General features: G+C 31.9%; 8 protein-coding genes across 12 annotated transcripts; 2 read left to right on the plus strand and 6 right to left on the minus strand.

Annotated features, from left to right (window-relative positions):
• Window positions 1–4,560: 4,560 nt before the first annotated feature.
• On the minus strand, window positions 4,561–5,372 carry LOC124822653 (uncharacterized). The gene has a single exon (XM_047294681.2). It carries the CDS (start codon window positions 5,265–5,267, stop codon window positions 4,749–4,751), a length of 519 nt encoding a protein of 172 aa, XP_047150637.1. The 5' UTR covers window positions 5,268–5,372; the 3' UTR covers window positions 4,561–4,748.
• A 1,768-nt stretch (window positions 5,373–7,140) lies between these two features.
• LOC124822654 (glycerol-3-phosphate dehydrogenase [NAD(+)]-like) lies at window positions 7,141–10,748 on the plus strand. The gene is made up of 11 exons (XM_047294682.2): window positions 7,141–7,487; window positions 8,005–8,081; window positions 8,170–8,242; window positions 8,590–8,807; window positions 8,900–9,007; window positions 9,511–9,574; window positions 9,663–9,700; window positions 9,805–9,925; window positions 9,996–10,050; window positions 10,144–10,192; window positions 10,336–10,748. Exons 1-11 carry the CDS (start codon window positions 7,301–7,303, stop codon window positions 10,489–10,491), a joined length of 1,146 nt encoding a protein of 381 aa, XP_047150638.1. The 5' UTR covers window positions 7,141–7,300; the 3' UTR covers window positions 10,492–10,748.
• A 9,693-nt stretch (window positions 10,749–20,441) lies between these two features.
• On the minus strand, window positions 20,442–24,746 carry LOC148200347 (uncharacterized). Its single transcript, XM_088112911.1, has 2 exons — window positions 24,319–24,746; window positions 20,442–22,559 (listed from the first exon to the last, which is right to left on the minus strand). Exon 2 carries the CDS (start codon window positions 22,050–22,052, stop codon window positions 20,442–20,444), a length of 1,611 nt encoding a protein of 536 aa, XP_087969037.1. The 5' UTR covers window positions 22,053–22,559; window positions 24,319–24,746.
• A 714-nt stretch (window positions 24,747–25,460) lies between these two features.
• LOC124822652 (uncharacterized) lies at window positions 25,461–29,646 on the minus strand. The gene is made up of 5 exons (XM_047294680.2): window positions 29,160–29,646; window positions 27,593–27,629; window positions 27,243–27,479; window positions 27,080–27,127; window positions 25,461–26,184 (listed from the first exon to the last, which is right to left on the minus strand). Exons 1-5 carry the CDS (start codon window positions 29,459–29,461, stop codon window positions 25,705–25,707), a joined length of 1,104 nt encoding a protein of 367 aa, XP_047150636.1. The 5' UTR covers window positions 29,462–29,646; the 3' UTR covers window positions 25,461–25,704.
• A 4,551-nt stretch (window positions 29,647–34,197) lies between these two features.
• Window positions 34,198–35,664, plus strand: LOC148200348 (uncharacterized). Its single transcript, XM_088112912.1, has 3 exons — window positions 34,198–34,608; window positions 34,731–35,334; window positions 35,633–35,664. The coding sequence occupies exons 1-3, from the start codon at window positions 34,198–34,200 to the stop codon at window positions 35,662–35,664; spliced, it is 1,047 nt and encodes a 348-aa protein (XP_087969038.1).
• A 21,826-nt stretch (window positions 35,665–57,490) lies between these two features.
• Window positions 57,491–59,316, minus strand: LOC124820876 (uncharacterized). Of its 5 annotated transcripts, none has more exons than XM_088112031.1 (2): window positions 58,823–59,316; window positions 57,491–57,859 (listed from the first exon to the last, which is right to left on the minus strand). In XM_088112031.1, exon 1 carries the CDS (start codon window positions 59,189–59,191, stop codon window positions 58,826–58,828), a length of 366 nt encoding a protein of 121 aa, XP_087968157.1. In that variant the 5' UTR covers window positions 59,192–59,316; the 3' UTR covers window positions 57,491–57,859; window positions 58,823–58,825. The 5 variants fall into 5 exon arrangements, with proteins under 5 accessions (XP_087968157.1, XP_047148613.1, XP_087968155.1 ...); XM_047292657.2 differs by having other exon boundaries at window positions 57,491–57,868; XM_088112029.1 differs by having other exon boundaries at window positions 57,491–57,971.
• Window positions 59,317–63,058: 3,742 nt separating this feature from the next.
• LOC148200349 (uncharacterized) lies at window positions 63,059–63,771 on the minus strand. The gene has a single exon (XM_088111322.1). It carries the CDS (start codon window positions 63,649–63,651, stop codon window positions 63,178–63,180), a length of 474 nt encoding a protein of 157 aa, XP_087967448.1. The 5' UTR covers window positions 63,652–63,771; the 3' UTR covers window positions 63,059–63,177.
• Window positions 63,772–67,733: 3,962 nt separating this feature from the next.
• On the minus strand, window positions 67,734–68,473 carry LOC148200350 (uncharacterized). The gene has a single exon (XM_088111271.1). The coding sequence runs from the start codon at window positions 68,377–68,379 to the stop codon at window positions 67,903–67,905; it is 477 nt and encodes a 158-aa protein (XP_087967397.1). The 5' UTR covers window positions 68,380–68,473; the 3' UTR covers window positions 67,734–67,902.
• Window positions 68,474–72,089: the final 3,616 nt, after the last annotated feature.

Genomic DNA, 72,089 nt, shown 5'->3' on the forward strand with positions numbered 1-72,089 from the left:
CTAAATTTATTAAAAACAAAAATAACATAAATATCAAATATATTTAAAAAAACAAAAAATATTACATAATATAAAATAACATTTAAAACATATTTTTCTATCAAAAAGTAAAATATATAAATAAACAAAAACAATACAAAAAATATAAATAAACATTACAAATTAAAAACAACACATAAAAAATATAATAAAACTAAATTAAATTCCTAAATTCAAAAATAATAACAAAATTTAAAACATACTTTTCTCTATACAAAGGTAAAATATATAAAAAAACAAAATCAAAAATATAAATAAACATTAAAAATTAAAAAGAAAATAAAAAACACATAAAAAAATAATAAAACTAAATTATATTCCTAAATTCAAAAAATAATAACAAAATATTTAAAACATATTTTCTCTATAAAAGCAAAAAATATATAAATAAAAAAATCAAAATATAAATAAACTAAAAATTAAAAAAATAATAAAAAACACATAAAAAATAAAAGTAATAAAACTAAATCATATTCCTAAATTCAAAATAGAATAACAAAATATTTAAAACATATTTTCTCTATAAAAAAGTAAATATATAGATAAACAAAAAAAAATCAAATGTCAAAAATATAAATAAACATTTAAAATTAAAAATAAATTAAAAAACATAAAAAAAATAAAAATAATTAAACTAAATTATATTCCTAAGTTCAAAAAATAAAAATATAGTTTTTCTATAAAAAAAAAAGTAAAATATAAAAATAAACAAAATCAAAATACAAAAATGAAAAATATAAATAGACATTACAGATTAAAAAATAAAGAAAAACATAAAAAATAAAAGTAATAAACTGAATTATGTTCCTAAATTCAAAAAATAATAACAAAATATTTAAAACATATTTTCTCTATAAAAGAGTGAAATATATAAATACAAAAATCAAAATACTAAAATCAAAAATATAAATAAACATTACAAATTTTAAAAAAAATAAAAAACACATAAAAAATAAAAAAAGAAAAATACAAAATGCAGTTAGAAACAACTGAGACCTCAATCAATGTTGCAACGCCGGCGAAGTCTTAATTACACTTCGAAATACGATTCAGGTCCCATGTGCATTCAAACATGAGTTGAGACCTCGTCGTGTTTCGAACTAACCCTCAACCGGCGTTCGAACGCCTACTAGGCCTTAACTGTACTTTGAAGGTTTCTAGGTCTCGTTCCTGCAAATCCAACTCTATCAATCATAGATAACCCATCCTAATTTATCACAGATGCAAATATATCATACAATACATGATCTACCACAACAATCAGTTTTATATAAATTGATTTTATCATCCATACATCACATAATCAACCATGGAGTAGCGACGAGAATAAACTAACTTGAAGCAGCGATAAGAAGAGAAAACTGAGAGGAGGAAGAAGCACCAACACCATGCACAGCAGGGAAGGATAAAGAGGCTCAACAGTAGATCCAAGGACGAGAATTGAGAGAGAGATGCGCTAGGGAGAAAGGGGATAGGATGCAGGGATGAACACAGCATCAATCTGGGTTATACCTTCCCATCTGTTTAAATTCTTTTTTACCTGTGCTGCTAGTATTTATACATGTTGGTGGAATGACTTCAAAATTTTAATCTAATTGACTTTTATTTATTGTTGAGATTTAGTTGTTGTTCTTATTGGGCTAAGATATATCCTAGAAAATTTTAACAAGAAGCTTTCTTCAACGTCTTTTCATCAATATTAGATATTTGTCTTCAAGTTTCAAAATTTTCTCATATGTAAAGATAATTTTTATGCATAAATCAACTATGTGTGTAAGAGAATAATAATTATTAGAAAGAATATGTAGTAATTATTTCTTGAATATTGCTATTTATAATGGCCTTGAGCTTTTACTTAGTTGGATAAAAAGATTAGTCTTTAAATACAAATCAAATTACACAATAAATATTAACGAAAGTAAATTTAGTTTTTCCTAAAAAGTAAATTTAAATAAGTTGTACAAAAATATAAATTTTAAAATGTAATTTTTTACAAAATAAATTCAATTTATTATGTCTAAATAAAAAATTAAAAATATGTGAAGTCAAATTTTAATCAATTTTTTCATGATTAATATTTCTTTTATTAATAATTTTATTGTGATTGGTTTGGTTGAATAATAAAGAAATACTCAAATTAAATTTAATGATAATTACTAATATAGTGTGGATATCCGAGAGTATGACATCATAAATAAATGTTTTTTTATAAAAAAGACCAACAAGGATTAATATCGTTCTTATGTATTTTTATTTGAAATAAAAAAATAAAGTTCAGAAAAAACAGAGTTTAGAAACAACAGAGTTTTAGTTCTAGAAAACTATTTGGAAAGTCATTTTGAATTTTTTTTTAATTTTGAAAACCTTTTTTTACTTTTTGGTATTTTTATTTAAAAGGAGTGTCAAATAGACGAGCAACTGTACATAATCCAAAAATAAGAAAAATAAACTTGTTTTTTTCAATTTCTTTTAAAAGAAACGGTGTATGTGTGAAAAAGTGTGCGAAAAAGTAAGTGAGTTGGAAATATGAGAAGTTGAAACAAGAGTTGTAAATAATAAAAGAGAAGCCCAAAATTTAAAAAAATAAGAAAAAATAAATGGTGGGTGTATGTTTAAAATATATGATATAATAAAGCAGGGATAAAAGTGACAGAAAGTATGGGAGTGCAATATGTAAATGTGTGAGTGCATGAAGTAAAACTGCTGGGCTGCAGTGAGTCCAACAGTCTTGGTTCTGTACAAGGTTGTTCATATGTGTTTCGGTGTAGATGTTTTCCGGTGTGTCTTTGTTGTTTCTAAATGTCTGAGATGCTCAAGTCAGATGTGAGTTATGGACCCCAGCTCTCAAGAGAGTGATTATAATATCACCCTAAAATATTATCGTCTGTTATTGTATTTATAAGTGTAAAAACAACCTTACCTGAAAACTTGATTAGTTACTCATACCTGAAAACTTGATTAGTTACTCATAAATATCTTAACCGCTTAAAATATCTAAGATATTTTATCTAATAAATATGTTATTATACAATATGTAACTAACACAGTTCTCCATAAAATGTTCTGAACCATACAAACATGTGTTGAATTTCAGGGTTTCATGGATTGACTTAAGCAAGTTTCTAATCTTTTTAGTCTACACATGAAAATGAAACAATGAAAAAGTAAATAATTTATAAGCTAAACATGTTTCATCAAGTTCTATAACCTAGAATCATAACCAAAAATTATTATTACTCTAACATTGAATCATTTTCATCAACTTCATCCTTCAGACTCTACTTAATAAGTCATTTATTCCATTAATATATTTTTTTTATTGCTGATAAAAGGAAGTTGTAAGGCTATGTCAGTTAAAACTTTCTTTAAGGACGATAACCCACATAACATTGAGGTGGATGGTGAAAGGTGGGCAAGGTTGGAGTTGTTGAGGTTCTAAGAAAGGAAACACTAGTATGTTTTGATGAGTCCAAGAGGGGTCAGATGTTACAGTGTGTTGGAAAGTTGAGGTTGTTTATGTTAAAAGCGCGTGGTGCTAGAAAACAATGAATTCACAAACTACGCTCTACCCATAATGAATTAGCTACTTCAACCTTTAGTTCCTACCTTAAAGAAATCAAAAACAAGATTTTGGTAACATTAAATGAACATTTTCCAATTCACTTCGTCAATAAAAAATGGAAATTAGTATATAATTTTATTTGTCACGAAACAAATAGCAATGTAATTGTTGTTGAGTGTCTTTTTTCAAAATAATTCTTCATTAAAAATAAAAATCGTCAAATAAAATTAGACAAAAATCAACAGTTTCGTGTATGACCATGTAAACAAGTTTATTTATACTTCTATATTATTATATGAAGATTCATCCTTTTTGTGTCCATATTATTTTTCCAATTTTCTTCTTTTAAGTCTACATTGTTTTCCAATTTTACTCTTCAAATGACAGCTTTTAAATTTAAGCATTTTTTAGTTAAACATTTTTTAAATTTAAATATTTTATAAAATAAATATATAAAAGTTATCTACAATATAAATATATCTATATAGAATTATTTATATTTATTTTTATAATTATAATTTTATTATTTTTTGTTATTATAAAAAAAATAACACACGCACATACTAGTACCTATGAAAGAAAATAAATGTTAATAGGCAAGACTCGTGCTTCGGAACATGTTAGATATGATTTATCATATATTAATCATTAAAAAGTTAATTATTTATTTTTAAACAAGTCTTTTCTGTGTCTATTGAAATAAATAGACAAAGTAGTACAGAATATTATGAGAAGAAACTTTCGATAAAAATTTCACAGATAAAAAATTGGGTTTCCTTCCTAAGTCTTATTGCATCCTTTGTAGCTTAACTTAATCATTGTTTAGTTGTATGAATATATATAACGTTACCATGCGTGAAAATAAAAAATTGAATTTGAGATTTTATCCCACGAGAACTAGAATGTTGGGTGGTGTAATAAATGGAAAGATTAAAGGAAAAGACAAAGGAAAATTTTTGAAACATTTAGATTAGAGAAAATTGTTCATAGAAGTGACATTGAAGGCGTAAATAAAACTTTGATGTTCTTGAGAACAAACCATCTGCACTAATCCAATGATTGAACATAACCTAATGAATCAAGATATAGAACCATGCCCAACACATTGTCCCAAGTTATAAAGTGCAACGCCAACTAAGAAAGTAGCTTAGAAGGCAAAGAAGCCAGCAGCAGCAACGGTGGCAACGAGGGCAGCAGAGATTTGACGAGAAGCGGCACCGTTGGCAATGTCGGCGGGGTCGGCCTCGGGCGAGAAGGCGTCAAAGGGTGCGGGTTCAGGTGCATAGAGCTCGATGGGGTTGCTGCCGGGAGCTGGTGGGGTTGCGACTTTAGTGTCATCGGATGATGGAGAAGGTGAAGGAGGAGATGAGAGAGGAGACTCGGTTGATGGGGCAGGAGATGATTTTGGTGATGGAGATGATTTTGGAGATGGAGACGATGCTGGTGATGAAGATGATTTTGGTGATGGAGATGACTTTGGTGATGAAGATGGTGACGATGAAGATGATGTTGGTGATGGAGATGATTTTGGTGAATGAGATGATGATTTTGGAGATGATGTTGGTGATGGAGATGATTCTGGAGATGCAGATGGAGCCTCTTCAGCCATGGCAATGCCACTTACGGCAACAAAAACAAGAGCAAGAACAACAAGTTGACGAGCCATTTTTGGGTATTTTTTTGGGGATTTTAATGTATTATTTGTTCTTGCGTAGGAAGATTCTTAATGTGTAAGAGCAGTTGTTCTTCTCTATCAGAGGAGGTAGAGAAAAACTGCTGCAAGTAAGAATGAGTATTGAGTTTGCATGGGAGGGTTATTTAAAGAGAGTTTTGATGGTTGAGAGAAGTTTTAGGGATCTATTTTGAGATAAATTTTTGTGTGGTTGGGAGAAAATGTAGGCAAAATATAAATAAAGGAAATAAGATATTCAGTTTTTAGACCTTATTTTAAGCTAACCTCTCACAAACTTGGAGGGAGTCAATCGGGGAAGAGGTTATTTTTGGTTGAATGATCAACAATTTCAAATAATAGGTATTCTTGTAATCTATTAGGTATTCTTGTAATCTCCTTGTACATCTTCAAGGACTTTATCTTTAGTATTCGTTTAAAATATTCATTTTATTATTTTTAATTAAACATTTTACAATAAATAATTTTGCATAAACATAAACTTGAAAATATGAGAATAGTTACAAATAATTATCTCACTTTTTAATGATTGTTTTGTTAATATCTAATAAATAATGAGTTTTTTACAAGTACTAAACCTTTATAGTAATTATTAATTTTTTAAATAATTTTCAGTTATAAAAAATAAATAATGACTGAATTATCGAGTCCAATAATAAATTCGTTTTTATAATACTAAATTACATAATTATTTAAATTTATGAATTAAATTTCCATTTTTTATAATCAATTAACTTTCCAATAATTAATTAAGTTAATAAATTAATTATATTTAACAAAATATTGAATTTACTTTTTTCTGTTTTAAAATTAACATTTTTTTGTCAATTAATCTTGAAATTTTATAATCTTAAGATGTTTGTCCAATTAAGTTAATAAATTTATTGCCACTAAAAACATTACTGAAAATAATATTTTAATTTGGAAATCAAAATTATATTTTAATTAATTAATTAACTTAAATTTTAAATTCATTTATTTTTTATAAGAATTCCACTTCCAAAGAGATCTAGTTATGTTTTCATTTCCGACATGAATCAGAGGTTCAGAATTCAATTTCTGAAGACAAAATCTAACCTCGTTTTAGGGCTATTGCTTCATGTAGCCTCACAGCTATTAGCTGCACTCCCACTTTAATATACTCTTGTATCGCATTACCTTGTTGTGGTTACTGTTATTATGAATACTTCTATCATTATTATTACTATAGAGGAAGAAGAAAAAAAGAAGACGCTGCAGAAGAAGAAAAATAGAAAATGCAAGAAAAGCTCATTTGAGAAAGCAATATCCAAAATGCATTTCATATATTTTAAAAAACTGATTCTAAAATTTCCATTCGAAAATCTCATATCAGAAATCTTATTCTGAAAATTTTAAAAAGCTTATTCAAGAAAATTTTCAAAATATATAATCTGGACATCATTTTTAAAAAAAAATAAAAAATAAAATATTTGGAGATGCACAAAGAAATTATCAGGGTGTAGAATGTAAAAGCCCGTTTTAATCGGGTAATCATTGGCCCAAAATACCAGCAGGTAATTTTCATCCTACGCAACAGTGTTATTCTGGTAAGACTATTTTGTTTTTTGAGTTAGATTACAAATATAAAAGATGAATTTAAAAGTAAAAAATAAAAAAGTAAACTGAATTTAAAAAATGAGGAAAAAGAAAACAAAAAATCTATTTTAGCATAAAGTAAATTAATTGGAACATGTGTTATGAAATGGTGAGCAGAAAGAAGTGAAAGAAAATCTAGAACGGGTGTGCATGGATAGACTCAGAAAGTGGTCCCCACTGTAGCAGCAACAAACACGTTGCAAACATAGATGGGATCGACAGATTTAACGTTTAAAACATAGTTTGTCACGAAACAGTTGTGCCATCTCCGCCCCCATTACCCTTTTCTTTCCCTTCTTATATTCACTCTCTCTTCATCTCCACTGTTCCACTGCTTCAATAATCCTTCTGCATTACCTTGCATTCTTCTCTTTCTCTTCTTCTTCTTCTTCATGGCTCCAGCCTTGGAAGCCCAGGTTCAAGAAGAGGAACAATCTCTGCCACAGAACAACAACTTCTATAACAGTCTCAATGATGCCACACACAGATCCAAAGTCACTGTTATTGGAAGCGGCAACTGGGGCAGTGTTGCTTCTAAGCTCATTGCCTCCAACACCCTCAGGCTTGCCTCCTTCCATGGTAATTTTCTTGCTCTTTCAGTACTTTCGTCAGAATCTTTATCACTTTGGATGAAGTGTTGATGCGTCAAATGTCAAATCGGTTTCCAAAACTACGGAACTGGGTTGATTTAATCCCTCAAGTTACAAGGAATGATTTTGTTGCATCTTATTTACGTTATTGAATGACTGATATTTTAGTCTTGAAATTATGACAAAAAAAAGAAATTGTTTATTCTATTTTTAGTCCCTGTTGTGGGATTTTGGTGCCTGTGTTGTAATTGGACGGAGTCATGGGGAAGTGACCCAATTGATGCAAATGAAACTTGAATTACGTTTGAAAATTTCATTGATTCATAATGTCATGGACTAATTTAATGCATTACTTGATTTCGTACTGGTGCATTTGAGTAGAATGATGTTTTGTACTCAAATCTATGTGATTGGATAAGGCTTTTACTGTTGTCGTATTCTCAAACAATATGAATAAGTGATCTTTCATTTAGAATCTTAAATTTCCAATTTTTGATGAAATTCAGATGAAGTTAGGATGTGGGTGTACGAGGAGACATTACCGAGTGGTGAAAAGCTCACAGATGTCATCAATCGAACCAATGTGAGAATTCTATTCCTTTCACTTTTTTCGTTGAATGTCCAATTTTTTTCCCTAAAAAGAAATTGAACATCACTGTTTATTTTGGCAGGAAAATGTCAAATATCTCCCTGGAATCAAACTTGGCCAAAATGTTGTTGCAGATCCAGACCTTGAAAATGCAGGTATCAGTGTTGTTCATTTATTTATTTGAGTTTAATTCCTATGTACAGTCAGTGTAAAACAATTTACTCAGTCAACCATTGAGAAATCTCATCATTGATATGATTGTTGTTATTGTAAAAGTCATATATCTTACCTAACCAAAATGTTTGTGATTAGATGATAATTTAGTACTTCTGTACACTATCACTGCATGAACTATTTGCTCATTATTTTTTTTCACTGTGATTGAGTACATAAAAATAAAAACCTCATACCCAAAGGACCAAACTTTGAAATGATGAAAATGATGCAAAACAACATAAGGATTAAAAGATGTTCACTGTTTACTTTGGGGTAAATTGAGCAGTGAGGGATTCCAACATGTTAGTATTTGTCACTCCACATCAATTTGTGGAAGGAATATGCAAAAGGCTTGTTGGGAAAATAAGGGAAGATGCTGAGGCTATTTCCCTTGTTAAAGGGATGGAGGTCAAGATGGAAGGGCCATGCATGATCTCTACTCTCATCTCCCAGCAACTGGGAATCAATTGTTCTGTTTTAATGGGTGCCAACATAGCAAATGAGGTAGTTAGAAGAAATTACAGTTTGTCTTTTTTTTCATAGTTTTCTACTCATTGTATTTGGTTGTTATATAGCTATTATCAATGTTTATGCAGATAGCTGTGGAGAAGTTTAGTGAAGCAACTGTTGGATACAGAAACAACAGAGAAGTTGCTGAGAGATGGGTTCAGTTGTTTTATACTCCCTATTTCATTGTGACAGCTGTGAGTACATCACATTCTTTAACAAATGATCATCAAACTTAATTCAACTGAGGAATTTGCTCTTTTAAGTAATCTGTAGCAAATACTAAGGAAATATCATGACTCAAGACAGATTATTATGAGTCCAGATTCTCTATTGGGTTTTTGTACTGTCATTTGCTGAGCATTAACAATACACTGATATTGGTATTTTAAAAATCTTTATAATATATTTTAAAACATTAAAATCAATGTCAATCAATGTATTTTGAAGGCACAACAAAAGAACAACACACAAAAACCCAGCAGAGAATCCAAATTCGATTATTATGGTCACGGGTGTTTTTAAATTTCTAAAACACTGAGATATTATGCAACCTTGAACTGAATTATTTGATCTCATGGTAAAGATTAACATCATTTGATCTATATAGCCAACCTCACTTGATTTAAATAAGGCTTTGTTATTGTTGTTGTTGAGATATTATTGATACTTACAATTTTTGTATTCTATGGAAAAACAGGCTCAAGATGTTGAAGGAGTTGAACTGTGTGGAACTTTGAAAAATGTTGTGGCCATAGCAGCAGGTTTCCTGTACTGTATATGCACTTTGTTATTATTTCCCTTTTTTTCTATTTTTGTGAACAATCAAGGAATGACACACAAACGGGACAGGTTTTGTTGATGGCCTGGAGATGGGAAATAATACAAAAGTAAGTTTAAAAGATTTTATGATCAGAAGGTTAGCAGAAGGACAAAAAAAGGAAAAGGAAAAGTAATTTTTGTGCATTTGATTTGGTTTTCTACATGTGTGTAGGCTGCAATCATGAGACTTGGTCTGAGAGAAATGAAGGCATTTTCAAAGTTGTTGTTTCCATCTGTTAAGGACAGCACCTTTTTTGAGAGCTGTGGAGTAGCTGATCTTATCACAACATGCTGTAAGGAAGCTAATTAATGTCACCCTATTTTTCACTGCTTGTCTTATGAAAACCATATTGTCTATGGCAGTGGGTGGAAGAAATAGAAAAGTTGCTGAGGCATATGCAAGGAATGGAGGGAAGAGGTTGTTTTTGTGTTTCTGTCTCTTTTGTCCATATATGTAGATTGAGGGAATGAAAAAGCCTGAGTGTGTTTTATGTTTCATAATTTTATGCAGGTCTTTTGATGAGCTTGAAGCAGAAATGCTGCAAGGCCAGAAATTACAGGTATGTTGTGATACTTGGCATGACAAATAAATAGTACTATATATAGGTTCATGTTCTATTATAGCAGGAAAACTCTGCAACCACTAGTGATTTTCATGTTGTTGATGTTGATGTTTTTATTGATCTAAATTTCTTGCACCAAGGGTGTCTCAACTGCGAGTGAGGTTTATGAGGTTCTAAGCCATCGTGGGTGGCTAGAGTTGTTTCCTCTCTTCTCAACAGTGCATGAGATATGCTCTGGCCTACTTCCTCCATCAGCCATAGTTGAATACAGTGAGAAGCTACCTAGGTCCTTCTAATGCAAGACAAGACATTATTGTTGTATAAGCAACATAGTCACAGTGACAGTTTAACCAGCATGTTTTAGCTGTATCAACTGTGCAAAGCCTTGGTGGCTAGGATGCTTTTTCTTTCCAAAATATCATGCCAACGAGGATCTCTCAAGACCAAGAAATTTGACTTTTACCTCAAGTTTTTCCTTTTTCACTGTAAACATTACACTCAACAAACTTATATAGTTTACATATACAATAAAGTAGTGATTTAAATTTCTGTATTCTCTATTCTTTGATTATTTTTTGTTTCCATTTACCTTAAGCTATTAATTGAGCTCTGCTTTATTCCCCAATTTTGAAATGCTGTTGGTTTTATCACTGGTTGTACATGTTGCAGGACAACATTAAATTGCTTCTCTTTCACTTTCTTGTCTCTTTTTTGTGATTGAGATACAAAGCAGAAAGAGAGTATTAGGAAGTCCCATAAATGTAATTATAAAAAAAAAAAAAAAGGGAGCAGTGAAAGAGAATCAACATCCAGGTTGTAAAGTTCATTGCTTTTGCATTATAATATTCTTTAACATCATTTTTGCAAGTGTGAATGCTATTATAATAATAACAAAATATAGAGCATGTTGACGGTGATGGTGAATTTTTTTTATTCACCCCCATTTAATTCTGGACCCAGAGAACTCCATTCTAGCTTTGTTATATTTCCCATATTTCAACAGACACCAGTAACGCAAAATTCACTTTTCGAAAACGAATTTTAATATGGTATTCTGACTTTTTTTTTTACAGAAGAAAATAACGTTTTCAATAATTTATATCAAAAATTTTGTAAAATTATTTAAAAATTATACAGTTCATATATATTTTTAAAACTTATAATATATTAAGATTTTTTTTAAAACAAATCAGAATTAGGGTTTGTAGTGTTTTGATTAATTAAAAATTGTAGCTTTTTGGGTTTGCAAATTTTACTGGAAGATAAGTCAAAACTTAGTTTCAAGGAACGGAATTTCCGTTTGGTATTTTTTTTAAATAGAAAATGAATTTTGTTAATATAATTTATGTAATAAATTTTGGTTAAAATTATATTAATTTATTTATATTTTGTAAGAAACTAAAACTATAAAAAATTACTTTAATGTGAAAATTTATTTTGTGCTTAATTAAAAAATTTAATATGAAATGTTGGCAAATTGTATCGAAAAAAAAAAACCATACGGAACTCAGTTTAACGGGAACTGGTCTAGTATTTTGAATTTTTTTAAACAGAAAATGAATCTTGTTCAAATTATTTTCATAAAAAAATATTAACATTGATAATTAACGTGAATATAAAATTAAGTTTAATGTAAAATATTAATATTAAATTAAATATAATAAATTAAATAATTAAAAAGGAAATAATAATTTTATTAGTATATATTAAATATAATAAATTAATAATTCCATTATTATTAATTGAAAATTTGTAATTGGCTATAATTATTAATTTAAATTATTGTTAATAAATTTATAAACTTAGTTTTAATTGTAAATGTACTATTTAAAAAGTATTTAAAATAGATTTGAAATAATTATCTATAATAAATAACTCTTTGAAATAATAATGGAAGATTGAAAATGACTTATTTGAGAAACTTATAAAATAATAAAATTAGCTAACTATGTTTGGAAAAACTTATTTAAGAAATTTATAAAATAAATTCAATAATAAACATTTAAATGTAAAAATATTTAAATATATAATAAAAGTAATTAAAATTTAATTTTTTATGGAAGTTAATTCATTACAAAAACATAATTCAAGTGAAATGTATAAACATAAAGTCTTATGCCATCTTAGTTAATATGGTCTTGAAAGTCACAAGTATTATGTGTTGACTTATGTAAACTACTAGTATAGACAAATGGTTTAATGTTAATTTTTATTCAAGTTTTAGGTGAAGAGCTTCACTTGTATTATGATACTTGATCATGTATGTATGCAACATTATCATTGGTTTTGATTTGACTATATCAGTAATTTCGTTTTTACATTTAAATCGATTCATTTAATTTTTATATTTTTCTTTTTTACGCCTTAATTTTTTAAATAAAGTCAATTTGATCCTTAAAGTTTGTCACCTTGCTATGTTGTGTTTAAGTAATAATTTTGTTTTTGAAATTAACTTTGATTATTGTGTAAACTTGGCTCATTTGCCCTTCTTTAACTAGCATGTCAAATTTTAATTAACACGTCACCTTGATTAGCATGTCAAACCTTGATTAACATGTTAAATATAAGTTATTGTGTCGTTACTTGACTCACATGCCAAACCTTTTCTAACATGTCACACAATGACTAATATGTAATTCTTTGGTGGATATGTCTTTTCTTGGCTAATGTGTACCAAAATTGGGTTATGAATAGGACTTCTTAGTCATGTTTTCCATTTGTCAAAGAAATATTTGTTGCATAACACTATGAGCAAACTCTTTCCCTCTCTCTATTCCAATTAGATGTAAAATATGCGTTTTTGAATGGACCGCTTGAAAAAGAGGTTTATGTCACTCAACCTCCTGGATTTGAGATTAAAGGGTGTGAAAACAAAGTGTATAGGTTGAGGAAGACATTATGGCCTAAAGCAGGCACCAAGAGCATGGAATAAGGTGATGGATCTGTTCATGCTAAAGCATAAGTTTTTGAAATGTCTAGTGGAACATGGTGTTTATGTAAGGTTCCAAGATGATGCAAATTTACTCCTAATGTGCATTTATGTGGATGACCTATTGATCACATGGAGCAATATCTTCGAAATTGAAAAATTTAAAGGATTATTAATGGCTGAATTTGAAATGATTGATAGTACTTTCTTGGGCTTGAGTTTGTTGAACCCATTACTGGAATTATTCCCCATCAAAGGAAATATGCAACAGAGATCTTAAAAAAATTCAACATGAAAATCTGTAATGTAGCAATAACTCCAGCAAAGACAAAGATTATTGCCTCAGCTAATGATGAAGAAGTTGACAACACCCTATATAAACAAATGGTTGGTTCATTCAGGTACCTATGTAACAATAGACTTGAGATTTGTTTTGCAGGTGGAGTTCTTAGTAAATTCATGCATCAATCAAAGAAAATGCATTTACTAGCTACAAAAAGGGTGCTAAGATATGTAAAGAGAACATTAGAGTTTGGTGTATTGCTTCCTAAAAACAGTAAGATGCAAAATGAATTGGTTGGTTGGTAAGATTCTTACTGGTGCGGTGATGGTAGTGATAGAAGAAGCACTACTAAATTCTTGTTCAAATTTATGGTTGCACCATCTCTTGGTGTAACAAAAAGCAATAGGTTATGACATTGTCCACTTGTGAAACAGAATATATAACTGGATCTTTTGTCGTATGCCATGGATTGATTCCATTTGACAACAATGAAAGTAATGCAAGAGTAAAACTAATCTAATGCTTCACTAGTTTACAGATGTTTTTACTAAACCTTTAAAAAATGATAAATTTAGTAGTCTGAAAACTAAGTTAGACTTAATTTTAAGTACATAAATTAAGGAGAAATGTTGTATTAATTTAAGTATTGTTTTTTATTTTCTGTTTTATATGTTCTGTTATTCATTCTATAAATCATTTATTCTTTTCTCAACTGCTTAAGAGTGAAATATCATTCACACATAATTCTTTCTATACGTGTATCCCCTCTTTCTCTTACCCTGTTTTTCCTTTCTTCCAAACCAACCGAAACCACCTTTCACGTTTAGTGCATCCAGTATATGCTTTTGGGTTTGGCTTAATGATGGTATTAATTATCTTTAGATACAGTGGGTCCCACCCTAGAAATTTTGGGTGTTTCTTTTGCTTGGTACAGTAAGGATGCATGTCAAATGGTTAATTGAAACCAATCTTGAAATTTCATGAGACAAAGCATGCAAATCTCACGTACAGTATTCATATATATGTTGGCTTCATTTTTTGGTTGGCGTACCAATTAATACAAATTTATCTTTTATTTCATGATATTATTATTATATTATTGTTTTAGGTTGTCGGAATTTTCTTTCATTTTATTTCCTAACTTCAGACCTACCTTTTTCTCGGCGTATTTCTTTTAGCCTCATTTTATTTTAATCTATTTCAAGGTTATATGTTAATGAATTTCCATATGTTCTATAAACATCTTTTGTCAAAATGAAACATTCAGAACAAATTTCTGTGACCATCCGTATCTTCGAATATCTTAAAATAAAAGTATAAATATTTGCGTGATAGCACGCGTGTAACATCCCAATAAATAGAAATCTCCATTAATCAGAACTAATTACATTTACAGAAAATACAGTGCAGTCTTTAAATATAAACAGCAGCTGCTCAAAAGGATACAGCACGTACATAACAGTATTTACAGTGATTTCCGTGTTCAGAAATTCAGCCAAAATACAAAACCAGTTCTGAATAATCTATTCTGCACAACCGTATACAGAACTGTCAAAATACAGTACAGAAAAATCTAATATCTACTACGGAACTAATCCCTACTGCTCCGATTTGACTTCAACTTCCACCAAGTTGGCATCCTCCAAATTTTCTTCTTCCAGCAATGATTCCAAGGGTGCCTCGCCATCTGCTCACATCCACAACGGATGATCATTGCATTGACAAGACGGACATACAGAAACAGCAGACAACACATGGAACATTGCAAGGGTAAGCTTATATTGTTTAATAAATACAACATACATACAGTTCATGATTCAATTCACACATTCATCAAGTAACTTAATCATATAATTTAACATATAAATATATATATGACAGACCGTCCGGACTGTATGAACCATGTAGTTACAGGCGTCCTTGCACCCAAGTGGTGTAGTAGCCGGGATATACCTAATCAGCTTCCACTTGAGGTTAATCCTTCGCCCCTGCTAAGTGAGGGATACGAAGACCTCCTGCCATTCCCACACATGACTACTCCCTTCTACGTGAAGATGAGCATCACGAATATCAGGATGGACCAAGCCAGCATTAACTAACCACGGTCATACTTTACAATTCCATATTCAATCATATATGAGACGTTCCTCCTTGGAACGCTCGTTCAATTCCATAATCGTATAATCATATCACATAGTGTTCAACCATCAAATCCTTTCATAGTTATAATCTTCCATTCTGTGTTCCACTCTCTTAACATTAACGTCATGCATTCTTTAATCAAATAAAACGAACTTATTACAGAACCTTTGATTTCACGTTTCTGAACAAAAGAAACGAACTCTTATTCATTGATGGACGTTAAGAATTCTTAAAGAATTTAAATGAGATTGAATTTAGAAGTTCAGAATAATACTTAGAAGATGTTGAGTACAAGAACTTTAGGTTGAATCAAGAGAATAAATATCTTACAGAATAACTTAGATAAATAACCAGAATATTCAAAGTACAGAAAACAACTCTTACTGTCAATGAACGAACGTTCAGAAATTTACTTTGGACGAACGTCAATTACGTTCGCTCAGAATTCAATAATAAGGACGAGCGTTCAGTTAGAAACCGAACCCTGCTTTGGACGAACGCTAGGTCAATGACCGAGCACGAATTAAAACGAACGCTGGATATACACCGAGCGCTATTTAAGACGAACGCTTCGGTATAGGACCGAGCGCCAATTCGGACGAACGTTCAGTATAAGAATGAACGCTCTGTAGAACGAACGTTCGACATAAGGTCGAACGACATTAAGGACGAACGCTCGACTTAAGGCCGAACGTCACGTATTTATAAAGTTTCAAATATTTATCTAAACTGAGCTGAAACGAACGCTCATTCACTAAATTGGGGACGCTCGTTCTCGAGCAGAATTCATTCCAAATGAACGAATTCCAACTAAGTTATTTTAATGAAAAACCGAACGGTCTATGACCGTACAGTGACGAGCGTCATTCATAAAAGGGCAGATTAAAATTCCAGATTTCTCAAACTTAACAGAATTTTCCAGATTTCATTTTTTTCAACTTTATAACATTCATTCCAGATTTAATTCACCTTCAACATCATTATCATACAGTTTCAATATCCAAATCCTTCCAAATATCATAAACATACTCCATTCATACATAATCAATTCAACATGCTTTTTAATCAAGATCAACAACATATATCATACATAAAAGTCAGTGTTCATCCATAACAGATCAATCAAAACCAGAATTCATATCAGATCTCAGTAACCATTCATAACAGCTCAACTTCATGAAATTCATACATGCACAATAACAGTGATCATCCATACAATCAAATCTTATATTCTTCATTCATGCAACTCAGATCATTCAACATACAGTATAAATTAAACATATAAGCTTCCCTTACCTTATCAAGCAGTTCACTTCAATTGTTTAGAGTTTCTCTCGTGCTCTCACAGCTTTCTATCAGAATTTCACTCAACCACTTCCACTTAATCTAACACACCAAAACCGTAAGCAGATCAGACTTCTAACTCATGCATGCAACCAGAATTTTGGTTGCATGAACCAAATGGACGAAGGTGCAGAGATGAGAACTTACCAGTTCAGTTCTCAATTCTGTTCGGATCAGAATGAGGTTCACAGTGCAGGGAAGGTTTCTATGGTGTCTGAAATAGGATTGGAGGAATTGATAGTGAGTGATCTTAGGGAGAAGATGAACACGGTTTAGAGAAAAGCAGAGAAATCGAAAACAGAAATTCTGAGAAGGAGATGAAATGCAGGAGGAAGAGGGAGAGTTTCCAGAATTATTTTTCTCTTCCTATGCAGAATAAACTCCCCAACCTCCACACGCCACTTGTCTCCCACTAACCATTCTCAGAATGCTCAAACCGTGACACATGGCAAGCGCATGCAGTGGAAGTGTGAGTGCATTTTGACGTGTCACGGTGCATTAAAATAGTGATCAGAGAATGAATTAGTGTGTATTAATTATCAGGTTCTCACATTCCCCCTAACTACAAAAATTTTCGTCCTCGAAAATTCTAAAGCTTACCAGGGAATAGGTGAGGATACAATTTCTTCACAGCCTCTTCAACCTCCCATGTTGAGTCACCGTCTTTGCATTCCACACCACTTTCACGAGACGAACATCCTTCCCCTTGTAGAGTCTGGTGCGGCTGTCTTCCACACAAACAGGTTGCATCTCCAGTGTTCTGTCTGGGCGAATTTGATATCTTCTAACTCCAGTACGTGAGATGGATCAGCTATATACTTCCGGAGTTGAGACACGTGAAAGACTGGATGAAGGTTGGACAGTTGAGGAGGTAAGGCCAGTTCATACGCCACTGCTCCAATCTTTTTCAGAATCTGATAGGGTCCTACGTACTTTGGTGAAAGCTTCTTTGGACGAAGAACTCTTCCCACTCCAGTGATTGGATTCAATCTCAGAAAAACGTGATCACCAGCAGAGAACTCTAAGGGTCTTCTTCTCTTATCTGCATACGATTTCTGCCTGCTTTGAGAAGTCTTCAAACGTTCTTGAATCAGTTTCACCTTCTCAGTTGTTTGCTGAATTAATTCAGGTCCAGTTACTGCAGTTTCACCTTCTTGGAACCAACACAAAGGAGTTCTACACTTTCTTCCATAAAGAGCTTCAAACGGTGCCATTCCTATGCTTGCTTGATAACTGTTATTATACGTGAATTCAACAAGCGGCAGAACTTCATCCCATACTCCCATATGATCTATCACGCAAGTCCTCAACAAGTCTTCAAGAGTCTGATGGTTCGCTCAGATTGGCCATCCGTCTGAGGGTGATATGCAGAACTCATCTGCAGTTTGCTTCCCAATTCTCCTTGCAATGACTGCCAAAAACGAGATGTGAATCTCGTGTCCCGATCTGATATGATACTTGAAGGAACTCCATGCAATCTAACAATCTCTTTAATGTACAATTTGGCCAAGTTTGTCATGGACATCTTCAAATTAACAGCCAGGAAATGGGCGCTCTTAGTCAATCTATCCACAATCACCCAAATTGAATCATGGTTTCGGACTGTACGTGGCAGATGAGTCACGAAATCCATGGAGATGCTATCCCACTTCCATTCTGGAATCTCCAATGGCTGCAGCAATCCTCCTGGTCTTTGATGTTCAGCCTTGGCTCTCTGACAGGTTAAACAAGATGACACAAAGCGTGCAATGTCACTCTTCATCCCAGGCCACCAGAATGACAAACGAAGATCCTGATACATCTTAGTCATGCCAGGATGCATGCTAAGACGGCTGTGATGCCCCTCTTCCATTATGATCCTTTTCAGCTCACTGTCATTTGGAACGCACGTCCTCCCATATATCGAAGTAGACCATCCGTTCCAGCATTGAATCCCTTAGCTTGATCTGTACCAAGCACGTTCAAAATTTTCACCAGCTCTTCATCCTCACGCTGTTTCATCCAGATACGGTCAAATACAGTGCTTGATATTTTAAGGTTGTAGCATTTGATGCTGCTAGGCTCCAACTCAAACTGTAATCTCAGATCTCTGAAACTCTCCACTAAGTGCAGCTCCTTCACCATCATTAACGAGACTTGCACTGCCTTCCTGCTTAGAGCGTCTGCCACTACATTGGCTTTCCCAGGGTGATACAGCAGTTCAAAATCATAGTCTTTTAAAAACTCCAACCAACGTCTTTGCCTCATATTCAGCTCCCTCTGATCAAACAAATATTTGAGGCTCTTGTGATCACTAAAGACTTGGAATGTTGATCCGTATAGATAGTGTCTCCAAATTTTTAATGCGAAAACAACTGCTGCTAACTCCAGATCGTGGGTGGGATAATTCTTCTCATGAATCTTCAATTGGCGAGACGCGTATGCTACTGCACGTCCCTCTTGCATGAGCACACAGCCCAAGCCTTGGTGAGAAGCGTCACAGTACACTTCAAATGGCTTGGACGTGTCTGGAATAATTAGAACTGGCGCTCGTCAGTTTCACCTTCAGCTCCTGGAATCGCTCCTCACACAGATCAGTCCAAGCAAAGGGTTGATCCTTTCTAGTCAACCGGGTAAGCGGAGCCACTATCTTGGCGAACCCCTCTATGAAACGTCTGTAATAGCCTGCCAGTCCCACAAAACTCCTCACTTCCGTGACTGAACGCGGGCTCTTCCAATCCAACACTGCTCTCACCTTAGAGGGATCCACTGAAATACCTTCAGACGATATCACATGCCCCAGAAACTGCACCTCCTTCAACCAGAATTCACACTTGGACAGCTTTGCGTACAACTCTTTCTCCCTCAACACGGTTAATACTGTTCTCAAGTGTTCTTCATGTTCGGCATTGTTTTGGAGTAGATGAGAATATCATCTATGAACACAACCACAAACTTATCCAAATAGGGTCTGAATATCCTGTTCATGTAATCCATGAAGATGGCTGGAGCATTTGTCACTCCAAATGGCATTACCACGTACTCATAATGCCCATAACGTGATCTGAATGCTGTCTTCTGGATGTCGTCCTCCTTAACCCTTATCTGGTGATATCCCGAACGCAAATCAATTTTAGAAAATACCGTTGCTCCATGTAGCTGATCCAACAAATCATCTATCCTTGGTAACGGGTATTTGTTCTTGATGGTCAGCTTGTTTAATTGTCTGTAGTCTATACATAACCGAGAGCTGCCATCTTTCTTTTTCACCAAGAGCACAGGAGCCCCCCATGGTGATACGCTTGGTCTAATGAATTGCTTCTCCATAAGCTCTTCAATCTGCTTCTTGAGTTCAACCAACTCTGCAGGTGCCATACGGTATGGTTGAACAGATATAGGGGCTGCCGTTGTCACCAGATCAATGGTGAATTCAATCTCTCTAACAGGAGGCAATCCTGGTATCTCTTCTGGAAAAACGTCCAGAAATTCATTCACAACTGCTCGTTCAATACTGCTCTCCTGGGACGTCCGTGCTTCTGCCAATCCTCCTAATTCCTTATCTTCATGCGTCATGATGAGGAAACAGCTGCTCCCTCCATGATGTCCTCCCTAAACTGCCCAACAGTGATTGACAGTTCTTCCTCTTCTTCACTGGGAAAAACTAATTCCTTCTTCCCACAATCTATAATAATATGGTTGGTAGCCAACCAATCCATTCCTAGAATTATTTCCAAGTCCTTCAAAGGTAAACAGATTAAGTTCACCTTATAACTATGCCCCTCAACCACAATAGGACATCTAATGCACACGGTAGATGTCCTAATCTCTCCAGCCGCTGGTGTTGATACCACCAAGTCAAACTGCATATCCCTCTCCACTATTCCCAGCTTTTCAACACACGCCTTCGAGATGAAGGAGTGCGTCGCCCCAGAATCAAACAGTACATGACAAGGCATTCCAAACAGCAAGCATTCACCAGTTATAAGATTACCTGCGCTTGCTGCCTCCGCTCCAGTGATAGCGTACACACGGCCTACTGCTTGTGCTCGCCCCCCCCTGGGCTGATTTCTTCCCGTGTTTGGTGGTCTCATCACTGCTCTTCCACTCATGTTACACTCGTTCCCCAAGTGTCCATTTCGTCCACATCGGTTGCAGTGTTTTCCTCCCACTAGCTGAGGACAGGATGAACGATAATGCGGCCCCCCACACTGAAAGCAAGTTATATTTCCTTGTCCAGTGTGTCCGACAGGAATCAATGCTTGAGAACCACTCGTATTGGCTGATTGATTTGGACGAGTGTAAGGTATTTTCCTTTGAACAGAACCTCCCCTGGACACAATTGGTCCCCTACTAGCTTGTTGTTGCTTCTTGTGTCGTTCCGCCTCTGCCAAGTTCTTCTCCAACACCTTGGCTCTCTCAACCATAGCAGGGAACGTTCTGATACACAAGCTGGAAATTACAACTTTTAGATCACTGCGTAGACCGTTCTCAAATTTTCTGCACTGCCACTCCTCACTAGTGGCCATTGTATTGAATCGGACAAGGTGTTTAAACTTATTGGTGTATTCTGATACAGACATTCCACCTTGAGCCAGTTGTAAAAACTCCACCTCCTTTGCAAACTTTACGCTGTCAGGGAAATATTCCTCATAAAACTTATTACGGAATACTTCCCAAGTAATAGGGCGGTGAGCGTCTACCAGTATGGCCCTTGTGCTCGTCCACCAATGGCTTGCTTCTCCAGTTAATAAGTATTCTGTATACGCCAACCTGTTCTCATCCGGACACCTTTTGGCGTTAAAAATCCTCTCCATATCCCTTAGCCACTGATCAGCCTCATCAGGGAGGCACTTCCCACTGAACTTAGCTGGGTGATGCTGCAGGAAGCTCTCCAAACTCCACTCGGCAGCAGGTTGAGCAGCGTTTGAAGAAGATGCTCCAGGCGCACCTCTAGTTGCCGCCAAGATTTCCATCAACTGCCTTTGCGTGTTTTCAGAATTGACACGCGAGGCCTCCAAACCTTGCATAGCAGCTTGGTTTTGCTGCATCAAGGTGGCGTTTTGCTCCAGCAACGTGGTATTCTGTTGATGCAATCTTTCCACCACGGTTTCCAACAATCTAGTGTTGTTGGACGTTTCGGACTCATTCGGTTGAGGAGGAGGAGGAAGTCTAGGTGCCATTTGTTCTCTGGATGCAGAGAAAAACAAACGAGCATTAGTTATGTCCAAGAGTTAAAACAAGAATAACTCATTAAACATGCAATAAGCACACAGCAAAAACACAGTGCACTCATAACCCTACAGTGTCCTTAGAAGAACAAAACTGCTCTGATACCAATAAATGTAACATCCCAATAAATAGAAATCTCCATTAATCAGAACTAATTACATTTACAGAAAATACAGTGCAGTCTTTAAATATAAACAGCAGCTGCTCAAAAGGATACAGCACGTACATAACAGTATTTACAGTGATTTCCGTGTTCAGAAATTCATCCAAAATACAAAACCAGTTCTGAATAATCTATTCTGCACAACCGTATACAGAACTGTCAAAATACAGTACAGAAAAATCTAATATCTACTACGGAACTAATCCCTACTGCTCCGATTTGACTTCAACTTCCACCAAGTTGGCATCCTCCAAATTTTCTTCTTCCAGCAATGATTCCAAGGGTGCCTCGCCATCTGCTCACATCCACAACGGATGATCATTGCATTTTGACAAGACGGACATACAGAAACAGCAGACAACACATGGAACATTGCAAGGGTAAGCTTATATTGTTTAATAAATACAACATACATACAGTTCATGATTCAATTCACACATTCATCAAGTAACTTAATCATATAATTTAACATATAAATATATATATATGACAGACCGTCCGGACTGTATGAACCATGTAGTTACAGGCGTCCTTGCACCCAAGTGGTGTAGTAGCCGGGATATACCTAATCAGCTTCCACTTGAGGTTAATCCTTCGCCCCTGCTAAGTGAGGGATACGAAGACCTCCTGCCATTCCCACACATGACTACTCCCTTCTACGTGAAGATGAGCATCACGGAATATCAGGATGGACCAAGCCAGCATTAACTAACCACGGTCATACTTTACCAATTCCATATTCAATCATATATGAGACGTTCCTCCTTGGAACGCTCGTTCAATTCCATAATCGTATAATCATATCACATAGTGTTCAACCATCAAATCCTTTCATAGTTATAATCTTTCCATTCTGTGTTCCACTCTCTTAACATTAACGTCATGCATTCTTTAATCAAATAAAACGAACTTATTACAGAACCTTTGATTTCACGTTTCTGAACAAAAGAAACGAACTCTTATTCATTGATGGACGTTAAGAATTCTTAAAGAATTTAAATGAGATTGAATTTAGAAGTTCAGAATAATACTTAGAAGATGTTGAGTACAAGAACTTTAGGTTGAATCAAGAGAATAAATATCTTACAGAATAACTTAGATAAATAACCAGAATATTCAAAGTACAGAAAACAACTCTTACTGTCAATGAACGAACGTTCAGAAATTTACTTTGGACGAACGTCAATTACGTTCGCTCAGAATTCAATAATAAGGACGAGCGTTCAGTTAGAAACCGAACCCTGCTTTGGACGAACGCTAGGTCAATGACCGAGCACGAATTAAAACGAACGCTGGATATACACCGAGCGCTATTTAAGACGAACGCTTCGGTATAGGACCGAGCGCCAATTCGGACGAACGTTCAGTATAAGAATGAACGCTCTGTAGAACGAACGTTCGACATAAGGTCGAACGACATTAAGGACGAACGCTCGACTTAAGGCCGAACGTCACGTATTTATAAAGTTTCAAATATTTATCTAAACTGAGCTGAAACGAACGCTCATTCACTAAATTGGGGACGCTCGTTCTCGAGCAGAATTCATTCCAAATGAACGAATTCCAACTAAGTTATTTTAATGAAAAACCGAACGGTCTATGACCGTACAGTGACGAGCGTCATTCATAAAAGGGCAGATTAAAATTCCAGATTTCTCAAACTTAACAGAATTTTCCAGATTTCATTTTTTTCAACTTTATAACATTCATTCCAGATTTAATTCACCTTCAACATCATTATCATACAGTTTCAATATCCAAATCCTTCCAAATATCATAAACATACTCCATTCATACATAATCAATTCAACATGCTTTTTAATCAAGATCAACAACATATATCATACATAAAAGTCAGTGTTCATCCATAACAGATCAATCAAAACCAGAATTCATATCAGATCTCAGTAACCATTCATAACAGCTCAACTTCATGAAATTCATACATGCACAATAACAGTGATCATCCATACAACTCAAATCTTATATTCTTCATTCATGCAACTCAGATCATTCAACATACAGTATAAATTAAACATATAAGCTTCCCTTACCTTATCAAGCAGTTCACTTCAATTGTTTAGAGTTTCTCTCGTGCTCTCACAGCTTTCTATCAGAATTTCACTCAACCACTTCCACTTAATCTAACACACCAAAACCGTAAGCAGATCAGACTTCTAACTCATGCATGCAACCAGAATTTTGGTTTGCATGAACCAAATGGACGAAGGTGCAGAGATGAGAACTTACCAGTTCAGTTCTCAATTCTGTTCGGATCAGAATGAGGTTCACAGTGCAGGGAAGGTTTCTATGGTGTCTGAAATAGGATTGGAGGAATTGATAGTGAGTGATCTTAGGGAGAAGATGAACACGGTTTAGAGAAAAGCAGAGAAATCGAAAACAGAAATTCTGAGAAGGAGATGAAGCATGCAGGAGGAAGAGGGAGAGTTTCCAGAATTATTTTTCTCTTCCTATGCAGAATAAACTCCCAACCTCCACACGCCACTTGTCTCCCACTAACCATTCTCAGAATGCTCAAACCGTGACACATGGCAAGCGCATGCAGTGGAAGTGTGAGTGCATTTTGACGTGTCACGGTGCATTAAAATAGTGATCAGAGAATGAATTAGTGTGTATTAATTATCAGGTTCTCACAACGCGTGGTCTTAGTATTTAGAATTTTCTTTTTTTTTTAAATTGAAAAATATTTTTTTTATGTGTAAATCGCTTTCACGTTCGTTGTTCGATATCTTCAAACTATCTAATGTCATCTAAATACACACATCATGCATCTGCTAGATTTTGTCAGGAAAGAAACCAACCTTCCAAAGTTTATCCATAGGCACTGAAGGAGTTCTTTTATGAACATATTTGAGAATTGAAGAGATTATTTAGAGAATTTGAATTTAATTTTACTCAAACCAGTAATATGTTGATTTTATGTTATGATATATAGTTGAATAACATGATAAAAAAAGACTTCTTATTTTTGTTAAGAGAGAAAACAAATACATCAAATACAGATGAAGTTTTCGAATATATTTAGAGGACACTCAACTTTTGTGCTTAATGCTTAGCCATAGATCATAATCCATAGTGGATAAGCACTTAAAACTTTTGCTTATCCATTATCCATGGCCTACATACTAAAGTTATAAAGAAAAGAGTTTCTTGCTAAAGAAAACCTGGCAATGCCTTGGTCCAGAAAGTTTCAGTAGCATTACTTAGATAAGGATTATACACAAATCAAACACATGTAGGAAGAAAAGGTGATAGCATCACATTCCAATGTAAAAACCAAAGGCTTCCTTTGATGCCAATACTTATCAACGTATCTGATATAAGCCATACTACAACACCAGGTAGGTCAATTTAAAGAAGAAAAAAATCCCATAAAGCCAAGCCATTTATGAATACATAATTTGATTAAACCAAGAATCTCAGGTCCTTATTCTTTCCAGCCTGTCCACACTTTTCCTTGCCTTTTCAAGTTGATGATCAATGCTTTTTCTAGACTTCTCAAGACAATCCACACTTCTTCTTGACCTTTCTATGTGATCAAAAGTTACTCTTAGTCTCTCTAACTTTTCTGCATTATTGGACAAGTTCTTCAGTTTTTCAGGCCTGTCTGTGCTCAGCCGTGGTTTTTCCCTGCGATCAGTGCTCTTTCTACTGACATCAAATACATCGGTGCTCTTTCGGGGCTGCTCAAACTGCTCCATGCTTCTTCTGAAGCTGTATCTTTGTGATGGAGACTTCTCAACAGTGGATATGAACTTCTTCAGATGCCTGATATACTCAGGAAATTGCTCCAAATCACAGTGGTTACCCCCTTGTAGCCACAGTGGCTCATACTTCTCTTTACACAGTTCCCACAGTTGTTTTCCGTGGGAGCAATCTACCACTTCATCTGAAGTACCCTACATAATAACATGAGAAACTTCAATCATAAGATACTAACCAGATTCTTTCATCATGTAAATAAATATTATGCAGATGAAGTACTTTATGACACAGTTGTTTCGATACTCAATTCAAAAGAAAACTAAACTAATAGCTTGCATGATTGTGCCATACTTATGAACTTCAAATTCTCTAACAGCTGAAATGGTTGATAGCACACATTATTTTAAAAACTGATAATTGACACAAGTGGTTTAAATGAATAAAAGTGAAGAGTCTGAAATGTGCATGTATTTCATTCACAATTATCAAATGACTGCAAAACTAGTAGATACAAGAAATAATGGAAGTGAAAATTCTCTAATTGGCACTTGTCACTGACACAATTTCTCAGTTCTGTCGAAATTGATCATTCTTGTTTACCATAAACGATAAGAATGATATGCAGAACATGCTCCATAAGTAGAAGACTGGCAGCATTTTAACTGGTTTCTTGATTTTAATGTTAAGACTACATACTCTTATTCCCTGTATAAACTTAACTACATAGAGCAATTCAGGTGAAGAAAATTTTGTACTTCCTAAATTTCAAATACGAAGTTCAAGGGCTTAGAAGTCTGCCAATGCCACACACGAGGCATAACAAAGGCATTCTGTGTCATATGATTATAATGAAGAAATAATTGTTCACATAATCCCTGTATAGAACCACAGAAATAACTCAGTTGGGTGAAAAGTCTACAATAAAGGTAAAGAAATTTTTTAAAAAGTGGAAAAAAGAACAAAGAAAAAATAAAGCCCAAGATATAAGATATTCAAAAAGAAAGATACCATGTAACCAATACAAAAGTAATTGTTTCTCAATCCAACTCAAAAGCAACAAATGATGCAGCATCTTCCAAGAAAACTTACATGAATTATAAGAACAGGACAATTAACCAATGGAATTTTGTCAATATTCTGCACATTAACACAAAGCAGCACCTGATTAGGTTAAGGAACTCATGTGCCCGTAAATCAGTAACAATTTATTAGAAATCTCAATAATGATTAGAATTCAAAAACATTATCCTACCTTGTATATGTCAAACCAGTAACTGCGTTTCACTGGATACATGACCCTCAAGCCTGAAAGTATAGGACTGTGCAGAACAACAGCTCTCAATTGTGGCAATTTAGTTGCAAGATCCAAAGTAGGGCCACTGCCAACAGATTGGCCATACAAGATTATATCCTCTTGCTTGGTACCATAGGTTTCTTCTAGACATTTGTACACAGCCTCAATATCTGCATATGTATTCTGCTCACTTGGCTGCAGTTCAGGCAAAATAATGTTTCATCAGCAGATGGTTTTAGCTCTACCACTCTTCACATCATCACTGCATGACATAACAACATGAACAAGCATTTCAGATTCTTACAAACCTTCCCTGATGATTGACCATACCCAGAGTAGTCATACCTGCACAAAATCACATGACTGTGAGTCAAATCCCCGTTTCACAATTCTCCTTTTGATCAACAGAGATAATAGACACTATTATTCACCACACTTTGCTTCTGGTACCAGTTAACAAACTATAACATTTCCACCAAGAAATAACACACCAGAAACCTTAATTACAAACATATTATCAAAATATGCAAACTACAAAGGTGTAAACTCCTTATCATAAATTCTTAAGTGGATTTTAAGTCTAATTCAACCTTACAACAACAAGAACATTCAATACTATCTTAAAAGCTAGATTTTAAATCTAAGTCAACCTTACAAAAAAAACACTTGTAATACTTAAGGAACTTGTAATACTATCTTAAAAGGTAGATTTTAAGTCCAGCTCAACTTAAAAAAAAAAAAAAAAACTTGTAATACTATCTTAAATGATAGATTTTAAATCTAACTCAATTTTACAAAATCAGCTTGTAAAATACAACTTGCATCCATTTATATATAATAATTTGACCTTTATCTCTAGACAATGAGAGATTTCCCACATAAATTGCAGCCAACCCAAAATAGAAAAAAATAAAGTCCTCCACTTTTTTCTTTAATCCTTCCAAAGTTAAAAATGCCTCACCACAGCAACCACATTTTAATATTTCGAGAACATACAAAACGAGGAGTACTAACACTATCTGATATTAATTAAAACTATTAAAAATTACAAAATAACGTAGATCTCATCAAATAAAGAGAAAAATTCATTAAAAATTTATAATTTTTAATATATTGAAACTAACAAAGTGCTTTTAGACGAGTCTAACTGTTACTTGCATTTCTCTTCCCAACGTTCCAAATCATTCACAATCCCTCCCTCCAAAAAGCACCATGTGGCCACCATTTTCAATCTCAAAAAGAGCCAAACTTTGGAAAAACTCAAACGAAAACCAACGCAACCACACGAACAAGGCATGAAAATTTACCACACACATAAAGTGAGATGGCGTATTATATCACATTGCAATGTCAGAGAAAGTAGTAATTAATTTTTTCAATAATACCTGGAAGAAATAAATGAATCAACAGAAAAAACAACAACAAAAGTAAAATATTTTAATCAAATAAAATTATTCCATTACCCACATAACAATATTCCTAAAGCTTTAACTTTTAACAAAGCCAACGATACAATGTTTCATTAACTCAATTTCACCTTCAATAAAGCTTTCACAGTCGTATAATTCATTTGATACAGTCAATTACTTGTGTGACATCATCTATAAAAACAAATAAAGTCTTAAAGTTTCAATCTCAGCAAAAACGCCAAGGTTCTTTAACTTCCACTACAATTGTTACGATTTTAGCAACAACATCAGGGTTTTTGAAGTGATTACAACTGTAACGATTTTAGCAACAACATCAAGGATTGTATATTCATCACAATTGTGATTATCACACACACGGCATTTGATTACCACCACCACAACAACAATTCAGAAGTATAAAAGAAACAAACAAATAAAAAAAGTGAGAAAGCATAGATATGCATACCCAATGAGATTAACACGTAGATGGATGGTGAGGTTGATGAAAAGGTCATACATCTGGCCAAGATCGGTGGCGTTGCCGTGTGAGTAGAGAAGAGTGGAAGAGGCCATGGGGTGGCGAACGTACATGGTGAGTATCTGAGTTCCACGGCGCGTGGGAAGCTTAAGAATTTCGACGTTCTCGCGGTGAGGGAAGGGACTGAGGAGCAGAAGACCCGTTACATCGTCCTTGACAACCTTGTACGATGCTGGGTTGGGTGGGAAGAAGGCCAACTTGGAAGCCATGGATGATGTGACACCTCCCATTGCATAGAAGAAGACGAAGACGGTGGTGTGAATTTAGAAGTTTGCGAGGTGGGATTAGTTGTGTGGAAGGAGAATGGAAATGGAAAAAGGGAAAGAAAGAAAGGAAAGAAAGGAAAGTAAAGGAAAGGAAGGAGAGGGAGTTATAGTGAGTGAGAGAGCTTTAGCTGTGTTATGCAGTAGATGTAATAATGATGCTATTTGGTTAGGAAAAGGATATATACATCACTCATCTTATCAATGCCTTCCGACAAGAACATCCATCTACCCACTTTAATTTTTTTTCTTTCAAATTTAATTAAGATTTAACTTCTTAATTTATATATTTTTAATTAAATAAATATTAACTATTTTATTTAAGATTGAATATGATTTTATTCATGAATTTTATCATAAAATTCAAATTTAACTTTTTTAAAAATTTTCATATAAATTTATTTTCAAAACTTTAGAAAACATTAAACAAATTTAACAATTGATTAAAATAATTAAAATTCATACTAAATACGAGAGATCAAAGTGAAAAACTAATTTTAATTTTCATTCAAAATTAAATAAAAAAGTCATATTTAATATTTTATTTATTCATTTTACATGTTTAAAATATAATATTTTAATTAAAATAAAATAACATTACTACTAAAATAAGTATAGATAATTTTTATTGTGTTTATTTATAGTTAAATATTAAGGTTTTGGACAGCTATGGATAACAACAATCCTTTACTTATTTATAGTGAAAGTTAAGAAAGAACATAATAATATATTATCTAATACGTGTTTAATTTTTATAATAAAATTATTTTAATAATATTATTTTATATTAACTATAAAATTTTACATATGAAAACAAGAAAACAAGTAAGTTAATGAATATTTAAATAAATAATAAAAATTAATATAAAATTATGAATACTAAATAAAATAAAAATATTTAATAAAAACTTAATTTATAATATTCAAATTTATAAAAACTTGAAATTTAAGTAAACTTGTTTTTATTTTATTAATTCTTATTAGCATCAGGACTTTCACCAACCAAACTAAGTATATTATTTTTGTAGTATATATCTATCGTTGTTATTTAAAGCTTCCCATATTTAGCTCATAATAATAAATTTTAGAATATTCGTGATTAGTCGAAAGATAAATTTATGTCTGTACATATTCAACAACCATGATTTATTATTATTTTAGTATCTACTAAAAACTTTGATATATTTTTCTTTAGAAACACCAACGGTTTACTTTACAGTGATAAATAGTTACGCATGTTTAGTTATTTGATTGTGATCTTTAATTTTATATATGCATAGGCATCAAAACGCCGTATTATTTGTTACATCTTTTCAACCGTTTTTTTACATTTTTTATTTTATTTTTCTAAGTTCATACATATTATAATATATAATATATAATATATAATATAATATATATATATATATATATTAGTATTCTTAATGTAATTTTAATTAACATTTTTTAGTTATTGTTATCGAGGATGAGAGTCGATCGATTGGGTATGACTGTGCTGAGTCGAATAGACTGAATTGTCGAAGTACGAAAAAGGATTTTGTAGTCAACCGATCACGACAGCAGTTGAACACAACTAATACAGTAATTGTTATTGATAAGTGGTTAAGATTCATGACCACTCAGAAATAAATTAATTTATTAAATTTTTTTAAATTCTAAAGATTTAATTTCAAAGTACAGAACATTTTTTCATAATTAAACTACTTTATACTAATTCTAACTCTGGAGATCAATTCCTTCACACCAATCGGTTATCTACAGCAAAATAAAAGTTCTTTCATATAAAAGTATTGCGCGATATTCATCCTTATCTCTCTTCCCAATCCAGAAAAACAATTAACATGTCAAATCTTGAATTTGTGATTTTAATATTATGATATAGAAAGAAGTTCGAGCAATATAAGACTAAAGAATTAACAAGAATGAACATGTGGTGAGGTAGAAACATCCGAAAATTTTCACGGTCGCGATCGTGGTCTCACTAAAATTTATGACTGTGGAAATGGTCAAAAAGGAATTTTCAAGAATACTTCTTTTCATTCAAAGTGGACAGAAATGTGAAAAAAAGGAAAAGAAAAAGCAAGTTGTGGTGATAAAATATCGTGTTCAACTCTTCTAAAAACAACTTTAAAATAAAGAGGAAAATATAGAAACATATTTTGTTTATGAAGTTTTGTAATTTTGATTATAGTCATATGATACTACTCTTTTTTATATTGTTGATTTTTTTTTTTTGTTAATGGATGTCTTAATTACATTATTGGTAATGGGAGTACTAAATAATACTTATTTTTCTTATAATATGCATTTAAATCATAATGTGCATGTTTGTTTATGTTTAATAGAGAGTTTCAGGTTTTTAATAAAGCAAGGTTTAATATATATATATATATATATATATATATATATATATATATATATATATATATATATATATATATATATTACACATTTTTTTTTCTAACATTGATTTATATACTTCTTCTTCTTTTATGAAGAATGAATGTTATCACTTACACCAATTCATTAATAACAAAAAAACATAAAAGAAAGAATAAAAATACAAAAAATAAATACGGGGTGTCTTGTTATAATGTAATAATCTCTACCATTCTTAAAATAATCAACTCTTCTCTTATTTGGAAATGTTGCAAAAAGTAAACATTAATATTATTTCTATCACTGGAAATAAAAAGTGAAAGGCTTACAAAGTGCTACTATACTATTATCGGTATTATGTTGAACAATAAAATTATTTTCCTAATTTTAATAGAATTTATTAAATTTCAAAGATATTCATAAATGAATATCATATTGAAACAAATAATAAAGGAAAATTATAATATATTTATATTTTTCAATAAAAAAATATGCACCAGACGAATTAATCTATCTTATATGTATGTATTGGTACAATTGAAAGACATGTTATCATAAACTAGAAGTTTATGTATTAAAATAAATTTATTGTTGTCATAACTAATTATATCATTTTAGATTTTATATGTTGTAGAAAATAGTTGGAAATTAATGTATACACCCATGTAAGATTTAGAAGATTCTTCATTCCAACAATGTCTCATATATTATGTTCATAACTAAAGTTGATAATAAAATCGTGACAATAAAGATCTAAGAATATATTATGTTCATAACTAAAGTTGATAATAAAATTGTGACAATAAAAATCTAAGAATAAGTCTTATTTTTAGAAATAGTATTTCGTGATATTATTCATCTAAAAATATTACTCAACCAATTGCCATATGGTTTAATGACATGAAAAGGGTAATTATTATTAAGGGTGGACTTTATTATCCAACAAAATGGGCTTGTAAGGTGAGGTTTGTATCTACTTATATATTTTAAATTGGCTTTATATCTAGTTGATATAAAAATTCCAACACTCTCCTGACATCGAAGTATATACATCTCGATAGTAACTCGATAGCGGGTGAAACAATATGCCTAAGAAACAACAAATATTGTTAGGATAAATTCTAATATGTCTCTAAAGTCCACTTCTTAACATGGTATATTAGAGCCTGGTTAGAGTCTATCCTACAAGAGTCATGATCCTTATTTCAGGTTGCATTACTTACTATCCATAGAAATATGAAGCGTTACGCCTAATATAGTGGTCAACACTTTGATTTGATTTGGATTATTCTTTCACTCTATATGTCAAAAGGCTATACAATTGCGAGATATGGATTACTTGAAGCTAAAGTAATACAAAATCTTTGTCAACAAGATATGATTTTTCCACCTAGTTTTTTTTCTTACATAATCGTTCAAAATGAAGTGAGATTAAGTGGTTTCGTTCAATTTCAATGAATGTATCCCATTAAAAGATATTTAAATAGACTAAAGAGTCATGGTCATAACAAAGCTTGTCTAGAAGGTTCAATTATTGAAGGGTATTTGATAGGAGAAATTTTGACTTTTTGCTCAAGATATTTGCATGAAGGTGTAAAGACAAGCCTAAATAGAGAAGATCACAATTATGACCATAATTATTTACGTGACATAGCTCAGGTGATTATTTTTAAACTCTTGGTCGTCTAGAAAGAAATGGTAAACCATTTTTGATAGAGTTATTATGGTCGTTCGTCATCATCTGATTGTTGCTGCTCGTCGTTCGTCCTTATCTGGTTATTGTCGCTCGTCTTATCGCTCGACAGGAACGATCGTCATCGTGCCTGTCGTTCGTTCTGCTCGACAGGGTCGCTCGACATCGTGACTGTCGCTCTCACTGGTCGACAGGAACGCTCGTCCTCGTGACATCGTGCCTGTCATTCGTTCCGCTCGACAGGGTCGCTCGACATCGTGACTGTCGCTCTCACTGGTCGACAGGAACGCTCGTCCTCATGACATCGTGCCTGTCGTTCGTTCCGCTCGACAGGTTCGCTCGACATCGTGACTGTCGCTCTCGCTGCTCGACAGGAACGCTCGTCCTTTGCTCTGTCGTTCGTTCCTTTTCCTTTGTTGTTTCCGTTTGCCTTCTTTGTATCGATCGTTCCCTTTTAGGACGTTCGGTCTAGGAAGCCTTTTTACTTCCTGTATATATACCTTTACCTTGTTGTTTTTATTTTTTCAATTCAATTTTTCCTCAATACAATTCTTTTCTTCTTTGTTCTCTGGTTCTCTTTCTCCTTTTTCTCTGTTATCTTACATGGTATCAGTAGACAAATACTTTTCTCATGGCTTTCTCCAATTCTATCACTGATCATCTTTCCAACCCTGCCAACCCTCTGTTTCTGCATCCCGGTGAGAATCCCGCTCTTATTCTTGTTACTCCTCTTCTTTCTGATAACAACTATCAACAATGGCGCCATGATATGCTCGTTGCTCTGGAAACCAAGAATAAAGAAAAATTCATTCTTGGCACTTTTCCTTGCCCTGCTGATGATGATATTCTTCACGAAGCCTGGAAGCGTTGTAACAAGATGGTGATTTCATGGCTGACACGATCCATGACGCTCCCTATTAAACAATCTGTTATGTGGATGGAATCTGCCTATGAAATCTGGATTGATCTTCTTCAACGTTTTCTCATGGTGACAAGTTTCGTATTGCTGATCTTCAAGAAGCCATTCATTCTTGCAAACAAGGTGATTCCACTGTATCTCAATATTATACTCGTCTTCAAATAATTTGGAAAGAGCTTTCTCTATATCAAACCATTCTTGTATGTACCTGCCATTCTCCCTGCAATTGTGGATTGTTAATCAAGATTCAACAAGATCGTAATGATGATTCTGTAATCAAGTTTCTCCGTGGGTTAAATGATGAATTCTCTTCTGTACGTTCTCAAATCATGCTAATGGAACCCATGCCAAATCTTACCAAAACCTTTTCTTTGATTCTTCAACAAGAACGTGAATTTCATAATTCGTCCTCACAAACTCCACAAGATTCTATGGCCAATTTCAATTCTTACGATCCTCAACACAAACCTTATAAAACTGATCGTTCTGGTACTTTTTCTGGTCGTGGACGAGGACGTAATATTAAATTTGGTGGTCGTTCTAAGTACTGTGATCATTGCAAAAGAACTAATCATACTTCTGATAATTGCTGGTTCAAATATGGTCTTCCTCAAGGTTATAAACGTCATCAAACCTATTTAGCTATCTCCAATTCTTCTGCCAACATGACTAATGGTGATTCACACACCTCTACTGATAATTCTAATGATGATTCTTCTGCTGATAAAACTCAACCTCAATACACTTTTTCTCAAGATCAGTATAACGCCATTCTTAGTTTGTTGAAACAATCTCAATCTCCTACTACTAAGGAGGCCAGTGTTAATCAATGCACTCCACAGTCATCAGGTTCTTTTTCTTCATTTAATATTTCTTCTTGGATTATGATAGTGGCGCTACTGATCATATATGTTCTTCTAAATTTCTTTTTCATTCCTTGCATCCCATTACTCCTATTTCTATACGTTTACCAAATCATAGTTTTGTTACTGCTGAATTTTCTGGCACTGTAAATTTAGGCAATTTGATTTTACATAATACTCTTTTTGTTCCTAACTTCTCTGTTCATCTTATTTCTATTTCAAAATTATTACATTCAAATAATTTCTTCATTGTTTTTCATCAAGATAGCTGTCTCATTGTGCAGATGGATACTTACCAGACGATTGGAGTAGCTAAGAAATACAAGGGCCTTTTTTATCTTCTTAGTAATAATATCACAACTACTTCTGAATTGAATATTTCTCATTCTGCCTTTCATAACAGTTCTAATAATTCCTGTAATTTGTGGCATATGAAACTTGGACATCCTTCAAATAAAGTTCTTCAAATTTTAGCATCTCAATATACTGATATTTCCTTTCAATCTTTTGATGCTTGTGACGCCTGTGCTTTTGCTAAACAAAAACGTCTTCAATTTTCTGTTAGCAAAACTAAATCTTCTTGTTTCTTTCACCTAATTCATGTTGATATTTGGGGTCCCCTCTCTATTTCTTCTATTGATGGATACAAATATTTTTTAACTATAGTTGATGACTATAGCCGTTTTACATGGATCCTTCTTTTAAAACAAAAATCTGATGTTAAAAACTTACTTCCAAACTTTATTCTCTTAACTGAAAATCAGTTTTCATGTAAACTTAAAATTCTAAGGTCTGACAATGGCAAAGAATTTTTTCTTAATGACTTTTACTCTACTAAAGGTATTTTTCATGAAACCTCTTGTGTTGCTACTCCTCAACAAAATGGCATTGTTGAAAGGAAGCATCAACATATTCTTAATGTTTGTCGTTCTTTACTTTTTCAATCTAAAGTTCCTAATATTTTCTGGTCTTATGCTGTCAAACTTGCCATTCACATCATTAATAGACTTCCAACACCTTTTCTTCATAATCAATCTCCTTATGAATTAGTTTATTCCATCAAACCTGATTTTTCAAATCTAAAAGTTTTTGGCTGTTTATCTTACTCCAGCTCTGCCACTGCAGGACGTACAAAACTTGATTCCAGGAGCAATAAATGTATTTTTCTTGGGTATAAATCTGGAACCAAAGGGTTTGTTCTGTATGATCTGTATTCACACTCAATTATCGTTTCTCGAAATGTGATTTTTCATGAACATATTTTTCCCTATAAAAATTGTTATACTTCCCCTTCTTCTCCTACAAATGATGATAATTCTGATGTTATTCTCTTTGATTTTCCTACTGTTCTACTTTTTCCACTGCTCCAAATCATTCTCCTTGTAACATTCCTCACCCCACTGATAATATCATTACTCCTACTGTTGAACAACGAATCTCTCTTAGAAATAAAACTCGACCTACATATCTAGATGACTATTACTGTGGTATCACTTCTGCTATTCAACCAATTCATACTACCCCATATCCCATGCATTTGTTTCTTTCTTATAATAAATGTTCCTCTAACCACACTTCTTTTTGTCATAATATTTCTGCTCAAGTTGAACCTTCTTCTTTTAAAGAAGCTAGCAAGTTTGAATGTTGGCAACAGGCTATGAATTCTGAACTTGCTGCCCTTGAAAGAAATCAGACATGGACTTTGGTTAATCTTCCTATTGGAAAGAAACCTATCAGTTGTCGTTGGGTATATCGTATTAAACACAAACCGGATGGCTCTATTGATAGATATAAAGCTCGTTTAGTGGCAAGAGGCTTCACTCAAACTGAAGGATTGGATTACTATGAAACTTTTTCACCTGTTGTTAAAATCACTACTGTTCGGCTCGTTCTTGCTCTTGCTGCCATCAATAAATGGTTTCTCCATCAATTGGATGTCGACAACGCTTTTCTTCATGGTGATTTATCTGAAGAGATATACATGAGGCCTCCTCCTGGTCTTCGTTCTTCTGCTCCCAATCTTGTCTGCAAACTTAACAAGTCTCTTTATGGTTTAAAACAAGCAAGCAGGAACTGGAATCATAAACTCACATATGAGTTGGTTTCTCTTGGTTTTAAACAAAGCACTGCTGACCACTCTCTTTTTATCAAACATTCTCCTACTGCTATCACTGTTCTTTTGGTATACGTTGATGATATACTTCTTTCTGGAAATAACCTATTTGAAATCACCAATGTCAAAGATCATCTAAACAACAAGTTTCACATCAAAAATCTTGGAGATCTCAAATTTTTTCTGGGTTTTGAAATTGCTAGATCTCAAGCTGGGATATGTATTAATCAAAGAAAATATTGTCTTGAATTAATCTCTGAAGCTGGTATGTTAGGTTGTAAACCTGCTTCTACTCCTGCTGATCCTTCCATCAAACTTCATGCTGATGAAGGCACTCTTCTTACTGATCCTTTTTCTTATCGCCGTCTCATTGGTCGTCTTCTTTATCTCACTCATACACGGCCCGACATTACCTTTGCTGTTCAACAACTCAGTCAGTTTATCTCCACTCCTCGCCAACCTCACATGCAACAAGCCATGAGAATTATTAGATATTTAAAGAATGCTCCCGGTTCTGGTCTTTTATATGCTGCTAATAATTCCTTCCGCATTCACGCATATTCTGACTCTGATTGGGCTACCTGTGCTACCACTAGAAGATCTATTTCTGGTTTTTGCGTTTTTCTTGGCACTGCTCTTATCTCCTGGAAATCAAAGAAACAAACAACAGTTTCAAAATCTTCTTCTGAAGCTGAATACAGGTCTTTGGCTTCATTAACCTGTGAATTACAATGGCTGCAATATCTTTTACAAGATTTGCATATATCGTGCCCGACACCTTATTCTGTTTACTGTGACAACAACTCTGCCATTCACATTGCCAAGAATCCCACCTTTCATGAACGAACAAAGCATATTGATATAGACTGTCATGTCACTCGACAAAAGCTTCAAGATGGTCTCATCAAACTTCTGCATGTTTCCTCTACCAGTCAAGTTGCAGATGTTTTCACTAAATCTCTTTATCCTTCTCCTTTCAATATGGTTACTTCCAAGCTAAACATGCATAACATTCATGTTCATCTTGAGGGGGGATGATAGAGTTATTATGGTCGTTCGTCATCATCTGATTGTTGCCGCTCGTCGTTCGTCCTTATCTGGTTATTGTCGCTCGTCTTATCGCTCGACAGGAACGATCGTCATCGTGCCTGTCGTTCGTTCTGCTCGACAGGGTCGCTCGACATCGTGACTGTCGCTCTCATTGGTCGACAGGAACGCTCGTCCTCGTGACATCGTGCCTGTCATTCGTTCCGCTCGACAGGGTCGCTCGACATCGTGACTGTCGCTCTCACTGGTCGACAGGAACGCTCGTCCTCGTGACATCGTGCCTGTCGTTCGTTCCGCTCGACAGGTTCGCTCGACATCGTGACTGTCGCTCTCGCTGCTCGACAGGAACGCTCGTCCTTTGCTCTGTCGTTCGTTCCTTTTCCTTTGTTGTTTCCGTTTGCCTTCTTTGTATCGATCGTTCCCTTTTAGGACGTTCGGTCTAGGAAGCCTTTTTACTTCCTGTATATATACCTTTACCTTGTTGTTTTTATTTTTTCAATTCAATTTTTCCTCAATACAATTCTTTTCTTCTTTGTTCTCTGGTTCTCTTTCTCCTTTTTCTCTGTTATCTTACAATTTTCATTGAAATTCATATCAAAAGCTCAAGCTCATTAATACCTCTTATTCAATTGTGATACAATCAACATATACATTAGGTATGATAATAGTTTATTGTCTTCTTTTATCTTTAAAAAGACCTATTTTATAATTATAAAAAATAACATATTTATGTATTTGTTGAGTTTGATGACACTATTAATAGTCACACTAGAAGAAGAAAGTGAGTGAAGGCAAAAACCTAAAGTCAAGAAATTAGTGAATGGTTCAAAAATTGAATCTTGAAAGATGACGGACCGTCATAACTTAAAGAGTTCTTAATAGGACCAAATAATGTGATGATGTATCAAAAATTGAGCCTTGAAAGATGATGTACCATCACTATTTAACCAGTCGAAGTTCAATTATTTCTTTTACCAAATCATATACGTTGATATTTTAATTTTCAACTACTATCTTTATAATAATATTTAAAAAAATTTGGTGAACATTTTGATTCCACTATTATAAAAAATAAATTAAATCAATCTACTTTCATTGTACTACAATAAATATTTAAAATAAATTACAAAAATAAAATATTTTTGTCAACTGATTAGTTCACGAACTTATGATAAGTCAAGTTGAGTTACAAAATTTCTAATCAAGAAAAAGTGAATCAAAACATTCTCCTTTTTAACTTAATTTGTAACAAATCAATCCATATGTACTGAATTGACTCACTCTACTACTCCTAATATTATAATTATTATATTCACATATCATATTTATACTATTATTTGCTTTTATTATCTTCTCTTCTTCTTTTACCCCTAGCTTCTTCCTTTTGGGTCAAAAATACTCTAAAAAGGTTGTATAAAATTTTGAATTTTCTTTTCGCACAAATAGATCTTCTATTGATATATAATATACATTACACAAATCACAATTACAACAATTTACAACAATGATGTTTCAGAGAAAAATCTTTAATAAATGAGTTTTAAATATAGTTGAATCTATTTAATGATTTAGGTTAAATTAACAACTACCAAAACGATATGCATAGGCTTGTACTTTTTAAAATGAAAAATTCTTAAAGACATACATTTTATTCTTAGGTTTGTATATGAGTTAAATTATATGTGTTTTCATATATATATATATATATATATATATATATATATATATATATATATATATATATATAAAGATATCTATACTATATTAATAAGTAACTAGGTAGTCAAAATCAAATTCATTCACTAATATCATAACATAGTTGTCTGTTGTATTAGTAACTAGAAATATTAATAGTAGCAAACACTTTCTTATTTCCAACATGCTTTGAAGTAGATTTTTCTTATTGACAAGGTTAACTTATTTTTAAATTTATAATTTTTTTTCCGAAAAAAAAAGAAAGAAAGTGAAAGTGATGTATAATTATGAGATTAATAAGCATGTTGTTGTAATCCTCATAGACAGATATATAATATTTGAGTTATTTATATTCTCAAGAGGATATGATATATACACTATTTTCAAAATCACCATACACTGTTAAAAAAAAAACAAAATATCACTATGTTGTCTTCATGGCTTATTTTATGTAAATATACTTTTTAAATCTTCAATTCATTAAATGTTTAATTTTGTTAAACATTTTTTTTTATGCATGAAACATTATCTTAAAAAGTAAACACATCTAGCTGGCTAGTTCAATTCATACTAGTGAAGAGCAATAAAGAAAGTTGGCAAGTTGTAAAACATTTTTCCTTGCCCTACTATAGAATGTGCATAACTAAAAGGAAAGTCATAACTAATTGAAGAAAATTGCACCTTACACAACATGATTTGGAAAATTTAGACAGATGAATGTGTTTAGAAAGCTACTACTCCTATAAAGTTTGATTGACTAAATTTCATGATAATGTTCTCTTTTCCAAAGTGACAAGGAAGTTGCCCCAACCTTAGACTTCATTATGCAAATACTTCATGCCTAATCCATAGAAAAAAATATTTTATACATCAAAGTAAATGAATATTTTTATTATTATTTTTACTTTAAAAACCATTGTGTTTTTTTACCTAGTTTATAAAATCTTCAAAAGTGAACATATATAGCATCTTATAGATAGAAGATTCTATCTAACTAAGGTGGAGGAAATGGTATCTAAAGTGCCTTAGAAGGTTGTTAATACAGTTTAATTTTCAGAGAACATTCTATATATGCTACGACAAAAGTCAAGTAATGGAGAAAGGGTAATATTTGAAAAAAAAAATACGCATATAATCTTAATAAAAAACCATTGTGTTAAATGCATGCAATATAGGATAATTGTTGTGAATTAACAGAAATCTGTAGATATTTTTAATCTTATCTTTTTAAATTTTTTATATTATCTTTTTATGCGTCTTTAAAATACACTAACATCGATATATACAAATGTTTTTAATATATTTCTAAATATCAAAGTTATTTTATTTTGAAGATGCACAACGAAGATAACATATGAAAAACTTAATAATGAATCTGTACTAAAATATTTAAAGAACATAACAAAGAACTCATATTTAAAGAACGTAAGAGAGAATCTGGATTCAATATTTAAATGTGAAGTTTTCTCTTGTTTCTATTTCTTTACAGAAGGGTTAATCAAGCAAAATCTTAATTAGTGGTTAAACAAGAAATTTAGATCGAAATTATGAAGACAGGTAGCTGAAATTATGGATGAGAGGATAACTTTATCACACATTTGTAACAATGATGATCATCGTCATCTCTCTTTGACTAAGGATGGAGACTTCCTAAACAAACAATAATTCCTTTTTTTTCAATGTCATCATCTTCCTTTGACTCAGAATGGACACTTCCTAACAGTTTCGTTAAGACAAAATACAAGAAAAAATAAATAGAAGTGAAAGAATATTAATAGGATAAAGTGTCATAAATTAAAAAAAAAAGTAGTAGAACCCAAACAAAAACAAAGAATAATAATTTGAAAATAATTTACTTACTCCCTTCACATAGTTTATTACTATAATTGTTATTTATTATTATTATTATTATTTAAAACATAATAATATTAAAAGTTAATATTTAATATTATCTGACTCAATAAGAAAGAGAGTAGTAGAATCCAAACAAAAACAAAGAATAATAATATGCAAATAATTTACTTACTCCCTTCACATAGTTTATTACTATAATTGTTATTTATTATTATTATTATTATTATTTAAAACATAATAATATTCAAAGTTAATATTTAATATTTATATACGCAACTCAATAAATATGTTAAGTAATTAATGCTATGACTAATTAATTTTACTTGTCTAATATGATGGAAAGATATTATGAAATATATTTGTTGGTATAAATATTCATATATTAACAATATATCATATGTTAAGTTATTATAGTTATTTTATTAATTATTATATGTAGAAAGTTATTATTTTATTAATATTATTTGAGTATCTTTTTATCACACTAAATATAAAATTTAAAACTCTATAAATATATCTAGTATTATTCAATACACAAGTTATAATATTATTTCATATACATTATTCAATACACAAGTTATAATATTGTTTCAAATACATTCTTCTTATTATTGTAACGAGTATATATGTATTTACTTATTCAATCCAATCCAAGTATTGTTTTTTCTTTTCTTCTTTTTACGGAATACAATTGGATACTTATTCAATAATAACATTGTTTAAAAAATATGTTAGAAACTACATTTGGGCCAGCATAACATCTCTTTCACTTCTTGACATGGCCCACTCACGAAGGTTAAATAAATCAGAGTCACTCTTATTTTGATGCATGATGCAATGTGAGAGGCATGTGAATCACAAACACTAGTGAAGCACTAGATTTTGTCCTCTTATATATACCCAATTAAGATGGTGATTGGTTAAGGTCATTCAAATGGAAAGTTAACTAATCATGTAAGTCATTATTGGACTTCATCTTTATAAGTAAGTTAGTTAGTGGATTAGATTATTATGAATGAAAAAAATACATAATTGAGAGAAAAAAATCTTACCAAGTTTTTCAACATATGTTTATCGTTAATAAAACATGGTGATCTCATAAATAATTTAGAGTATTATAATGTGATTTGAATTTAATTAGATTAATTTAAATTGATTAAAATTGGACTATCGATTTTGATAATCTATTTCCAACATATATTTGAAATGTATTATTAAAAGAACAAAAACCATCCACTCAAAACCATAACTATTTTATGTGTAAATTTCAGAAAGAGATTTCATGCCACCTTTTTCACTTGTCAAACCTCAATTGCTTTTATATTTTTATCAACCAAGTCCTTTTAAGTGATGGTTAAAGGATTATTGAAGCAACCTAGTTTACATAGGTTGATTTGCCAGGTATGTTAAAAATAAATTAGCTCAATTTAATTAACTGTCTGTCGAGTGTGCAAAACATTTTGTAATTTAGTTTCACTTATTATGTCTTGTTCTTCCAATTTATTTTATATATTTATTATAATAGAATCAAAATGGGTTGATTTAAATTTGTATTTTATAATTGTACAATAAAAGTGTATATAATTTACCAAACATTATTATAAAGATAGTAGTTGAAAATTAAAGTGTCAACATAAATAATTTGGCAAACAAAATATATTAAACATTCAAACATTATATTTCCTTTGTTTCAATTACCTTCTTCTTGTATAAAGAGATATATGATTTATGTGCAGATTTCTGAAGAAGATTATCTTGTTGGTATGGAAGAATGCAAAAATCATTTGCATGGACATATTTTGTTAACAAAAGGGGATAAATCACTTACACATTTAGACATTTGTAAAAAAATAATGTGGCTTAGAAGTATTTGAGTCAATGGAAGACAATTCCACTTTGTAAAGGATTTTATGATTTTATTTTTTATTCTTTAGAAGACATGTGAAGGGTTTTGACTGGTGGAACTTAAATTTTATCTCCTAGAATTCTTTATGTTTTTTCTTGGACAAAAGATTTTGTCCTAGCTTCCATGAAATTCACGAAAAATCAAAGTTGGATTCTCATTCATGGCCTTTCTTTGGAGTATTGGCAATCGAAAGTGATTTTATCAATAACATTGTGGTATATCTTTATCTTTAGATGATTATATCAAGAGTAAGTATCAAGATTTATTTGCACGTCTTGGTTGATGTTAATTTGTAATTTGATTTGCTTAAACAAATTTTGGTGGAAAGACTAGATTTACATTTATTGTTGATGAGGAATTTAAGAAATTGTCTCTATTTTATTCAAATCATAAAATGATTGGTCATGATCTATTTAATTGTAGACGATTAGAACAAGATGTCAATGTTATTTCTGGTGCAGAGAAAACAATTTGCGCAAAAAATACAACAACATTATTTTCCTAAGGTGGTTGTTGCAAATAATGGAGCTTGAAATATGAGAGGATTGCCTAATGATAAATTGTTTAATGTGTTGAGAAAGTTTCCTTTTTCATGATATATGGAGCTCAATGTGTTGAATGATTTCCTTGTAGGAAATCATGGTTTTTTTTTTCATAATAAGTTTTTTCCCTGTAAATGTTATGTAATTTTAACATAAGTTTGGTGTGGTCCCCTGTGTTTTTCTTTTTTTTTCTTTTTTTTTTAATAAAATCTTCATGGAATGGCAATGATGCCTAGCATGAACTTATTTGAACAATGTTCCAATAGTTAAAAAAAATCAAATTGTAAACCTTCATAAGGTAAATTTATTATTTGACTTGATTAGTCAACATTGTCATGGTAAAAAGTCTTATGAAGAATGAAGGATATGTACAAATTTTATGAATTTAAATAAAGTTTGTTTGAAAGATTCACATCCACTTCCAATAAATTGTCTTATCGATAGTGTTATGGAGCAAAATCTTTTTCATTGGCACTTATTTTGGATATAATTAAATAAGGATGCATCCTTAAGATGAGGATAAGAAAACATTCACGATCAATGCGACAAATTATTGTTATCGAGTAAAGTCATTCAGTTTGAAGAGCACTTGAACAACCTATCAAAGGTTGATGGATAAGATTCTTTAATCAATGTTTGGAAGGAATGTAGAAGCTTACCAAGATTACATGATGTTTAAATCAGCAATCGATGAGCTACACATAAATGATTTAAGCTTTTACCACCAGTTATAGTTAAAGTTGTCAAAGCGTGATTTTGGTGTTTAAGGGAAAATTTTTGGATTTTATGTTGACTCAACACGAATTAAAGCCAACCCTAAGAAATACTTTACCATCATCAATATAATGAGCCCAACTAATATGAAATGGGTACAATAGCTCATTGGCCAACCTGTCTCTCTCCTTTAGTTTTCATTTATTGCAAGAAATAAAGGATTTTCTTACTTCCAATGTAACGCAAGAGGGGAAATTTGTATAAACTATACAATGCATACAAACTTTTTCACAACTAAAGTCTTATTTGGAACAATCCCTAGTTTTGTTAAAAGTCATTCATAATTAGACTGGTACTTCAATATTGGTGCATGAAGTGGATGGTTCTCAAAGACCTATTTACATTGTTAGTTGAGTCTTACAAGGGTCTAAAACCCTTAACAAAGGATGGAATGAGTCGTGTTAGCAGTCCTAACAACAACATCGTCTTCTATCTTACTTATAGTATCATGCCATCATTATTCGAATAAACTTGCCTATTAAGCAAATACTTCAAAAGTAAGATCTTTGTAGGAAGAACGATGAAGTGATTAGTCAAATTGGCAAAATATATTTCTTATGAACTATGTTGGCCTATTAAAACGCACGTGTTGGCTAACTTTGTTCCTGATAAGACTTTGAATCTACAAGAGAAGTGACAAGTGTGATCCTAAAAGAACCAATCGGTCTATTGATCAAATAGTCATGACGGCTCACATAATCAAGTTATGAGACCTTTTGCTTAGAGTGGAAGTCATTCAAGATGAAATGAATATTCACACTTTGATAGATTTAATTTTTTTATAATAATTATGTTATTTTTAAATATTAAAATAATACTAATACACTTTCAGTGACACATTTAACCACTCTCATTTATTTTTGTTACTTAATTTCTCAACTCTTCAGTTCTGTCGGTCACATAAGTCCAGATATCAAGCAACTCAATTCAATCCTTAAACCACACAATTCAATTCAGGCATACACATCAAACAAATTAAATCAACATACCAACAATATCATATTTATCAAACTCACACACACTAATACAACTAGCTTCCCTTACATGAAAGACAACAAAACAGCTTGATGACCCCTTAAAACACCCTTAGACACACATGAAACTCAAATTGCTCCTATGAACAATACAAACACGATCAGAATACACAATTTTAATCATTGATCAGTAGAGACTAACAAAGAGAACATAAACACTACATGCGGACCAAAAAGTGTCACATGCAGAAGACAAATAAACAAAGAAAGAAAGGGACAAAAAACCAACTTACCCTATCAAAGAAACGGGTTGGTTGATTTTAATAAACTCGTCCCAAAGAAACCTACTATGGTCTCCAATCTTAAAAAAATGAACAGAAAGTAAGAAATTTTAAAGAGAAAGAAAAAAGAGCTTTAAGAAAATATTGAAGAGAGCATATATATTTTTAAATAATAAAACTTCTTTATAAAATTTTTATTTATATTTTAAACTTTTATTATTAACATAATTAATTCTCACTGTTCTAGATATATTATCAATTTTAAAACATAATTTTACATGATCAAAGAAATTAATTATTTGTCTAATATATGTTTTATTTAATTTTAATATAAAAAGTATAAATAATAAATATTAACTATAAAATAATTAATTTATGAAATAGATTTAATACTAAAAAAATTAATTTTTTAATTAAATATGTAAATAGGTAATATAATGGACGTTGAATTTTTTTTTCATATGAATTTAAAAAGGTAATAATCTAATAAAAAAATTCTGAATTTAGAAGATAAATTTGCAGATTAAATTTAAATATACAAAAATAAAATAAAAATTATCAATATAATATAAAAATTGAATAAATAATAAATTTAGTGGAACAAATATTCATATATTTCGCTTTTTAAATTTAATTTCAACTCTATTTAATTAACTAAACACATTTTTATTAATTATTTCTAATAACATATTGAATAAATTTAAATTATACATAAAAATAAAATAAAAACGGTTGTACATTTGTATCTCAGCATTTATATCCGAGACCACGATTCATCAAATCGATTATGGCAATTTGTGGTATAAAATAGAAATTGTTGTGAAAATAGACGTCCATTCGTAACAGTTATGTTGTATTATAATTATTGCAAGTAAGTAGCATACGTCTCACATATCCTATAAATTTACATAAAATTCAATTTATTATTTTACTCTTCAATTTTTCTCTTTTAAATGATTAAAATATTCTTAAAAAGTATAAATTTATTCTTTTTACGGTTTTTGATTATTGTATAATTTTAATTTGTTTAAATAATGTTTTTGTCATGATGATTATTTTATTGTTTTTAATGATTTCAATTTATTTTAGTATGATCATCAATTTAACAACAATAAAAAAAATTAAATAACACGTTACTTTTTTCTTAAAAAACATGGTAAATGTTTAAAATAATAAGATAAAATTAAAAATATAATCAGTCGGATAAAAGAATATTTAACATTTTTTAGTATTATTGATGAGAAATTGCTGAGGAAACCAGACATGTCTCATCAGCCAATCACATCAACCAGAATATACAGCTAGTCAGAGCGACCCAACCTAGGCATGAATATTCCAACCCTATTAATACGGAATAATTTAAGTCTAATATTTTTAATTTTTGCATATTAGTATTTAATTTATCGGATTAGTCAATTTTATATTATAAGTTAATTTAGACAATATTATATTGGATTATGTTTTCCTCAAAAGCTTTTATTTTAATTTTAAATAAATAAAATAAATATACTAAATCTTAAAAATTTACATTTTTATAATTATTTTTATAATAAATTATAATTCTATATAGTTTTCTATTAAACTTTAACAAAAAATAATAGTTTATAAATAAATTTTAAATTTTAAAATATACTTATAAATTTATAAAAATTTAAAAATCTTATTTATAAAATTATGTTTTTTACTTAAATTTGACTATTACTATTTATTTTATTAATTTTATTTATTCAAAATTATTTACTTATTAATCTATATTTAATTATTATTTCAGTTCCAAAAAGTTTTTAAGCCAAATTAAATTTCACTCATATATATTAATTTATGATGTGACAAATATATATTATAAACAGTTTAACAACGTAACTTTAGGTAAAAAAAACTATACATTTGTTCATGAAATATAAAGATAAAATTGATAAAAAATTTGTAACCGACAGAAAAAGAAATAATCTTTAGTATTAATTTAAGTGTATATCGAAATATACTTAAACTTTCTTGGTTGTTGATGTCTTAACCATTATATATGTTTGTGTTTGATATGGTTAGTTGAAAGGGTCCAGGAGAGACCAAAAGGGTTTGCTCTGATTAGAATTAGTGGTTGTATGGTCCGTTGGTGGCAGTAAGATAAGTGCTTGTCTTGCGGCTTGATTCCAAGAATTTTTGGTCCACAGATTGGGACTGATGTGATCATTCACCACATTCATGCACTGTTCTCTAACGTTTCATCTTTGTCCATTTGGGTAACTAATCTCATTAATCATTTTGCTTCTACCTTCCACTCTTTGCTAATTTTCAATTTCCTAAACAAGAAAGGCAGCTGCCAATCACACATCTTCCATATTATTATGTTAAATACTTTTATTTCCTACTATTTCCTTCATCTATTTCAATTCAAAATTGGTCTTATGTTCATATATATATATATATATATATATATATATATATATATATATATATATATATATATATATATATATATATATATATAGGGAAAACACATGAGATATGAATCTAACCATACGAGAGATTGACACCACTTTTTACTCAAAACATTAAGACAATACATTAATAGGTCTTTCACCTTTATAAGGTGCTATAATTTCTTATTTTTGTCCATGAGACTTAGACTCACACTTAGATTTCTAACATATATATTATATTTTAGGCTTAATACCTCTTTTGGTCCCTCTTTAGAGGGGCAATGTTCAAGTCCGTCGTACCGTTTTTAAAAAGTTCAATATGGTCCCAACTTGTGAAAAAAGTGGACAATTAAATCCTTTTTGGTGACGACGTTAAATATTTAACGATTCAGCTGACAACGTGGAGTGATCTGTGCAACGTGGCTGTTTAGGTTCATAACGTGGCTGCATAAGGGGTAAACATGTGATTTTGATTAAAGTTCACGTGGCAGTGATTAAAAAATTCTGAGTTAGGGTTTGGGTTGCAGAAATCGCGATTTGGGGTTAAGCATTTTGGAGGAGCTGTCTTCTAAATTGGGTGATCTTGAAGCTGAAATCTGCAGAGCAAATTGAATTCCGCAAATCAGGTTAGGGTTTACATTTGATAATTTTAAGTGCTTGAGGTTTTTCGATATGTTTTGATTGTTGTCGCGTTTCAGGGGGTTTAACTATGGGTGAAATTGTTTTGTGTGAAAAGTTGTCTTGTTTTGATGCATGATAGTGGTCCCATAGGTCTTACTTTAACTGAAATTAGTGGTCTTCCATTTGCATTTGCAGGGTTCGGGTAGGGATGTGTGATGACATGTTTCGGGTAGTGGTCCACCATGGTGGGACCTTGATCAAAGAAGTCCCCTTTAATTATATAGGCGGGGAGATAGTTAATTGGGACGTAGACCCCGATAAATGGTGTTATTTTGGAGTATTAGGTTCACTTAAACATATGGGTTACATGCAAGTAGAAGAATTATATTACAATGTCCAACATGTTCTACATAAGGTTGATGATGATAAAGGAGCTATGAACATGATGAATGTGGCTAAGTACTTGGGGAAAGTGAACTTGTATGTTGTGTATGGGGTGGACGAAGCAACTATCTTAGAAAATGATGAGAATGAGATTCTTTTCCTATGTGAAGGTTATGTAGAGAGTGGTGAGGGTAGTGGCATGGGAGGAGAAGCACATATTGAGGGTGGTGAAGAAGGAATTATAGACGTAGTGGAGGGTGCAGTGGAGGTTGAGAATGACTATGCAGTGGATGTTGACAATAAGGATGCACGGGATGTTGAGAATGACGATGCATTGGAGGTTCAGAAAGAGGATTTACTGGATGTTGACAATGAGGATTGCCTGGATGTTGAGCATGACGATGCATTGGAGGTTGAGAAGGAGGATTTAGTGGATAATGAGGATGTTGAGCATGAGGATGCAGAAGATGTTGAGGTTGTAGTGGAGGTTGAGAATGAGGATGAAGTTGAGGATGTAAGTGAAGAAGCATTGGAAATGGATAATGAGGATGAAATTGAGGTCGAAAGTGAACAACTAGTTGACGTGGACATTCAGGATGGAGGGGAGGTTGATAGTGAAGAAGAAGTGGAAGTGGAAGTGGACAGTGATGATGAAGCAGGAATGGATGATCTAAGTGGTGATGAATATGTGGATGAAGACAGTGAAAAAGAAACCCAACAATGTAGGGGTTTGTCAAATGATGATTGGGAGTCTGATAAGCTTTTAACTCCTGAAAATAGTGCAAGTGAGGAGGATGACAATGATGATACAATATATGTAGGTCCTTTCTCAAAATATGCAAAGCAGAAGTCCATGGCAGATTACAAGTGGGAAGTGGACACTAGTTTTACTGATAGGGAAGAGTTTAAGGATGCTATTAGAAGGTATGTTGTTCATGCTGGGAGGGATCTAAAATTTATCAAAAATGATAACCGTAGGGTAAGGGTGACATGCATGGGTGGCCAAGGTAAGTGCCCATGGCTAGCTTATTGTGGTTATTTGTCGTCACGAAAAATTTGGCAATTGAGGAAGATAATTGATACTCATAGTTGTAGTAGGCAACTTAATATTAAACTGATGAATGTTAAGTGGTTAAGTTAGGAAATAGATAGATCTTTAGTTGAGAATCCTAGTTTAAAGGTGAATGATATTCGTACTAAGGCATTAAGAAAATGGAATACAAATGTTTCAATATCCAAAGCAAGAAGGGAAAAGTTAATTGCCACAAGACAGGTTGAAGGAGATTTCAAAGAATAGTATAAAAGGGTGTACGACTATGGACATGAGTTGTTGAGGTGTAATCCAGGGTCAACAGTGCAGATTAAAGTTAACTCTCATAATGGTGACCCAATCTTTCAAAGAATGTATGTTTGTCTCAAAGCTTGTAAAGATAGTTTCATGAGTTGTAGACCCATTATATGTTTAGACTGATGTTTTTTGAAAGGTGTTTACAAGGGGGAGCTGCTGACTGCTGTTGGTAGGGACCCAAACGATCAAATGCTACCCCTTGCCTATGCAATAGTAGAAGTGGAGAACAAAGACAGCTGGACATGGTTTTTACAATTGTTAATTGAAGACCTCGAGGGCATTGAAGTATGTGGAGGGTGCACATGGATGTCAGACAAGCAGAAGGTATAATGTACTACTTATATTCATTTTTAGTTAATGTTTTTGTATAGGATATGGTTTTATTACTAAATTTAATTGTGTAGGGGTTAGTCTTAGTTATCCAGGAGCTTCTGCCTCGGGCAGAATAAAGATACTGGATAAGGCACCTCTATGCAAACTTTAGGAAAAGGTTTGGTGGGCAGGTATTGAAAAATCTGATGTGGAGTGTTGCAACCAGCACATATCCCCAGGCTTGGGAGAGAGAAATGCTGAAAATTAAAGAAGTCAATGTTGAAGCATATAAATACCTCATAGGCATTCCCCCAAGGTAACGCATTAGCCATTATATACACTTTAGTGTCATAGATGCATTGTAACCCATTTGAGAATTCTTTTGTGCAACAGGTTTTGGTCAAGATCTCGCTTCACAGGTCAACCAATGTGTGATACCCTTGATAACAACATCACTGAAGCTTTCAACAGTGTTCTCATTCATGCAAGAGGAAAACCAATTATCACAATGATGGAGGATATCAGAGTGTATCTCATGAAAAGGTGGGCCACCAACAGAAGCAAGGTAGCATCTATGGACTTCACAATATGCCCAAAGATAAAGAAGAGACTTCAGAACGAATGTAATTTGTCAAGATTTTGGCTGCCAAGGTAATGTTATCTTTTCTTTCTATATACATTTTGTTATTTACGTATATTGTTCATGTGCTTCATTTCTTTCAGCTGGACTGCACGAAAGATTTTGAGGTTAGGCACACTTCATCCGTTGGGAACAAGTTCACAGTGGACCTGGACACTAAAGAGTGTAGCTGCAGAAAGTGGATGATTAGTGACATCCCATGTTGTCATGCAATTGCAGCAATGAACTACTCCAATGTTGATCCAGACAATTTTATACCCACTTGCTTTAGAAGATCCACATATGAAGAGGTGTATGCGTCCATAATTTTTCCACTCAATGGTCCCCAACTATGGCAAACCACAAATTTCAATGATGTACTACCACCAGTGATAAGGAAGTTGCCTGGGAGGCCAAAGAAAAAAAGGAAGTTGGAGGCATGGGACTTAACTAAGGATGACACTCAAATGCGTGTTGGAGGGCATAGGAAAAAGTGTAGCATTTGCCGTCAGAGAAAGCACAACAAGAATAATCGTCCTTTACGGCCCCAACCAGCAGAAGCAACCCAGTCAGCAGTTGCAACCCAGCCACCAGAAGCAACCCAGCCAGCACAAACAACCCAATCAGTAGAAACAACACAACCATCACAGCCACCTCCAAGTTCCCCAACCCCTCTACCATCACAGCCACCAAGTCCCCAATCATCCCGTCCAACAAAATTCAATGTCAGAAGAAAAGATAGATAGATAGATGAATTGCTTTATTATGTACTGTACTGTCTTTATTTTGGTGACAGACATGTATTGTCTTTTTAGATGAATTGGAGGTTATATGTATTGTCTTTTACTTTGGTCACAAACATGTATTGTCTTTTTAGATGAATTGGAAGTTATATGTATTGACTTTTACTTTGGTGACAGATATGTATTGTCTTTTATGTTGGTCAACTGATATGTATTGGAGGTATGATGTATTGGAGGTATTATGTGTCTTTACATGAAATGAAGGGATTATGTACTACCTTTATTTAATGAATCAAAGTGGTTTCATCATGTTTTGGTCAAAGCTTGTACTTAGATTTGTAATATGTGCCATTAGTCATCATCATATGCATTATTGGGTTGACCTATTTCAATATTTTTAAACCAAATGGGGGACTGATTCGAGTAATCTCCACTGAATTTAACTTCATATAATGAATTTTTAAACCAAATGGGGGACTTATTCCAACATTTTCTACATTGCATTGCATAACTGATGTTACACCAACCAAAACACCTTCGCATTGTCAACGCACTTTTTTCAAGCATCCAAATACATAACAGGTATTAAGCCAACTTATAACAAACACCCAAATTCACGATCTAACTAAATCAACCTAAACACAACTTGAAAATGACAAGGTCAACCACAATACACACACACAAAGCTACAACTAACAACTTCATCCTTTTCTGCAAATCCTTCACTGCATTTTCCAGCTCACTTATTCTCTTCAGAATTGTGCAATCTTTTTCATCAACGTTATCTTCACAACACCACTTGAAAAAGTTACAGCAACTCCCAATTGAAGATACACCCTGTTATTCACCATGTTAGGGAATCTATGAACAAATGCATCAAGTGAAGTCAAGAAAACATTAATTGAGAAGGGTATACTTCAAACCTTGTAATGAGGACAACACCAAAAATTTCTCCCAGCATTCTTCGTAGTTCTGGCCACTTTGATTACTGCAATATCATCACAGTAACAAGTAGGGATTAACCCACCTCCCCTACAAGCACCACCATTGGTCTCTCAAGCCTTCCATTGGGAATGGCTAATCTTTCCTCTTGGAACTTGGCTGAAAGGCTTATGTTCCTACAATGATCAATACTCTCACATCGCTTAGTAGTCGATGCCTAAAACAATTTAATCCTTCTATCTTTTAAGACGTCTTTTAAGGATAAAAGTGTCACGAAGTATATATATACTTCAAAGCAAATCAATATCTCATATGAGGTTTGATCCTAATAATATCATTAGCCAAACTTGAAATAAAAAATTGTATTTTTAGAAATACCATAACAAAAGTATTATTTTAGTTATATCTAAAAATATCTTTGGTTAACTTTTAATATTTTTCAAGATGAGTTTTGTGACACTATTTTGTACACTCAATAATCATATTTTCTAAAATATTACACCTAAAAATTATTGTTTACGAATGCAGTTGGTAGTAGATGGTACATAAAAGATTCAAACATATCTAAAATGATTTTTTAAATAACAACAAAATTCGTCCTTTTTATCAAGAACCAGGGGTACCTAATGTTGCTTTAAACACATGAATCTTTAACAACAAAATCTGATTCCGACCCTCACCACCAACAACCAAGATAAGTTACACAGAAAAGATCCACCTCAAATTTAAAGACTAAAAACAGGAAAAAAAGATTGTTTTGCCATGTAACTATTTTTGGGCATTTATCTTGTGAAAGAAAGAGACAATAGAATGCACAGTAATTCTAGAAGTATTTTCTGCTGGAAGATATATTAAGGATCATATGGACATACTTGGATTGGACCTTTGTTCTATGAATCTTAGACAGTTTAGTCAAATCCTTTTCTTTTTGCAACTCCATAATTTGATTTTTAAGATAATTATTTTATCATTCATAAATGTGACTTTCAGATTATCTGTTTTGAAGATATTTTAGAAGAAGCTTTTTTTCAAATTTTCAGAATAAATTCCCAGGACAACAAGATGTCTAAAACAAGTTTTTGAGAATATATAAAATGCATTCTATGAACATATGAAATGTTTTCTAGAATAAACTTCTATGAGATGGATTTTCACAATAAATTTTCCAAAATATATGTAATAACTTCCTCAACAAACTTTTCAGAACAAACTTTCAACCAAATCAACTTCTCTTCTTCCTTCCAAAGAGCAACCTTATGTAATCCAATGTATGCAATATCCTAAGCAAATTTTCCCAGTACTTCTATAACTTTACTCTACAAAAATGTTATATTTTGAATTATATAATTTATAATCTAAATTTATATTTTAAAATATAATTTAAAATACATTATTTATTTTATATTTCAAAATATATAATCCAAAATATAAAAAAAATGGTATTATAAAGTGTACATTCTAAAATATAAAACTTTATAAAAGTATAGGTTAAAATTGTGGAAGTGCAAGGAGAAATAACCAATAAAGAGAAGTAGAAAACTTGACATAGGATTCCATGGTTTCACATATCACAAATTAAAAAAAGAAAAGGTTTTTAAACCCATTTAATGCCTAGAGCTTCAGTGTTAGATCTGGTTCTATGTTTCTGTTTCTACTGCTTATTTTCTCCCTTTTTCTTTTTCTGACAAAAACATGGACCCATTTTGCCTTATTAACAGTGACATTTATAGTTTCATCACAGCATAAAATCTTGTTCAAAATTGAAACTTGATAAAATTTGGTAGGATTAACATTAATTCTAGGCTTAATTACCTACTTAGTCCCCATGTTAGGAGGTAATTTTCTGTTTAGTACACAGTTTTAAAAATGTAGGCATTTGGTTCCTATGTTTTGAAATTTGTATCAATTCAATCCTATCCAGTTAATGGCGTTATAATTGATGCGAGAAATTAAGGACGTTAATGATAGCCTGAGTGGAATAGCTATCAAATGTTTGAATGCATCTTCATTAACGTCCTTAATTTCTCGCATCAATTATAACGCCGTTAACGGAATAGGATTGAATTGATACAAATTTCAAAACATAGGTACCAAATGCCTACATTTTTAAAACCGGGTACTAAACAGAAAATTACCTCCTAACATGGAGACTAAGTAGGTAATTAAGCCTTAATTCTACTGCATAATGAGTCTTACTGCGATGACTTCGAAAAGAAGTGAGAGATGGCCCAGATGCATTAAAAGGTAAAACTAAACTTTTTATTTAAATTAAAAAGTTAATTAAATTTAAAAAAAGGATTTTGGTTTTAGCCTATTCTAGTGAGAAAAAATTATAATCCACTTATATCCTATAATTTCATTATATTCCCAATTAATGTAAAATTTCTAGTAATGATCTTATTATATTATCATAGTATCTTATTTTGTCATATCACATCTATCAGTTAGATCCTTAAGAATTTTGACTGTCTTTTCTGAGTAAAATTAGGTAAAAATGACTCACTAGAGCAATGTAAAGTAACCTGTCATTATAATTTGCTTTAGTTCCTTCGATTTTTCCGAGTTTAAATAAGATCGTTATTGCAATTTTATGACTGACTTGTTTTGCTTGAATTTTGGTAAAACAAGCCAAACACATGTATCAGATTTCACAAGTACTATTCAAAACATATAAAAAAAATCATCCTTAACGGATCTACATTCTCAGTTTTATGATGTTTCAAAACATAAACATTCAATAAACCCACAGAGAATTGTACTAAAATTTGAAGAAAAAAAAAAGGGAAAACAGGTTCGTGAGGGAAATTATTCATGCACAAGCAGATTTATAATTTTCATCAGAGAGATTTTCCTCTGTTGTTTCCAATTTCAAATAAGTCTACATAACTTTTGCTAGAGTAGTGCAAAAATGAAACAAGAGTGAAGTAAAACTATAAGCATCAAAAACAACAAAATTATAAAGATAAGAAAGGAAAGCTACTGTTTCAGAACATCACATTAGTGTCATCGTGGTTAAGTTTTAATCTTCATGCAGGTCAGCAGTTAGTTTAAGATTAGGGTTTAAAGCAAATGGAAATTATGAGATAGGATAGCTACCTCTATAGGGTAAATAAAGGGTTTGCTTAAGACGAAAGAAATCCAATATGATCAACATTCTATCCCAAGTCACTGAATATAGTTCACCAAATTCTCAATGTGTAGAAATTTCATTGAGAATCACAATTTCCAATATAATATTGTAGAGCTGACTAGACTCTTACATAACATAATTCTTGACATCAGAACTATTTTTCATTACATAGACGGCTAATAATGAGATTGATTTTTGCAGAATTATCATTTATCAAATACAACAATGACTCTTGGGTACCTAGTAGATAAAGTATGTAATACATTTAAATAATACAGGTTTCTAAGACTCAACTACTAAAACTGTTACTTGATACACAAAGAGAGCTTCTAAATTCTCCATCAGCTTGGATTTTGTATTTAAAATTTTTAAAAAAGTAGAAAACTATACAAGATTATATGTTATGGAAACATCTAGACGCAAACTCAAACCAAAGGTGAAAACAAAGAAAGAATTAACACATTATTTTCCGTACTTGTTAACTTGAGAACTTCCTGTGGCTGAAAGTTAACTAGAGAACTCAAAAATAGAAGACAGACTTAACTTAAAAATCCAACACTCTAAAAATAGAAGAAAGAATTAACACATTATTTTCCATACTTGCTAAGCTTGAGAACTACCCTTGGCTGAAAGTTAAGTACAGAACTCTAAAATAGAAGACAAACTTAATATAACTTAAAAGACCAACATGCTTCCATCTCAATTAGCACCAACCCAATCTTCATGATCTTACCCAAAGCTGATGTCAGAGATTCAATCCTCTACCAGAACGTCTTTTCCCCATCCAACCCAGGTGCTTGTGCTTCCTACAATATCTACATAGGAGGCGTCATTCCATGAACCAGATACCCATCTTCCTTTTACAACTCTTTGGTGTCATAAGATAGCACAAATCTAGCAATAAGTCCTACTGTTTTCCTACGCAAAGTGGCACTTATCTAAACCGATAGAACAAAAAGAAAAGAAAGAAAAATTCTCATTGATCCAAGTTTCTCAACTGCCTTGTCACAAATGAAAATTGAGACTTCAAATGTTATCATAAAGCACAAACAATAGGTTCCTGTAATGTGTTAGCAGAACATACAAGTCAAAAGTTGTTACCCATATGCGCAAGACTTGTTTAGAAATACATTCTACAAATTATTCTTTGAGAAAAAGAAAATGAAACAAGTTTTTCTATAAACTGAATTCAGCTTATGCATGACTAACAAGTTAGAAACCAACTTTAAGAGAAGATAACATGAGAAAGTTTCTAAACACCAATTATGTATAAGCTAACTTTAGCTTGTGAAATATTTCATTTTTTTGTCTTATTTTTAGAAGTGATCATGGTAAGGAAACCAACATCCATGTCTTTGCAGAGACAAAACAGAAATAAAGGAGTAATCATCATCAATCCAAAAACAATAGCACTAAATCAAGGAGGAACTATTATAAAAATCAACAAACTTATCATAAAAACCGATTTGTTCTTAGAGTGTCATCGCATGCATTATTTATCATAACCTAGGGATGCATCAAATAAAGTGCAATAGCAACATTTAAACTAACCAAAAATCATAAAAGAGAAATCCAAAACAATTGGACTCCAACTAATTGTCATAGAACTTTAAACACCTCTTCTTCCCCTTCAACTCTCCTCTCACTACAAACTAATTGAAAGAAAGACACCCTCACTCTTTCACTAAAATAAAATAAAGAAAATGAATTGATAAAGTCCAAAGTTTTTCTTTTTTTCCTGTTGGGCATCAAAACCATTGAACCCTCACCTTCTAACTCTGTTTCCTCAAGCGTTTCCTCAGCTTCTGGTACTTGTGCTTGTTCATCTTCCGCTTCCGCTTCTTCTTCACGCTGTCCGCCCACATGGTTCCGGAATCTTCTTCCACCCCATCATCCAGGGTACGAAACCCACTTTCAAAATCAGGTTTTGGGAAAAACCCAAAAGGAAAACTGGGAAAGATCACGGTGGGGGCATCGAATTGCTGCGTATTCGGGCTTGTGGGAGAGGGTTGAGGGTGACACTGTGAGGGAACAGTGAGAGTAGGGTTTTGGAGGTGAGAAGAAGGGTTAACGGCAGAAATAAATTTAAAGGGTAGTAATGGTGGTTTTCGAAGCAGTTTCTGCAGCGCTGAAGCCATGGAAACGAAAGGAGTTTGCGCAGTGAGAGAGATCTGTCACCGAGACAACCGAAGAAGCAGTGATGGTGTTTTGGTTATAATTTTCCAGGTTGAGCCCTATTCCCTTTTTCATTCAGCTGATTATTGTTGTGACTTTTGCTCAGAGTATTTTTAATTCTGGTAAGTTTATTTTACTTTTGCTATATATTACTTTTTTGAATAAATTTCTTACAGAGGATAAAAAAAGTTGTAGAGTCAGATTTGAATAGTTATGAAAAGTAAATTTTTACAACAGAATTAAATTATTTTAATAACTAATTTTTCGTATATATATATTTAAAACCAGCTGAAAATTTTTAAAATTAATTATTTTTACGAAATATATTCTAATAGTGTATATATATATATATATATATATATATATATATATATATAAGTGTGTTGCGTACGTGTGAAATTATAAATAGTTTTTTAAAACCAGTTGAAAATTTTAGAGTTAATTATTTTTATGAAATATATTCTAATATATATATATATATATATATATATAGGATTTGTTATTTATATAATTTCTTAAAGTATAACAAACTTTAATTAAAAAAATTGAATATGTGTTTTTTGCGAATGTGTGAGATCGTAAATAAGTTTTTTTTTTATATTTAAAATCAGCTTAAATTTTCTAGAACTAGTTATTTTTATGAAATATATTATAAATTTGGATATTGTTTTGCTATAAATCTCCTGTAGATATCACGAAGTCTATCGAATAATTTAGAAGAGGAAAAAAAGGAAAATAACACTTGAACAACCATTTTTGACAACATTTAGACACGCGCACACGTGTCTAAATTTGAGTGGTCCAGTTGGAAAAATTAAATGAAAATGGACCACTCAAATTTAGACACGTGTGCGCGTGTCTAAATGTTGTCAAAAATGGTTGTTCAAGTATCATTTTCCAGGAAAAAAAACATCTATCTTGTTAGTTCATTGCATTTAGTTTAAAATTTAAATTGAACTACTTGGACATACAATAGTATGCATTGGACAAATTTTGAATTTTAGTCCTGCTTTTATTATCTTTTACTCACATAATTTTCAAAAAGTCATCTTTAATTAAAACAACCTGCATGTACTAAATGAAGTAAATTCTAAGATTAGTGTTTTTGTTTTAAATCTCAATTTTCAAGCTCATACATCGTTTATGTTAGATTTTTTTCTCTGTATTATCTTTTCTGTTTCGATATGTTGTAGGTTTGTTTGTTAGTAGCATTCTATTTTTTATTTTGTTTTTAGTGTATTACATTTTTGTTGTTATATTAGGCTATGTATTGAGTATCATATTTAATTAATGAGAAAATAGATTTTTATTTACTGAATCTCTATAACACTTTCTCGATAGTATAAGTTTTGTAACATGGTATTAAAAGCGTGAATTATCCTCTTTATCTTTTATCTTTATCGGTATTGCTTTAATGACAACTCTAGATATGTTCTTTTCTTTTATTTTGTTTTAAAAAAAATTATTGATATTAATTTCTTTTTCTAGCAACAATTTGAATCGGTGATCAAAGTTGATAGGCTTTAATATTGTCGAGTTAACTTTCATATTCCATTCCAATTTTTGTCCTTTCCAAACCGTGATTTAGGGATTGAGAATCCTGAATATACCATATGGGAAATCCATGATCAGTTTCTTTTTTCATAGCTTCAGTTCTCCTTGTCGACCTCCTTCTTAGCCATATCATTGGTTGTAAACACTCATTTCAAGTTTGGGAGAAGATTAATGCTCATTTCACCTCTCAAACCAAAGTTAGGACTCATTACCTCCAAACCAAACTTTGTACCATGAAAAAAGGTGATCAGATAATCAATGAGTTTCTTTTATCCATTAAAGCATTAATGTATTCTCTTCATTCAATTGGAGATATATTTCTTACCATGAACAACTTGATATTATTCTTGAAAGACTTACAATTAAATATGAGTCATTCATTTCTCTCATCAATTGTAAACCCGATTTATTATCTCTAGATGAAGTTGAATCTTTGCTTATTACTCTAGAAGCTCGAATTGCCAAATTTTGGCATGATAGTGACAATATTTCTCTTAATCTCACTTAAGCCCATTCTCAAATAGTTTTTTCTCCCAATGTTAACTTCACCCAAGACGCTTGATAATATCCACTTTTACTTATTTTTGTTTGTTTATTGTCATGAATAAATCAACTTTTTCCTAACTTCAATCTTATTTTATCCTCAAGTTTAGTATGTTTTTTATTATTTTGTATTTAGTTTTTTAATGTGGTTTTTATCTTTAGTCTCTTTGTTTGAATATGTGAAATAAACGAATAGGGAGCAATTTTAGTGGAACAAAACAAGAAAAAACTCAAGGAAGAATGTTTTGGACAAGAAAATATCAATTTGAATTAAATACCCACATTGGGCACCATTGGCATCACACTTAGTGCTTCAATTACAGAGTGTTGTCAAACTACTTGGGGTTGAGTGCCATATTTGTAGGACTGAGCACCATAAGCCCCTGCACAGGTAGTGTTGAGCAATGAAAAAGTGGCGTTGAGCAGTGTAAAATAGCGTTTAATGGTGGTTTGACAAACAATCCTTTTTACATTTTAATTGAGAGTGTTCGGTCTAAGATGATGTTGAACGATGACATTGTTGACACATCGAAATTGGGTATTTAAACATGTTTCTTGCGAGGCTTGGAGACATTTTCTCCTCCCACATTTCATTCTTCACCTAGAGCGATTGGGAGATACCCTTAGAGGCTATTTAGGGTGTTAAGAAGCTCTCCATTCTCCTCTATGTTCTTTAATCTTCATCAGTGGTGATTTTACCCCTTTTAGGTTAAGGAGGAGTGTAACACCCCAAATTGTGTCTTCCCCAAACACTTGGACATGACCAAGATGCAAGCGTGGAAATAGCCGCATGAGTGTGACATGAGATTTAAGATGTCATTGACGTAGTTTGGTGAGATCTTCGTCGTGGTTGGTGAACTTAACAATCATGATCTCCATCTTCGACGCTAAGTTATCGATGACTTTCATAATCCTTATGTTGGTTTGGTTCTTCACCATCCCCAATCGCCTTTCAAATCATCTGGTGCCATTGCAAACTCTAACCTTACTCTCACGCACTAAACCCTCACTGAATTAATCAAAAGATTTTGGAAAATCATAAATTAGTTTAAAATGAAATGATGATTCCTCTAAACTTACTTGAGCTCCTTAATTTGCTCAAAATTGGGTAGAAGGATTCAATTGGAGGGATTTTGAGCTTGATTAACGGAGCATGGCATTTGGGGCCATAGCCAATGAAAAATAAATGGGTCAAAATGGCTTAACTCCATAGAATCTTATGATCTTTAAGATTCTCATATTTATGATGAGAAAGAAAGAAAGAAAAATACAAAAGAAAATACAAAAGAGTGTTTTCACGATGACAAAAACTCCTATATTTAATAGAAATGGAGGAGAACAAACACAAAAGATAAATAATCAAGACAAGTCACTGAAGAATGCAAACATAAACTCAAATAATGTTATGAAAATGCAGAGTCACCAAATAAAAGAATAGAAATAGAAAGTACAAAGTGACTAAAAAAGGAAATGAAGTAAAGCACGAAAGTTGAGAAAAAGAAAATTAAACATTTTATATGAATTATAATAACTAATCAATATAAAAATCTTTTCTAATATTACACTTTATTCTAACCTATATATAGAAAGTGTTTTATATAATTCTAATTTTAACCTATATATAGACTCTTAATTATAATCTATATAAAATATTATTATAAAAATAATTTGCGCAATAATATAAATTTAAAAAGCTCTAAAATAACAAATTCATTTTAGAACACGAGCGTGAATGAATAAAAAAGGAATCTATAAGGTAGAATAGAAAGTAGCAGAAAATAGAATTTAATACTGAAAAAACTATTTTATACATTTTATAAATTTTACTCTTAAATAAAAAGGAAAAAAAATCCTAAAGAATGGGAATGCATCGAAACAAAAGATTCTTAAACGTTCCCCCACGCCTAAGTGGCCGGACCAGTTCCCAGCAACTCTCTCCGCCCTCGTCGTCGTCGTCCTTCGCCGGAACCCTAGGCGGAAGCGGCGGTGGCGGACATTCTCTCCGATCCTGCCTCATCTTGATGTCGCTCAGTTCCATTTGCAGCGGAAACTTCAGCACCGTTCCGAACATCTCGCTTTTTCGCTTCCGGCAACTCTCACTCCTTCGCCACCGTTTTTCCTTCCAGGAAGGCGACCGGAGCCACGTCACAATCCCGTTGGTCCGACCCGAGGACTCGGACCTCGGCAGAACCCACGCTTTGCTTTCGTTTTGCGGTGCTGGACCGGGTTCGGTTCGGCGCGTTATGACTTTGCCGCAGAAAACGACGTCGTCGGCGACGCAACCGGAATAATCAGTTGCGGGAAATTCAAATTCAGAACGTTGCATAACGGAAACAACAATTAAATAATCAGAAGCGAAAAAAAAGTGTTTAGAAGAGTTGAGATTGAGAATAACGGAAGTGAAACACTGAGAGATACATATATAGAGAGTTGAACGGAAAGGGAAAAAAGACACACTTTCTAGAATGCATAGAGATATAGATAGAGAAATGGACATTGACGCGGTCTGTTGAAGTGATAGTTTTTGTATCTTGGATCTTTCCTTCTCCACGTCAGCCTCATTCTAGATAAAGAAACTTAAAACACATTTATATTTTTAATAGTTTTTAAAGCATCAAGAGCAAAGGACTCTCTAATAGTCTCTCTAGAAGGGAAGGTTCACTTCAATTTCACTAGGTTTGCTATTTTTATAAATTCTATATACATTCTAATAACGTTGGAATTCACCTTCAAAGTTGAAGGTCAATTTTTCAAATACGAGATTGAACGCATCTTATGTCCCTAAATTATTTAAATATCCATTATTATAATTTATAAACATGATACTAAAATTTATAAAAACAAAACTACTGTATAAATGTTTCTGATTCTGTATTTTTAGTTAATATGATTTTATTTATTATTTTGGCCATAATTGTTTTTATGAATATAATATTTAGTTATCATTCTACTTTTATTAGATATCTCATTTCCAAAGCTTTAGTTTTCATTTATGGTTTTATAAGTTTAGTGTTTGCTTCTAATTGTAATTAGATATGACAAATAATATTGTTTCTTCCATTTTAATAAGAAATCCTTGTATTTAGGTATAGATACTAGAATAGATAATATTTAAAATTTTCAATTAAGGAAATATAAATCTGTTCATACATGTCTCATTCTCGTTTTCATACTCATTTTAATATTCATCTAGTTTAATTTAAATTATTAATTTATTATGTAACATATAATATATAATATAATATATATATATATATATATATATATATATATATAATATTTTTATTTTTTTTCTTGTCATAATCTCGGTGTAATTACGCTCAAATGTTATATTATCAATGTGAATCAAATATTTTTTTATTTCTCTCATTTCAATATTTTTACTCCTTTTTTTCATAATGTTTACTTTTTTTTTACATCCAAATATTTGACTCTTAATTTCAAGTGTTTCGTGACATAGAAAAACTTATCTACTTTATTATCTTTTGGTTATTAATTTTTGTTTTATTTGAAGAACTTTTGACTCTTTTAAAATAATTTTCTTTATCTCTCAACTGTTCAACTAATTTAATATCTGGAAAAAAATATTAAATTTTTAAGTTACTTTTAATCTTATCATGTCCTTAATTATACACTTTTTTTTATGTGATTTCGTTAAATGAAATATTAAGTTGTTTATGACATATTTGATAATTTATATATTTTTTTAATATTTTTACTTGTTGTTTAATTTTAATATGTTTAATCCGGTTTTGATTATGTTTTAAATAATTATTTTTTTTAACTTATTATTATGAGTGTAATTTTAGTATCGCAATTGTATAAATACATTTTATTTACTATAATATAATAATTTAATGTCATTGTCATTAATGTTGTTTATCACCATCTAACATAGATTAAAGTTCAAAATACAAAATCTACATTACAATAAAATGTTATCTAGATGAAGATTGTTGTCTCCCACGTACATTGCGACCACCTCTACAATTGGATGCATGCTCGTCAACCAATGTGTGAGCTATTTGTAAGGCCTCGCTAGTACGATTTCACGCTACTATACCCTCGATGGCATCATGACACGATATCATGGTCTACATGATCTTGACAACACACCTCATAGAACCCTGAAATGACGGTAACAAACAACATAAATAAACTATCATAAATATCCTCTCAGAAAAAAATAATTACTTTGATTACATTGTCAGGATATAACAAGCTCGTTACAAGACAAACTCGTCTAAAAATTACAAGACAAACTCGTCTAGTATTTTGGTTTTGAAGTTTAACTAAATAACATGAAACGCAGAAATCTCTATATAGAGAATTGACCTAAGCTAGAAAAATTATTATAGGACACCAAAACCCTAGGAAGAAAAATAAGAAAACAAACACTAGGATAGAAAACTCTAAGATAGAAGACAGACATCAAACACTAGGGTAGAATATCCTAAATTAGAAAACCAACCTTAAACTAGAAAAACACTAAAGAAGAATGCCAAGTTAGAAAAACCCTAGGTTAAGATAGAAAAACTAGGCTAAGGAACTTAGGAGAAAAGCGAGACAAGAAGAAAAACTCAAAGCACTAACTAAAGACAGACAACTAGAGACTCTAGAAAATAGGAAAACAACATAAGTAGAAAACACAAGACTTAGAACTTGAATCCCCAACATAGAAAACCGACACAAAACTTAGAACCTGAATCCCCAACATAGAAAACCTAAAAGACTTAGAACCTGAATCTCAAGCATAAAAAACCTTAGGAAAACAATTAGGTTCTTAGGAAATAAAAAATCATCTAGGTCACAAACACCTAAACACTATGTTAAACGATTGTTATGCCTAAAGCGTCTAAGAGAGTTAAAGCTAAAGGCTTAAAGCTTATTATACCCAAACGATATTCAATTTAGCTCTCGAAAACAAAACAATGTCAAGACGATGTTTTCGACAAAAACACATTAAAAGACTAAAAGAAGTGTTTACTTGCTTAAACGATACCATGAGCAATACAATTTTAGTTTTGATGAATAAGTAATGACCAAATTGATTTCATTTACTTTGGCTTTGTTTTGACCTAATTGTGAGTTCATTATCTATTCCTACCTTTTGGTTGAGTGAGTTCAATGACAATGGTTTTGTTCTTACCTTCATGGATAATGTGTGGTCTGGTAATCGTTTACATTGAGCTCGTAATCAATTACTAATAGGAAAATGTGAATTTGTACACAAAGTTGAACTATACTCCCCAGCTAGGAGAACAACATTCCCCAGCTTGGAGAACAACACTCCCAAACAATGTTTTGGGTCTGTTTTGTGTCAAGTTTTCCCTTTGTTGACATGTTTGAGTGAGTTAATTGACAAGTTGTTTGTTCCGTGCACTAAGTAGGAGGTTGGCTCATTCAATCTATGGCAAAACAAGTCCCTGTAGGTGGTTTGGTTCGAGGGAGTTTATTTGAAGACCATAATGTGCAATCTGTGGTCTGGTAATCGTTTACAGTGAGCTCGTAATCGATTACCAGTTGGATAATGTGAATTTGTACAACAAGTTGAATTGCACACCCTAGCTGGGAGAACAACACTGCCCAACAATGTTTTGGGTCTGTTTTGGATCAAGTTTACATTTTTGAGTCAATTCATTTACAAGTTGTTTGTTGCATTACGTAGGAGGTTGGGTCATTCAACCTATGAAAAAACAAGTTCCTGTAGGTGGTTTGGTTCGAGGGAGTTTACTTAAAGACCATTACGCACAATATTGTCGACAGAATGCAACTAAAATGGTCAAAACTTTAAGATAAAAGACAAATTTTGGTTGGTCAAAGACAAAAGAAAGACAAACTAAAGAGATTGAGCAAAGGTTTAAGAAACAAAGGACAGATAATGGTTAACGAAAATGGAGAATGACAAAATTTAGATAGAAAAAAAAATAGAAACTATCAGATAATGGACAGAAGTACGAAAAATGTATTTTTGGAATTATTTAAATCTGAACTCTCAACCATTTTCCACGTCACCTCTTTTATAAAAAAATATTTATTTTTCAAACGGCGAATCAAATGTTGATAAAAGAATTAACAAAAATGGGTTATTAACATATCGGAATTCTGAAGAAAATATGAATTCTCGTGCTATCCTCACTCTTCTTCCCAAATAATACACATATAAGAAAGGTTAAATCGTTATTCACTGGCACGATTTTACTAGCAGAAGTCTATTTTTTTTTTCACATGACTTGTTTATAATATACTCATACCACCTTGACACCACTTATTTAAATGCAATTTTTTTTAAATATTATCTATATTTATAAATTCACTGTAAAATTATACTATTTAGATAAATTAGTTACAACCTTTTTCATAACATAAATGAGAGACTGAATTATAATACTATTAGTAAACACTTGCTAATCACAATCCAAAAAAATTAGCTTATATACTATAAAACGAAAATAATTACAAAGATCATAATAAGTAATATTATTTAAAAAATGTAAAAAAAATTGTTAATAAAAAATAAAAAAATATGTTCTCTATATAATATTCTTACTTAGTAAATAAAAAGGAAAAAAAAATCCTAAAGTATGGGAATGCATTGAAACAAAAGATTCTTAAACGTTCCCCCAGGCCTCAACGGCCGGACCAGTTCCCAACAACTCTCTCCGCCGTCGTCGTCGTCGTCCTTCGACGGAACTCTAGGCGGAAGTGGCGGAGGCGGCAGACATTCTCTCCGATCCTGCCTCATCTTAATGTCACTCAGCTCCATTTGCAGCGGAAACTTCAGTACCGTACCAAACATCTCGGTTTTGCGCTTCCGGCAGCTCTCATTCCTCCGGCACCGTTTTTCCTTCGCAGAAGGCGACCGGAGCCACGTCAAGATTCCGCTGGTGTGACCGGAGGACTCGGCCCTCGGCAGAACCCGGGTTTTGCTTTCGCTTTGCGGTGCTGGACTGGGTTCGGTTCGTCGCGTTATGACTTTGCCGCAGAAAACGACGTCGTCGGCGACGGCACCGGAAAAATCAGTTGCGGGAAATTCAAATTCGGAGCGTTGCATAATGTAAACAAGAATTAAACAATCACAATTCTAAGAAGAAAGGAAGGTGAACTAGAAAGCGTTGAATTAAGGAAGACGTAACACTGAGAAATATTTATACACGCAAAAGGAGTAAAATAAAAAAATAAAAAAAAAAGGTACTGTGACGCGTAACTTAAATGTTTTGAGGTACTTTTTCTAGAATTGATTAGATAGTTTATAGCGTATAGAGGGAAGAAAATTGTTGTAGTTGACGCAGTCATAGGAAGTGAAGGGTTTTTTTGAGCATCATGTTTGTTTGCAGAATTCTAGAACAGTGATAGTTAATTTATTAGAGAAACTTGAACTTGGTCACTTTTTCTCGCTTTGCACAGCAATATATTTTTTCAAAGTAAACAGTCAAATAAAAACGCAATTAATTACTCATAAATACACCAAATGTTCTAGTTTTTCTCACTTATCAAAAACCAACTTTTCGTTCGCTTAAGGTAACTAGAAGTTAGAGGATATTGTTATATTTTCACGTTAAAGAAATCACCCATTTGGATTCTCCATCAAATTTTAGATTCTTAGTACGTCAAGAAGTTTATTGAAATAAACATAGTTAATCCCACTGATATGGGATTATTTGGTCTACCAAAATAAATTCCAATTAATAAGAATAAATTCCAATTGATGGTAAAAAGAATTTTCGTTCCACCAACTTGAGGATCCTGAGATACACATAGTTAAGAAGAAGTGGATTATTATATCTTCAATTAGTATTTATATTTGTTTTAAAATATCAATTAATTTCTCATATTTTTTACTAATTTCAATCGAGTCTTCATTTTTTAAAATATCATATTAATTATTTTTTTTTAAATTTCTCACATGTCAGATTAAAATCCTATGGTGAAAGCAGTGTGATTTGGTAATGACAATGTTACGTGTATTTATGTGTATATCAAGTGTTACGTGAAAAATCTAAATTTAGTAATGTATTTATTGTTTTATCCTTTATTTTTCTAAATAAGAACAAATTCATTATTTTCAAATTCATATCAAATTTAATTTTTATATAAATGTTATAACGACATATTTATTAAAATAGATATTTTTATTAATATTTTTAATAATATTAAGTTTATTTAAATTTATTTTTTAATAATATTTGTTGTTATGGCTTATGACTGACTGATCGGATATGGTGACAAAGTGGATGAAAAGGACTGAGCACGAACGTGCAAGAAAGCACATAGCCGCTCGGTTTCGACAACAGTTGAGCGAAGTTAAAGACAATTAATGTTACAACGACTACTGATGAGTGATTAAGGTTTGCATTAATGATCATTAAGAAGTAAATTAATTGGTCAGATTCTTATAAACTCTATAAATAGAGGATTAATTTCGAGGTAAAGATTTTTTTCCATAATTGAATTATTACACACCTACATAGTAAGATTCTGATTTGAGCATCGAGGTGTATTCTGCAGGTCACCTCCCTACACCGATCGGTTACACAGAACAAGGAACAGAGCGGACGTTCGACGGAGACAGGAACTACACAAGCGTCATTTTGACGGTTGAAACGTCGTGACGTTACGTTTTCTACCTTTTCCCGCCATTTTGCATATCCTGAAGGGACGTGACGTTTGCTGAATTGCCATGACCTAAGAAGCTAAAGAATCCTAAGCTGATTGGTGAGACTTGAAAAACCTTATGCAATATCTAAGATCTTGCTAGGGCTTCGGGGGCCTATGTTACCATGGGCTTATGGTTGACTAATCGGATACGGTGACAAACTGGATGAAAGGACAAAGTGGTAGACGGACGTGCAAGAAAGCACACAGCCTCTCGGTCCCGACAATAGTTGGGCGAAGTTAAAGCGCAATTAATGTTATAGCGGCTATTGATGAGTGATTAAGGTTTGCATTAATGATCATTAAAAAGTAAATTAATTGGTGAGATTTTTATAAACTCTAGAGGATTAATTTCGAGGTAAACTGACTTTTTTCCATATAATTGAATTATTATAGACCTACAGAGAAAGATTCTGACTCGAGTGTCAGAATGTATTCTGCAGGTCATCCCTCTACACTGATCGGTTACACAGAGCAAGGAACAGAACAGACTTCGACGGAAGAACTTTACACAGGCGTCATTCTCGTCCCAACCCTACCGAAACAATATTTATTTAATATCTTTTAATATTTATATATCAGTAGTTTCACATTATCTGCATGAGACCTTCTATTCAACTCTATATAATTTTTATATCAATTTTATAACAATATTTTTATTAAATATTTTTAATCATATTAGGCTTATTTAAATTTATATTTTACATTAAACTTTATTTTTTTAAAATTTAAATATATTTATTTTAAATAAATTGTTTTAAATTTTATAATTGAATATAATTGATATTTTAGACTAACTCTAACATTTGTTTAGAAATTATTGATATATAAATATTTGAAATAAAAATTTAAATAAAGTGCAATGTGAAATATAAATTTATATAAATTTAATTTTATTAAAATATATTTAATAAAAATATTAATTTTAATATAAATATTATTTTAGCGTTTATATAAATTAAATTTAGTTTTAATTTGGAAAGAAATAAAATTACTATATTTAAAAAAAATTGAGAATAAATTGAGATAAAATAACAAATATTAATATTAAATTGAGACCTTTTCCGTCACACTTGTCTCAAGCTTAACACTTGGCATTTCACTCTCACATCACACATATCTACCATGTGGCAAAACCTTTATTTCACACTTTGACAATTTATAAAAAATAAAGAAAAATAATAATTAAAAGTATAAAATAAAAATAAACAATAAATTAATACGTGACACATGAGTTAACATTATTAATACAATATTAATGAAAATAACTAAATTACATCACATTTTAAGAACTAATAATCCAATTGAGACCAATGAAAGAGAAATCAACAATTTGGATATTGTTATATTTTCACGTAAAAGAAATCAACAAGTTGGATTCTCAATCAAATTTTAGATTCTTCGAACGTCAAGAAATTTATTGAAATAAACATAGTTAGTCTCACTGATATGGGATTATTTGGTCTACCAAAATAAATTCCAATTAATGAGAATAAATTCCAATTGATGGTAAAAAGAATTTTCGTTCCATGTTGCACCAACTTGGGGATGCTGAGATAAACATAGTTAAGCAGAACTGGATTTTTAAAACAAAATTAGTTTAAATCTTGAATTAGTATTTTGTATTTGTTTAAAAATATCAATTAATTTCTCATATTTTTGACTAAATTTCAATTGAGTTTTCACTTTTTAAAATATGATATTACCTTTTTTTTTTAATTTCTCACGTGTCAAATTAAGATCTATCATATGGTGAAGGCAGTGTAACAATGATAACGTTACGTATATAACAAGTGTTATGTGAAAAGTCTGAATTTAGTAATGTATTTATTTTTTTTGTCTTTTATTTTTCTAAATGAAAACACATTTATCTATTTTCAAATTATTTTTAAATTTAACTTTTATATAAATATTATAATGACATATTTATTAAAATTGATATTTTTTAATATTTTTAATAATATTTAATTTATTTAAATTTATTTTTTTAATAACTTTTATTTAAATATTTTTTTAGTATTTATATATCAATAATTTCACATTGTCTTTCTATTCAACTCAATTTAATTTTTATATCAATCTAATAATAATATTTTTATTAAATATTTT

Source organism: Vigna umbellata, chromosome 4 (assembly GCF_029865625.1).
Source record: "Vigna umbellata cultivar VRB3 chromosome 4, Vumbellata_1.0, whole genome shotgun sequence".
In the NCBI taxonomy this organism is placed as follows: Eukaryota; Viridiplantae; Streptophyta; class Magnoliopsida; order Fabales; family Fabaceae; genus Vigna; species Vigna umbellata.

Bases quoted from the DNA above. Each gene is read 5' to 3' on its own strand.
- LOC124822653 (XM_047294681.2), bottom strand. From the start codon at position 5,267: ATGGCTCGTCAACTTGTTGTTCTTGCTCTTGTTTTTGTTGCCGTAAGT.
- LOC124822654 (XM_047294682.2), top strand. From the start codon at position 7,301: ATGGCTCCAGCCTTGGAAGCCCAGGTTCAAGAAGAGGAACAATCTCTG. The intron at 9,701-9,804 runs GTAAGTTTAAAA...ACATGTGTGTAG, and splicing joins AGATGGGAAATAATACAAAA to GCTGCAATCATGAGACTTGG. The intron at 9,926-9,995 runs GTAAGGAAGCTA...TGTCTATGGCAG, and splicing joins TGATCTTATCACAACATGCT to TGGGTGGAAGAAATAGAAAA.
- LOC148200347 (XM_088112911.1), bottom strand. From the start codon at position 22,052: ATGGCACCTAGACTTCCTCCTCCTCCTCAACCGAATGAGTCCGAAACG.
- LOC124822652 (XM_047294680.2), bottom strand. From the start codon at position 29,461: ATGGGAGGTGTCACATCATCCATGGCTTCCAAGTTGGCCTTCTTCCCA. The intron at 27,630-29,159 runs GTATGCATATCT...GATTTTGTGCAG, and splicing joins CTACGTGTTAATCTCATTGG to GTATGACTACTCTGGGTATG. The intron at 27,480-27,592 runs GTTTGTAAGAAT...CCTGAACTGCAG, and splicing joins ATGGTCAATCATCAGGGAAG to CCAAGTGAGCAGAATACATA.
- LOC148200348 (XM_088112912.1), top strand. From the start codon at position 34,198: ATGGCTTTCTCCAATTCTATCACTGATCATCTTTCCAACCCTGCCAAC. The intron at 34,609-34,730 runs GTGATTCCACTG...TTGTTAATCAAG, and splicing joins CATTCATTCTTGCAAACAAG to ATTCAACAAGATCGTAATGA. The intron at 35,335-35,632 runs GTTCTTTTTCTT...CTCATTGTGCAG, and splicing joins ATGCACTCCACAGTCATCAG to ATGGATACTTACCAGACGAT.
- LOC124820876 (XM_088112031.1), bottom strand. From the start codon at position 59,191: ATGGCTTCAGCGCTGCAGAAACTGCTTCGAAAACCACCATTACTACCC.
- LOC148200349 (XM_088111322.1), bottom strand. From the start codon at position 63,651: ATGCAACGTTCTGAATTTGAATTTCCCGCAACTGATTATTCCGGTTGC.
- LOC148200350 (XM_088111271.1), bottom strand. From the start codon at position 68,379: ATGCAACGCTCCGAATTTGAATTTCCCGCAACTGATTTTTCCGGTGCC.